We start from the raw sequence: 72,089 nt of genomic DNA, 5'->3' as shown, positions 1-72,089 counted from the left end.
TACAAAGCAGTTTCTTTATTCCACACAACAAGGTACAGCAGGCATCTTACGGACGGAGATGCTTTCCGTAGAAAGGTCTGCTAGCTGAAATGTGGGCTCGATATTTATATGCTAAACACAAAGGCAATTGCTACTTAAAAAGTTACAGACAATGCTTCCTTTTGAAGTTACGTACAATCATCACACCTTCAGATTTCATCCTTTCCTTCTGACGCCAACATGTCTGTGTTGGTATCCACAGCCTTTAGTTCAATCCACAATACATTTATTTGGCATTTTACGCGCTAACATAGAAGACAATTAATATTTATAATGTATAGATAAGACTGTCTTCGAAACTACAGCATCAGGCACCAGAAGAATCTGTTATTTACACCTTTTAGGAAGCCCATTGTGGTGGACTCAATCCACAGTCCTTTGTCAAACAGTTAAAATAGAAGTCTGGTGGCCAAAGTCATTTAAGTGTTAACAAATCATCTACCCAAAAAGAAATCCACTCTAACACAGAAACATGCCCACACTGGAAGATCAGAATGGTAATCTATATGAGGAGTCAAAATAGATAGGAGAGATTTTAAATAGTGTTTTTGCATCCGTATTTGCTCAGGGGATGGACACAGAGTCTACAGAAGTGAGGCAAAGCGGCATCAACTTCATGGACCCTGTACAGATTACAGAGGTGGAGGTGTTTGTTGTCTCAAGGCAAATTAGCGTGGATAAATAACCAGGGCCTGACAAGTTGTTCCCCGGGACCCTGAGGAAGACACATGCAGAAATTGTCAGGACCTAAACACAGATATTTAAATAACCCTCAGTGACAGGTGAGGTACTGGAGGATTGGAGGACAGCCAACATTGTTCTGCTGTTCAAGAAAAGCTCTAAAAATAAACTTGGAAATTATACGTTGGTGAGCTTGACATCAGTAGTGGGAAGGTTATTGGAACGTATGTGCAGGAACCAGATATATAAGTATTTCGATCAATGTGGACTGATTAAGAACAGACAGTGTGGCTTTGTGCATGGTAGGTCATGGCTAACCAATCTTAGAGTCTCATGAGGAAGTTATCAGGAAAGTGGATGAAGGCAAGGCAGTGGATGGTGTCTACATAGACTTTAGCAAGGCACTTAATGAAGTCTTATATGGGAGGTTGGTCAAGAAGGTTTAGTCACTCAGCATTCAAGATGAGATAGTAAATTGAATGAAACATTGTCTTTGGGAGAAGCCAGAGTGTGGTAGCAGAGGGTTGCCTCTCTGACTGGAGACCTGTGACTAGTGGTGTGCCACAGGGATCAGTGCTGGATCTGTTGTTTGTCATCTATATCAGTAATCTGGATGATAGTGTGGTTAACTGGATCAGCAAATTTGTGGATGACACCAAGATTGGGGTGTAGTGGACAGTGAGGAAGGCTATCATGGCTTGCAGTGTGATCTGGACCAGCTGTAAATATGGGTTGAGAAATGGAAAGTGGAATTTAATGCAGACAAGTGTGAGGTTTTTGATAGGACCTAGGTCTTGCACAGTGAATGGATGGGCACTGAGGAGTGTTGTTGAAGAAAGGGATCTGGGAATACAGCTCTATAATTCACTGAAAATGGTGTCACAGGTAGATAGGGATGGAAAAAAGAAAAGATTTTGGTGCATTGGCCTTCATAAACCAAAGTACTGAGTACAGGAGATGGATGTTTTGTTAACGTTGTACAAGATATTGGTGAGATCTAATTTGGAGTGAAGTTTTGGTCACCAACCTGCAGGAAAGATGTAAAAGAGGTTGAAAGAGTTCAGAGAAAATTCACAAGGATGTTGCCAGGTCTGGAGGACTTTGGCTATAAGGGGAGATTGAACAGGTCAGGACTTTAGAACATTCCAAGGAATAAAGGGAGATTTGATGGAGGTGTAACAAAATTATGAGGGGTATAGATAGGGTAAATGCAAGCTGGCTTTTACCACTGAGATGGGGTGGGACTACATCCACAGGCCATGGGTTAAGGGTGAAAGGTGAAAAGTTAAGGGGAACATGAGGGGAAACTTCTTCACACAGACGGTCATCCAGGTGTGGAATGAGCAGAAAGCACAAGTGATGCATACGAGCTCAATTTCAACATTTCAGAGGTTTGTATAAGTACCTGGATAGTAGGGATATGGGAGTAGAAAGTTTAAATAGTTCAGCACAGACTAGATGGACCAAAGGGTCTGTTTCTGTGTTGTTCTTTTCTATGACTGAGACAAGAACCTTAAATAATACTAACATTCACTCTAATTCCTTTTAACAGCCGTGCAGACCAACCATACATCTGAGTAGGAGATATTTACATGGCGTTAAAACTATGGCACTTGAAATTAACAGTAGATAAAAGAAAATCCCAGCTGCACGTCAACAAAGGCTATTTGCGTGAGTGTGTTTCAGTTACTGTGGAGCCAGACACCCATGCAGCTCAGTGGGAACAGGGAATAATACCAACGGAGAGAGTCAAACTGAGCCAGGTCACAGATTGGAGATGGCAGAAATGCCCCATTCTTTAGAGACAGGAAGAGCATCAGAGAGTTTGTTGGTCATTCCAGATACCAGCACTGTGCCCAGTTAGAAGATAATTTCTCTCTCCAACTTGGGTTGAACTTCACTGTAACAGTGTGATGTCAGATCACTCCTTGGTGACTAAAGTGATCTCATCTAAAATGTTGTCCTTCACCCACTGATGGATTTTGTAAATCTTTTTACAGGTTAAATGTGACAAGGAATTTGTCTACGGGAATCTCGAACACAAGTCGTCAGTTTTGTTGTTTCTGTCTAGATATTTAAGAAGTGGAGCAAGGGATTCACTCGATCATCCTTCCTGCTCAGACAGTGGGAATGGATTCAGACAGTCATCTCAACTGAAGGTACATCAGTAAGTTGACACTTGGACAAGGCCATTCACCTGTTCTGTATGTGAGAAGGGATTCAGTCAGTCTTCTCACTTGTAGACACACCAGTCAGTTAACACTGGGTAGAGGCTGGTCATCTGCTGAATTTGTGGGGAAGGATTCACTTGGTCATCTGACCTAATGGCTCACCAACAAGTGCACACCGGGGAGCGACCATTCACCTGCACAGAGTGTGGGAAGGGATTCACTCAGGCGTCTCACCTACTGATACATCAGGCAGTTCACACTGCAGAGAGGGATTTCACCTGCTCAAACTGTGGGAAGAGTTTCCTTCACTCTTCCACCCTACAGAGACACCAGTCAGTTCACACTGGGCAGAGGCCGTTCACCTGCTCAGTCTGTGGGAAGACATTCACTCAGTCAGCCCACCTACAGAGTCACCAGCAAGTTCACACTGGGGAGAAGCCGTTCACCTGCTCAGACTGTGGGAAGGGATTCACTCGGTCATCCAACCTACAGATGCACTAGCGAGTTCACACTGGGGAGAGACCGTTCACCTGCTCAGACTGTGGGAAAGGATTCCATCAATCATCCACCCTACAGAGACACCAGCAAGTTCACACTGGAGAGAGGCCATTCACCTGCTCAGACTGTGGAAAGGGATTCAGTCGGTCATCCTCCCTATTGGAACACCAGTCAGATCACTCTGGGGAGTGGTGGTTCACCTGCTCAGAATGTGGGAAAGGATTCACTCAGTCATCCAAACTAGTGGCACACCAGCGAGTTCACACTGGGGAGAGGCCATTCACCTGCTGTGAATGTGGGAAAGCATTCACACGATCATCACATCTACTGAGACACCAGTGAGTTCACACTGGGTAGAGACCGATCACCTGCTCAGTCTGTGGGAAGGGATTCCATCGATCATCCAACCTTCATAGACACCAGCAATTTCACACTGGGGAGAGGTCGTTCACCTGCTGTGAATGTGGGAAGCGATTAACTCAGTGATGTAACCTTGTGATACAATACCGGGTTCACACTGGGGGGAAAAAGTTTCAATATGCTGCATGTTGGATTTTGTCCATCACAGTTGCTGAATGCAATTTTGAGAGTGACTGTCGGTGCTGAACTCTGCAATTATTGCTGCTGCTCACCACACCCAGTTCTGTACCCTGGTCACTGGGCATGGGAGGAGTTTCCTCTGCTGCATATTCACCTTTAATGGGACTGGAGTTTAATATTCTGGATCTGAGAAAAATAAATCAGTTCTATTTTAAATTCTGTCTCCGGTACTCAGTGAATTTATAACACAACTACTGTACAGTAGAGAGTCAACTCAGGCCGGCTGGACCCTGCCAGTGATTCAGTTCCATGAGGGTCAATTTAAATCCTCCCTTGTTGTTCCCCTCTCACTCTCCCTGTGGTGATGGGTTCCAAACAGTCACCACTCTGTGGGTGAAGAGGTTTCCCTTGCAGTCTGAAGAAGTCGAGCTGACTGCAGTTCTGTCTTAGATGTTCTTCGCCCCTCAAGTCTCTGGGCAGAGGAAGAATGACATTGGTAGTTATCATCCTTATTCACTGCACATTTCCACATTATGGGTCATTTTCCCTGCTTCTCAAAGGTTGTTAGAGAACACCACTGTCCTCTAAAGACTGAAAGCAAAATGGGAAACCATTAGTTGGATGTTCAGTGGAGCAGGGTCAGAAACCAGAGGCAGGTCTGCACAGGGCAGAGTTTGGGGCTCTGGACGATGGTCGGGGTAAGAATGTATGATGAGGAGAAGGGAATCAGCAGCGGGTCGTGGCAACGAAGGACAGAGTAGCAACATTTGGAAGCTGATTGACAGAGAAAATTTTTTGGTTGTCTGACTGATGAAAGAAACAATAGCTGTGGTGAGGTGCTCCTCTGGTCGAGGAACATTGTGTGTGTTGGGAATGGTTTTATCTATTGAGGGAGTTGTTCCTACTTGTTTATCCTGTAATATTATATCCAGATGGTTATTATGGATTGTCCTATCTGAAGTAATGTATTGATTATCACAGAATTTGTCAGATTTTGATTCTGAAACTGGATCAGGCTTGAATTTATGGTGCCTTTTTGAAGTGATGGAGGGCATTCATGAGTTTGTATTTTAAGGCAAGATTTTGGTGAATGATATTTGCCACTTGATTGTACCTTTGTATGTAATCAGATTAAGTTGAACTGCTGCAGGATCCTGGAATGTGTTGGATTGTGTCTGGTTTCTCTTGGCATTTTCTGTACTTATTGCCTAGTTTGTTTGTATTTTCGATTTTTTTTCCCTTTCGTTAACCACCTTGTCCTGTATTTCTGCAAGGAACCCCTCTGTTTCTGGGAAGAGGTCTCCAACTCTCAGTCAGGTTCTCGATGCTTCCTTGTCACCATCTCGTCTGCTCAGATCGTTGGGATGTCTCCCATGGAGGGTCATACTTCCATAGTGATGATTCATTTTTCTGAGTTGGCCTCTCATTGAAGTTTTCTGGCCTGTATTCCTTATCACGATTGCATACACACACATGGAGTGATGAATCCTGTTCATTTTTGATGAAAGTGTATACTTAGAAGTTTTATCTGACTGTTGTGTGATTTCTTTTTCATGTGTGTTAATTCTCTTCCTCCTTCTGTCCAAGGTAGTGTTAATCTAAGTGGGTTTGAGCGTAAATAGTCTTTTCTAAAGTTCTTACTTATCTTTGTAAATTTTACTGATTGAAGTGGCAGCAAGATATTTTTATTTAAAAAAAAGTCAATGTTGGTATTGATGGAAGTGTTTATTGCCTTTGTTGTATTTGTTAACTATTGAGCTCTGTTTGGCAGGTTTTTTTAAGCCTTGAACTGAATTTTGTCAAAGGTTTTCCTTATTTTGCACTACTTTTTATTGTATTTGCTTGTTGATATTCCAGATATGTGGGTATCAAGAGTCCCGATGAAGGGTCTTAGCCTGAAATATTGATTCCCATCCATAGATGCTGCCTGACATGCTGAGATCCTCCAGCACTTTGTGTGTAGTTCTCTAGATTTCTAGCATCTGCAGATCCTCTTGTTTCCCAGATACTTACATGTTTCTTGAAAGAACAAGCCAAGAACAAGCTGGTAGTGGCTTTCTGTGGCTCTGTTGCTAAAATAGTAAATAAAATCATTAGAAAGAGCTGGCATAGGGTTGGAAGGTGTAGAATCTGTGGGTAGAATTAAGGAACAGCAAATGTAAAAAAAAAAAAAAAAATCCCTGATGGGAATTGTACAGAGACCTCCAAACAGTAGTGAGTATGTGGTCCACAAATTACAATGGGAAATAGAAAATGTGTGCCAAAAGGGCACTGTTACAATAGTCATGGGGGATTGTCATGCAGGTGATTAGGAAAATTTGGATGGTGTTGGTCTCAGGAGGAATTCCTAGAATGCCTACAAGATGCTTTTTAGAGTAGCTCATGATTGAGCCCACTTGGGGATCACCTGTTACGGATTGGGTGTTGTAATGAACCGGAATTAATTGGGTCACTTAAGTTCAAAGAACCCTTAGGGGCAAGTGAGCATAATATGATCAAATTCACCCTGACATTGGAGAAGGAGAAGCTAAAGTCAGATGTCGAAACAAAAAAGGACTAGAGAGGCATGAGAGAAAAACTGGTCAAAATTGATTTGAGAAGAACACGGGCAGGGATGAAAACAGAGCAGCAATGGCTGATAAGAGAATTCAAAGACAACATAAAAACCAAAGAGAGGGCACAGAACAAAAATTACTGGGAAGTTAGAGGATTGGGAAGCTTTGAAAAACCAACAGAATGCAACTAAAATAATTAGGAAGGAAAAGATGGAATACATTGGTGAGTTAGCCAGTAATATTGAAGAGGATACCAAATTTTTCTTCAGGTACATACAGTGTAAAAGAGAGGCGGAAGTGGATATCGGACCATTGAAAAATGATGCTGGAGAGGTAGTAATGGGTTGGGGGTGAAAGGTGATGGCAGATGAACTGAATAAGAATTGTACATCACTCTTATCTGTCGAAGACTCTGGCAGGAATATGGAAGTCCCAGATGTCAGTGGTCAGAATATGCAAAGTTATGTTACTCGGGAGAAGGTTCTTGGGAAACAGAGATGGTCTGAAGGTAAATAGGTCACCTGGATCAGATGGTGTTCACCGCAGAGATCTGAAAGAGGTGACTGAAGAGATGAGGAGCCATTAGCGATGATCTTTCGAGAATCGTTAAGGAAATTATATCCTCAAAAGTCTTTTCCCTCACTACTCCCCCCCCTCCCAATTTCACCTATCACCTACCACTTCTTCCACCCCTCTCATCCCCACACTTCTTCCTCTGACGTCTCATATTTTTCTTTCCCCACTCCTGATGAAGGGTCTCAGCCTGAAACGTCGACTGTTTGCTATTTCCAATATATGCTGCCTGGCCTCCTAGATTCCTCCAGCATCTTGTGTATGTGTTGCTTGGATTTCCAGTATCCACAGATTTTATCCTGTTTCTTGATAAAAGCAAAAGCGGGGTCATATAATACAGCAGGAAAATGGTGGGAAGTTGAAGGATTGGAAAGCTTTTACATAACCAACAGGAGACAACTGAAAACAACACACAGGAGAGACAAGATGAATAATTAAGATAAGTGAGCCAATGATATCAAGTATCAAAAGTCCAGATATATAAAGAGTTAAAGGGTGGTAAGAGTTGATGAGTTGTTGTACCACTGGAAGATGATGCTGGTGAGTCACTAACAGAGCAAAGAAACAGCGGCTGAATGTAATAAGTATTTTGTGTCAATCTTCACTGTGTAAGAGACTAGCAGAATAAGACCATAAGAAATAGGAGCAGAATTAGGCCATTCAGCCCCATCGAGTCTGCTCTGCCGTTCTATCAAGGCTGATCCCGGTTCTCACTCAACCCCATGCACCTGCCTCCTCGGCATATCCTGTAATGCCCTGACTGATCAGCAAACTACCAGCTTCTGCCTTAAATGTACCCACAGACTTGGCCCCCACCGCCGTCTGTGTCAGAGAGTTCCTGGTTCTTGGTTCTTGATCCTTCGAAGTATTCCACATGGAATTTAAACTGGAGGTGATGGTGGGGGGGGGACGGTTGGGGGCTTAAGGAGATTTTTCAAGAGTTCCACACATTCACTGCTCTCTGACTAAGTAAAATCCTCCCTAACTACTCTAAAAGCTCAGGTACTTGCGAGGGGAACCATGTGTGACGTCACCTGTGGGGGAGCGCTTGTAATTAAAAACACCTGAATGGACGTTTCTTATGATTTCAGTGGGACAACAACATTAATCCCGGGTTTCATCACTGAATCCAGTGTTGTGAGATGTAAAGTCCCCTGTTATGTGTCCGGCTGTGCCGTGTTGTTGGTGGAGTGGGCAGCGTGGTGTTTGTCTCGATTCAGGTCACAACACCAGAATTGCCAGCGGGGTCCACACACAGTGTATTAGTGAACAGAAAACCTCTCGTCCCTGCAGTCTTTGTCTCCTGGTAAACTCAACACCCTGACAATGTGGATCGTAGATACCCCTTCCTCACTCGCCCCATTTTTGATCCGATATTTCCCCCCCACCCCTCCTTCTCAGTCCTGAAGGAGGGTTCAGCTGGAATTGTTAACCGTCCATAGATGCTGCCCGGTCTGCTGGGTTCCGCCAGCATTTTGTTTGTGTTGCTTTGGATTTCCAGCATCTGCAGACTGGCGGTGCCGCGGTGACCCTCCTGCAAAGCGCAGACTCGGTGCAGACCCCAGCCGTCGCCGGTGGTCCTCCTGTACGGGTGGCGGTGAGGAAGGGGCTGATCTCGGGTTTGTGTAAATCGAGGGCCGGTTGCAGTGGGAAATGTTCGAGTACGAGCTCTGTCGGACAGCCAGAGGCTCCGGGCTCTGCGGTCTTGCAGCCCCGATTTTATTTTGCGCTGAGCTGGGATTGTGGAATCAGTTAGTTGTGGGTCCCCTAGCTGGGAATGATGTTATGTCAAACATACTTTTCAGCCCGCCGTCATTTGCAAGCTCGAGGAGTTGATCTTCTTCCCGCGCTGACATGGATGATTCACCGGGAACATTCACAAATTGGTCACGGACCCATTCCTTTGCACGTCTCGGGTCATTTACGGTGGGGAAGTAATACTCAAATTCTGTTGACAACGAAGATAAGTGATCGCGCACCAGCTGTGAGAGGGACGGTGCAGCCTCAGTCTCCCCCAAAATCCCAGCTAATGTTGGGAACATGTCAAATATGCCCCTGTCCACTCGCCGTCCCCACAGTTCCAGTTTGGCTTTGAAAGCAGACACTCTATCTGCCAACTTGAAGACAGTTGTCACTCTCCCCTGAAGTGACAAATTGAGTTCATTGAGCAGGTTGAAGATGTCACACAGATAAGCGAGTTTTGCTATCCACTCCTTGTCACTGAAATGTGCTGCCAGTGGTGACTTTTTTCCTGAAAGAAATCTTTGTAGCGGCTCGCTTAACTCAAAAACCCTGGCCAGGGCTCTGCCCCTTGATAGCCACCTGACTTCAGTGTGTAAGAGAAGGTGTTTGTGCTCTTCATCCATTTCCTCGCAAAGCCGCTCAAACAGACGTGAGTTAAGGGCTTTTGCTTTGATGTGATTGATAACTTCAACAACGTCACTCAATACGCTGTTAAGATCAGGGGACATTTTTCGGCTAGCCAGCATTTCCCAGTGTGTGACACAGTGTGTAAACTGGCATTCAGGAGCAACCCCTTTGACTCGAGTAGTGAAACCAGACAGCCGTCCAGTCACAGCTGCAGCCCCGTCTGTGCATATTCCAACACAGAATGACCAGTCCAGTTTGCCTGACATGTAGTCATTCAAAGACTTGAATAGTTCTGCCCCAGTTGTGTTAGTTGGCAACGGCAGTGCACACAACATATCCTCGTGCACATCGTCTTGACATATATATCGCACATAAACCAGTAGTATTGCCTTGTTGTCGACATCGGTAGACTCGTCGACCTGGATAACATACCATGGTGACTCGTTAAGCCGTTCCAACAGTTGTGCTTCGATGTCCTCCGCTATGTCATCGATTCTCCTTGAATCTGTGGTAGCTGAAAGAGAAACCTGTGCCATCTTGTTAGCTGCAGCTTCTCCCAACAGTTCACAGCACATGACCTTGGCAGCAGGCAGAATCAATTCTTCACCAACAGTGAAAGGCTTTTTAGCCTTAGCAATCCGGCTAGCCACTAAGTACGACACTCTCAGAGCGGCAGCATTTGTGGAGCTGGTGGCTCTCAGCACTTCCTTCTGTCCCACTTGCTCCTGTCCCGCCTGCTCACATTTTTTCCCCACAAAAAACTCAACGGGTTTGTCTTTAAGTGCGGGGTGCTTGGTCTCAAGGTGACGAAGCAGTTTTGAGGGCTTCATTGCCTCATTAGACAGCTTGTCTCCACATATCACACACAGGGGGCTTGGAGCGTGCAAGTCACCGGTCGCAATAAATCCGTATTTTATCTACGACTTGTCGTATTTTCTGTTGCAGGAAGCTTTCTTTTTTTTTGTAGTCTCGGCCTCAGCTGTCTCTGCGTTATCATCATTGCTGGGCCTTTTCTGTCCCCTACCACCTCTTCCAAAGAAACTCCCAAGTGACGTTTGTTGTTTACTCATTGAGTAGTTGTAGGGCCTATGGAAAGAGATGGGGAAATATATCTGCCAACTAACCAAAATTTTCTAGCATTACATTCACAGGTACGACAGGCTTACAAGGAACAGAACTACCCCGCAGAGAGGAGTGACTATCCCACCATAAAACCTGGGAATTTTGTCCTGATCAAGAACTGGAATTGAGGGAAACTCGGAGCTTGGTGGAGAGGACCATATCAAGTGTTACTGACCACCCCCATGCTGTGAAACTGAAGGGGCAATCTCGGGGGATACATCGAAGAGATTACAAACTTGTTACTGCAGGAACTGAGTAGAAGGACTCTCTCGGACTAAAGGAAAATGTATTGGTTGACAGTGGTGTTCGTGTTTATGTCTTTGAGAGGGCTCACCCCAGCATCCGGGGGCCCCCGTGTTAACACCTTTCTGTCTCTCTGTCACACCTATGCCAAACAGGTAGAACTAGGGGCCTGCTGGGTTTTGTAATATTGATGTGACCCTGACACCGGTGTAGATTGAACAACCAACGTTTATTCACCAGACTTCCATTTTTTTTAAACCCTTTTTTCACGCCCTGATGTCATATGCACTCTGATACTACGAATACTCACACAATACATTACATCGCCCTTCTCAAGATTTTTTTTACAACACTGTGAATTACCAAAACAATGCCTCTAGGTACGCCCTTCTTACAGTGCAACAACTATGACATAAACTAAAAAAAATCTTACCTTGTACTGTATTCTGCATTGTATTTTACAATACTAACAGCAGTGTATTTTCTTTTACTAACATAGACTAATAAACCTTTTATTTCACACCTTGGAACTTATGACATGTGTGACTTTGCCTCACACTGTACGTGTAGTCTCTGTATCTAGCTGAAAGTTTGACTTGTCTCCCAGACCGTGTGTGATACAACTGTGACTGTGCTTGACCTTCATCCGTGTCAGTCTCTCGAGTGACCTCTGTGTCTTTGGGGTCTGCATCACGCTTGGTGTCGTTTGTTTCCATGTCTGTATCTGTGGAAATGTCCTGTGCATCTGTACGTGGAAACTCCCTCTCGCCTGTCTTCAGCAGATGCTTCCTGTTCCTCCTGTAGACTCTTCCATCTGGCATGCGAACTATGAAGGATCTTGGTTGCTGATGTCTGTTCACAACCACAGCTGGTTGCCAAGTGTCTCCTCTCTGTATTCTGACATTTTCACCTGTATGTAGATCTGGCAACTGTGTTGTATGTCTGTCACAGTAGCTCTTTTGCTTTATTTGCTTGTACTTTTGCTTGTCATGTACTTGAGCATTACCTTCAGGGGTCAGTAGAGTTGTGGATGTTGGCAGTTTGGACTTCAGACGACGTCCCATCAACAGCTGCACAGGAGAGAACCCCACACCCTCGATCGGTGTGTTGCGGTATTCAAGCAGAGCAATGTAAGGGTCACCGTTGCTGCTTTGTGCCTTCTTGAGCATGATCTTGACAGTTTGTACAGTTCTCTCTGCTTGTCCATTAGACTGAGCGTGCCCTGGACTGGAAGTAACATGTTGAAATTCCCAGCTTTCTGAGAACCCTCTGAACTCACCACTGGCATATCGTGGACCATTGTCACTAACGACAATATCAGGAATCCCATGTCTTGTGAATGTTGACTTCATTGCGGTAATGACACCTCGACTGGACGTGTCACTTAACTTGGTGATCTCCGGATATGTTGAATAGTAGTCCACACAAAGCAGATATTCTTTACCATTGTAGTGAAAGAGATCTGTGCCAATCTTCTCCCATGGTCTTCCTGGTAGTGGGTGGGGAAGCAGAGGCTCTCTTGGATTGCTGTTTTTGTTTTCATTACAAACAGCACACTGAGACACAATGTCTTCTATCTGAGTTGACATGCCTGGCCAATAGAGAATGTCCCTTGCTCTTTCTTTACATTTCACTATCCCCAGGTGTGACTCATGAATTCTGTTGAGCATTTCCTGTCTCATTTGGTTTGGTACGATGAGTTTTGCCGTTTTGAACATTAGTCCTGATGCATAGCTGATTTCCTCTTTAAATGTCCAGTATTTCTGCATTTCCTTTGGAACATCTTTTCTTTCTGTTGGCCATCCATTGATTGTAATGTCTCTTAGTATTTGCATTTCAGGGTCATCTGCAGTCGCTTTCCTGAACATGTTCAACTTCTCCTCAGAGATGGGTAGCTGAAGTGTAACCCAGTTGACCTCCAGCTCTCTTCCTAGCAACTCTTCCTTTTGCTCTTTGAGGTAAGCACAGCTCAAAGCATCAGCGATGTACAGTTCTTTTCCTGGCTTATAGGTGACTGTGAGAGTATACCTCTGTAGCCTGAGAAGCATCCTTTACAGTCTCATAGGAGCTTGGTGGAGTTGCTTTTTGAAGATGCTCTCAAGTGGTTTGTGATCACTCTCAACCTGGATTTCTTTGCCATATACATATTGGTGGAACTTCTCACACCCATAAACTATGGCGAGTAATTCCTTCTCGATTTGAGCATATCGGCGTTGGCAGTCTGTAAGTGCTCATGATCCATACGCCACAGGCCTCCCATCCTGCAGTATAACAGCTCCTATTCCTTCCAAACTGGCATCCACAGACATCGTCACTGGTTTATCAACATCATAGAACTTGAGTGCTGGTGCATTGATAACCAACTGCTTCAATGTGTCAAAACTTTTCTTTTGTTTGTCTTCCCAATGCCATTCAGTGTTGCTCTCTAGTAGCTTTCGGAGTGGAGCTCTGACCTTTGATAAGTTGGGAATGAATTTGGCAAGATACTGTATCATGCCCATGAACCTCAATAGTTCTTGCTTGTCTTTGGGTGGTGGTAGCTGTACCACAGCTCTGACCTTTTCATCACCTGGTTTTAGCCCATCAGCACTGAGCACATGACCTATGTATTTGATCTCTGTAGTTCTGATCTTACATTTACTTTTGTTCAGTTTTACGTTGTACTCACGTGCTCTCTCCAGGAGCTTCCTCAGTCTCTGATCATGTTCCTCAATTGTGTCACCCCATATCTGCAAATCATCAATGATGTTGACCACCCCGTCCAGGCCTTCAATCATTTGAGCCACGGATCTCTGGAATACCTCTGATGCAGAAGAAATCCCAAAGGGTAGACGCAGGAAACGATATCTCCCTGTGGGCGTGTTGAAAGTGCATAACTTGGAACTTTCTTCATCCAGCTTGATCTGCCAGAAGCCTTGATTTGCGTCTAATACTGAAAAGTATTTTGCATTAGGCATGCGGGAGACAATCTCTTCAACCGTGAGCAGCGGATAGTGCTCTCTTTTGATGGCACGGTTGAGATCTGGTGGATCCATGCAAATCCTCGTCTATTTTTCTGTGACCCTGTCACCATACTATTCACCCAGTCGGTCGGTTCTATTTGTCTTGTTATGACCCCCATCTGTTCCATTCTGTGTAGTTCCTCCACTACTCGATCCCCGAGACCTGCTGGAATCTTTCTCGGGGCATGCATGACTAGTGCAATAGTTGAATCAATCTGGATATGGTCTTTCCCTGGTAAACATCCGAATCTAGAAAACAAGTCATCAAAGTCTTTGAGAATGTCATTTTATTTTTCAACACCATAGATTTGCTTCACCAGGCCTAGCTTTGTGCATGTTGCTTTGCCCAGTATTGCGGAAACATGTTGCTGTACTATTTCAAACTCGATCTTGTATTTTTGACCTTTGCATATACAGGTGAGTGCTTTTCTGCCCAGTGGCGCTGTCTTGTGGCCGAAATATGCAACAAGCTTGCAGGTGGATTTTTCCAGTCTTCCTCTGATGTCCAGTGAGTTGAATGTTTCTGCTGACATTACATTGCACTTTGCCCCAGTGTCAAGCTTAAATGTCACTTTCCTCCTGTTTATTATCAGATCTAAGGTCCAATCATCTTCATCCTCCATCTCTGCATTGTCAATATTCTTGATGCATACCTCCTGTTCCACTTCAACTGTGCCAATGAACATGTTACTGTTGCCCTCACTCTCTTCCACAGCATGCGTTTTCCTTGCGTGCTCCTTCGACTTGCACATCTTTGCAAAGTGATTTCTTTTCTGGCATAACTTGCATGTCTGACCAAAGGCTGGACATTTTCTGTATCCATGTTTATAACCACATCTGTTGCAGTTAACTTCCTTTTGATCATCCTGTGGAGCTGGCTTTGTCCTACTCTTGTTAGTTTTCACACTTTTTACTTTGTGCACTTTGACCTGACTTGACGTGATCTCGCTGGCACGGCAAACATCAATCGCCTTTTCTAATGTAAGATCCGCCTCTCTCAATATCCTGCCTCTCACTTGATCATCTCGTATGCCGATACAATCCTGTCACGTATTAAAGAATCATGCAGTCGTCCGAACTCGCAGTCTTTTGCCTTGCTCTTTAAATCTGGTACGTAGGCGTCTATGGTCTCCGTTGGTCATTGAGCCCTCGTGAAAAACCGGTGTCGGATGAACGGTAAGTTTTTTCTCGGTTCACAGTAATCTTGAAACTTTTTTTTCAACACTTCAATTTTTTCTTGCTCATCATCTTAGAAGACAAACGTGTTGCAAACCTTTATTGCCTCTTCTCCCGCTACGTGCAGAAACGTAGCACATTGTACTTTCTCCGTCTTCCCAGCTAAGCCGCTAGCGGTGCAAAACAGCTCAAACTTCTGGATCCATATTTTCCAGTTTTCAGCAAGATTACCTTGTAGGCTTAAACTTGACGGTGGCTATAACTGTGACATCTTTTACATGTCTTCTCTTCCTTTTTATTTTTCCCGCTTTCTTCTGACACCATGTAATATTGATGTGACTCGGACACCGGTGCCCACCCAGCCAACATCCACCTCACCTGGTTCCGCCACTTCATCTCCCACTCCCAGGTTTCTTATTCTGATTTCCCGACCCGCACCCACCCCTTTTCGGTGATGATAACCGAAAACGTCGACCGCTTCGCCAGCGTGCGTTTTGTGTGTGTTTGTGGGCATGGGTGTGTGTGTGCAGTAAAGAAGAATATAAAAGCAAGGATGTAATGCTGAGGCTCTATAGGGTGCTGATCATACCACATTTGAGATATTGTAGCAGTTCTGGGCCCCCTATCCAACAGAGAATGTACTGGCATTGGAGACAGTCCAGAGAAAACTCAGGAAAATCCAGGACTGGAAGGGGTAACGTATGAGGGGCGTTTGATGGAATGAGGGTGAGTTTGAAACCTGTCGAAGGCCTAGACAGAGCAGACATGGAGAGGATATGTCCTATTGTCGGGGAGACGAGGAGGACCAGAGGGCGCAGCCTCTGATTACAAGAACGTCCCTTTAGAACAGAAACGATGCGGAATTTCATAAGCCAGAGGATGGTGAAAATGCGGGATTTATTGCCACTAATGGCTGTGGAGGCCAAGTCCCCAAGTCACTGCGTAAACGTAAAGCGGACTTGATTGTTTTTTTTTTTGCTTCATCAGAGTGTCGAAGGTTATGAGGAGGGGCAGAAGAATGGGATCCAGAGGGGTATTAAATCAACCACGACGGGGAGTCAGAGCAGACTCAATGGACCAAATGGCCTATTTCTACTGCTATGTATTATTCTCCCATCTCCAGCCACCCTGCTCTTCCTGGACGGCCTGCTCTGGGTTCCCTGCCTGCTCCTGGTCATTCCATCTGTAATCGCCAATGACGCACCGACCGGCTAGACGTCAGCACTACTCCCTCCGCTTCGAATACCAGCCCCTCTGCACCAGTCCCACTCTCACCTCCAAAGGGAGTGGAACTGCCAGATCACAGACTCAGCTCTACCTTGGCCAAAGGCCAGGTAGCTACTCATGCCCCGCTGTCAAGCACCCCGCTCCAAACCATCAATCACTGTCTCCCGGAACCACCCACTGTGGAGATCTCCCACCAACCTCCTGATCCCCAACCTTGCAATTTCTCCTTTATACCTCCTACCCGAGATCCACAACCCTGACTGTCCGAGTAGGCCCACTGTCACTGCCTGCTCCTCCTCCTGCTCCTCTGGGCTCCTGCCCACATACCTCAACTCCATTTGGTTCAGTCCCTTACTACAAGGGCCCCCAACCACCGGGCCGCGAGGAAACGAGATGACTTGGCGATATGAGTCAGCTGCACCTTTCCTCATTCCCTGTCACGCCCACTGTGGAACTTGAACACACGCGAGGTCATTACCTGCGCGTCATCCATGTGAGTGCGGGAAGAAGATCAACTCCTCGAGCTTGCAAATGACGGCGGGCTGAAAAGTATGTTTGACATAACATCTTTGCCGGTATTCTGGATCAAAGTCAAGGCTAAATATCCTGAGATAGCCACGAAAGCACTGAAAACATTGCTTCCATTTCCAACATATCTCTGCAATGAATGCAAAGAAAATTAAATTGCGGAATATACTGGACAGAAGGAACCTATTTTGAGTATCGCTGTCTCCCATCACCCCTCGATAGGACCGTCTTGTTGCAGGAAAACAAGTATTCAGCCCAGGGCTCCCACTGATTCAGCGATATTGATGTGTTGCAATGATTTTATATGTTCATACGGGGAAAATATGTGCTGTGTGTTTAATATCCAAACGTAACTTAAAATGTTATGATGCTATTGACTTATAAGTGACTTATATAATCATATAACAATTACAGCACGGAAACAGGCGATCTCGGCCCTTCTAATCCATACCGAACGCTACTCTCACCTAGTCCCACCGACCTGCACTCAGCCCATAACTCTCCATTCCTTTCCTGTCCATATACCTATCCAATTTTTCTTTAAATGATAATATCGAACCTGCCTCTACCACTTCTACTGGAAGTTCATTCAACACTTACTTCAAGCTCCCCTGATACTTGACTTATCACTATATTCATGCGAGGAAAATATGCGCTGTGTGTTTAATATTAAATTCGTTAGATAAACCCTTTTAGAAAGGAAATTGAGTGTATTAGTCACTTATCAGCTATATTCCGGTCGTGATTAACACTCCCCGCCACCCCCCGAACAGGATCGCCAAAAACGATTTTGGGAAAAAGATTGGCACGTACACGCATGCACACTGGTGCCCACGCAAGGCTTCATGGTCATTGTAGTCTTTCTCGAGGTAAACACAACGTATTTGACTCTTGTCCGTTGGCAACCCTACCACCACCACCCCCCGCCCCTCCGGTTGGCCGGTCCGCAAGTATATTGTCAATAATAAACCGGTCCGTGTTGCAGAAGAGGTTGGGGACCCCTGACTTACTACCTCCATCCGTGACCCTTCACACGCTCTTGATGTCCCCTTGAAGCGTTCAGTTCCTTGGCCCTGATCGTTTCACTTTCACTGGGGCTGTCCAGTCCCTATGCACTTCTAACCCATCCACCCCTACACAGCAGGAAGGTCTTAAAGCTCTCCGCTTCCTTCCTGACAACATGACCAGTTCCCCTCCACCACAACCCTCCTTCATCCTCACCCTGAATTTCTGCTTCCTATACTCCCTCTTCTCCAGACTCGAGGGCCAGTCGTGGATGTCCGCATGGGCCCCAGCTATGTCTCCCTTTCCACTGGCTATGTGGAAGAGTCCAAGTTACAGGCCTTCCCTTTGAATGCTCCCGACTCCTCCTCGCTACACAGACAACTGCACTGGAGCTGCTTCCTGCACCCATGCTGAGCTTGTCAATTTAATCAATTTTGCCTCCAACTTCAACTCGGCCTTTCAATTTACTTTGTCCGTTTCTGACACCTCCCTCCCTTTCCTCCATCTCTCTGTCTCCTTCTCTGCAGACAACCTGCCGATATCTTCTGTGAGATCGACCTTGTCTACGTTAGCAGCATCTCGCCAAAAGTGCACATTGAGGAGAATGGGGCAAGGGGTAGGGGAGGCCGGAGTTGCAGTGAGAGGGGGCCGAGGGCAAGGCGGGAGTGACGGCAAGGCTGGTTGAGGGCAAGGTTGGGGTTGAACGGGAGAGGAAGGGAGGGCGAAGAGGAAGATGGGTGAGGGGAACAGGGCTGAATGAAGGAGTGGGTAAGGCGGGGGAGGCTAGGGGCAGATGAAGACGGGAGATGTGGTTGGAGGGTAAATGGTGAAAAGGAGAGAGACAATCGGAGGTGGAGCGTTGAGTGGGAAGGGGAGGGTGGAGAGGGCAGAGGGCCAGTGGAAATCTGGATAAGGAAGACAGAAGTGGAAGAGGGGATAGTGAGAAGAGGTGATTTGGACGTCAAGATGAAGTGGGAGGGGACAAGGAAGAGGAGAAGGGAAAGGGGAAGTGTGCATAAGAGGGAGAAAGTGAAAAAGAGGAGAGTATGAGGGAAAGGCAGTGGATGGTGTCGGAAAGGGAGAGAGAGGGAAGGCGAGACTGTGTAGGAGGAGGACAGAGTGTGGGGAAAGGGCGGGATTGTGGGATTAGGGAGAGAGTGGGAAGCCGGAGAGACTAAGAGGGAGAGGGGAAGAACGTGTGGAAAGGGAGATGTTGGTGAAAGTTGGGGGTGAGATGTTTTCAAAGCAGGGAAGAGTGTGTGTTTGTGTTTTTTTAAAGATACGGCCATGGTAACAGGCTCTTGCAGACAAATAAGCAGATAAGCACGTGATGCTCAATTACACCCACAGGACATTTAACCTGCTGTCCGATGCGTCTTTGGGCTGGGGAAGGAAACCGGGGAACCCAGAGGAAACACACGCTGTCACGAGAAGGACACACAAACTCCTCATAGACAGCAGTGAGAACTGAACCCATGTGCTGGCGATGGGGGGGGGGGACAGGAAGGAACGTGTGGGGAGAGATGAAACTGTGCGGGAAGATGGAAACGTATGTTGGAAGTGGAGAGAGCCTGCTGGAGGTGGGATAGGGGAGGAGGGGCGAGGCAAAGACGAGGGAAGAGGGAGATCCGGAGGGACAAGGGACATAATAGTGGAGCAGGAAGGGAGAACAGAGAGGAGGGGTTGAAGGAAATGGGAGAAGGGAGAAGGGAAGTCACGGGGAGAGAGATGAGAATGGGGTGGAAGAAGGATGGGGAGGGGATATGTAGAGTCGGGTATAGGAGAGGGACTGAGCGTTGAGAGGTGGGCAGAGGGAGGGGTAAGGAATGGGACAGTGGGCACGGCCGGAGGGGAAAGGAGGAAGATGGGGCAGAGGAAGAGGGAAAGGGAAGGGGGTGTGGGAGGGAGGTGAAGATGTTGTAAAAGGGAGGTGTCTGTGGAGAGAGTGGGCAAGAGAGCGGGGAGAAGTGGGAGAAAGGCAGAGAGAGGGAGGGGCATCACCATCACCGTTATACAGACCCCAGGAATCACACCCTTCCATCTCCTCTCCCTCCTGAACCACCCATCCCCATCGTCCACCCACCGCCTCCCGGAAACCCCTGCCCTACCACATTATCCCTCACTCTGTGGCAGCTCGGCTGGTAGAACCCCTGGCATTCAACGCCTGAGACCAGGGTTCGATCCCCACACACCCCCAACCCAAGGTGCAGACAGCCCCGTGAGGCTTGCAACTTCCATTCTCCACAGGGTAGGGAGGGGATGTGGGGGAGAGGGAGAAGGGATTGGGGGCAGGGGGTGGCAGGCCATAAGTGAAGGGGCTGGAGTGAGGGAGGAATAGACAGTGAGGGGTGAGGGAAGGGTGGAGCGTAAGAAGGGGAAGGAGGAGGGGTGTAAGGGAAGGGGGAACCCGTGAAGTGATGCAGGAGGGGAAAATGGGAGGGAAGGTTACGCGGGGGATTGGTGAGGGTTGGAGGTAAAAGTGCTGGGAGGAGGGGAAAAGGGTGGCTAGAGGTGTCGGGGGGAAGGGAGGAGAGTGTGAGCGGAGAAAATGGTGTGAAGCAGCGGTAGATGAGTGTGGAGGGAGGGACAAGGTGTCAGGTAAGGGGCAGGGTGATAGGAGATTAGATAGAGAGTGAGGGTGAGGAGGGAGGAGTGTACAAAGGGATGGGTAGGAGAAGGGAAGAAGGTATGAATGAATAGATGGAGGGAATGAAAGGAGGAGGTGGAGGTAAACTGAGGGAGGGGTGAAGTGAAAAAGAGTGTGTGAGGGGTTTGGGGTAGGAGGAAACTGCAAAGGAGGGGGGATTGTCTGAGGGGAGGGATGAGAGGGTGAGACGTGGAACGGGAGGAGAGGCTGATGGTTGAGGGGAGAGAGATCTGAGTGGAGACCAAAGGGAACAGGAGGTGAGGGTATGAGGGGAAAGGGAAGCAGACGGAGCAGGCGGGCCGGAAGTAAAGGGGCTGGAGAAAGGGACGAATAGAAAGTAACAGGGGTGAGAAGGGAGGAGGGGTGTAGAGGAGCTAGGAGCGTGTGAATGGAGGGAGGAGGGGGAAATGTGAGGGAGGTTATGCAGGAATTGGTGAGGTTGGGTGGTGCGGTGAAGGTTGGTTATGGGGTGTGAGGGGAAGGGGGCAGGGAGTAAAGGGGAGATTGAGGGGATTGGAGAGGGAGGAAGGAGGAGTGTACGAGGTTGGATAGGAGGAGGGAGTAAGGTGTGAAGGAGTGGAAGGAGGGAGTGAAAGAGTGGGGAGAGGAGGGGTGTGTAGAGAAGTGGGGGATGAGGGAAGAGAGGAGGACATAAATGGAGGAGGGTGGTTAAGAGGGGATGAGGAGTCTGCCTATTAGGTAGAGAGAGCACAGACACCTGATTGGATGAGGTCCAACCAATCATTAGGGAGGGAGGGACAATGGGGGGTATAAATACCACTGGACTGTACATTGCCTGGCATCACCCCTGATGAAGACGGCAGAGTTTGTCCTCGAAGCATTGGTTATAATCCATACCTGCAACAGGCTGGAAGGCCGAGAAAAGTGAATTGGTAAATTGGGGGGTGGAGTTAGAGGAACCTGGAGTCCCGTATTCAACACTTTCGGAACAGCTTCTTCCCCTCAGCCATCAGATTATTGAACGGTCCGTGAACACTACCTCGCTACTCCCCTTTGGGTTACTCTGAAACACAGTGATTGTTATACCCTGCTGTCCAAAATTAACAAATTTCACTAGTTGGGTGTTTTTATTTTTCATTGATTCTGTTAAAGTTATCATTTTATACATTTAAAAACACAAACACGAGGAAATCTGAAGATGCTGGAATTTCAAGCAACACATATAAAAATCGCTGGTGAACGCAGCAGGCCAGGCAGCATCTCCAGAAAGAGGTGCAGTCTATGTTTCGGGCCGAGACCCTTCGTCAGGACTAACTGAAAGAAGAGGTAGTCTTACTTCAGTTCGTCCTGACGAAGGGTCTCGGCCCGAAACGTCGACTGTACCTCTTCCTAGAGATGCTGCCTGGCCTGCTGCGTTCACCAGCAACTTTGATGTGTGTTGTTATTCTATACATTTGTTGAGTCTGCCCACAGGAAAATGAATCTCAGAGTTGGTATATAGTGAGGTATCTGTATTTTGATGATAAAATGTGCTTCAAAAATGTCCCACTGAAATCATCAGAAGTGTTTCAAATACAAGCGCTCCCACACACGTGACGTCACAATGGCTCCCCCACAATGGTATCTGACGTCTCGTGTCACGTGCCAAATGTCATATGCGCTACTCAGCTCGCGCTCGGACGGTTTAACGGCCGAGCCGACATGTCCATACCCCTCCCCCCACCCACCGTCAACAGTGGATTTCAGAGCCACGCTATTCCCACTGATGCAAGCGATGTCAATCACCAGTTCCACCCAATAGCTGAGCCAGACCAGCCGAGAGGGCGTTACCCCCCGCGGAGTTCGTCTCCCGCTGCCATTTCGAGCTCTACGTCAGAGCAGAACAAATCCCAAAGTAAATGTCCGCTTTCTGATTTATTTCCATTTCCCTCCGAGGGAAGTTGGGGCGTTTGTGAAGCGTCTCCTGCGGCCGGAGTCTGATGTATCGCTGAGAGGTAGGAGGAGACCGCTCGGCCCGTCGGTTTGATGCCGGTTCCCCGGGGAGGGAGAGGGGGATTTTATTGAAAGGATGAAGACGGTGAGAGAGGGGGCGGACAGGATGTTTGTCCCGGTGGGGACAGGAGGGGCTCATCTGTGGAAATGTCTGAGCCCACGGTGGTGGCGATTCACCACATTGGGGGGCAAACACCGGCAGACTGTTGCCCTGCAAGCGGGGCCAATGGTCCGGGCAAAGTGGGGTTGAGAGTGGTGTTGGGGGGCAAGGATGGACCGGCTCAGGGTTTTATTAAATGACAGGACGAGCTAGAGGGGCCGAGTGGCCTGCTCCTGTTCCTGTTGCCCGTGTGTTTAAATACAAGGGATAACCAGACCCTTCCCGGACCTGCAGGATGTCCCAGTCGGTGTTGTAGGGACCGGAGCTTGGAGCCCAGTTGTTCCCAAACTGTGTCAACAATTTGGCTAAGGGGCCAAGTTCGACATTTCCGGGTCTATTATTGACAAAAAAAAATGTATGTTGTGCGATGTAAATGACAAGAAACTTAAATTTGTATATTGTTAATGATACAGAATTGTATAATTTCCATTTGGTGTGTTATTTGAATGTACTTGCCTTTGATGTTGCTGCAGGTTAGTGTTTCTCTGTCTCTGTACCTTCCCGTAGTTACGCACTTGGCAATAAATTCAACAGGACCTGTGAAAACTCAGTGACATTTAAGTCCTGATTATCATCTTGGCACCCCGGTTGATCAAATATAAAGAGACAGTCCACTGTTAAATGCAAAACCCTTAACAGTGTTGATGATCAGAAGGATCCTGGAGCCCAAGTGCATCGCTCCCTGAAAGAGGCAACACAGATTGACAAGGTGGTTAAAAAGGCAAATGGCATGCTTGTTTTTATTACTCGAGTTATTGGGTTCAAAAGTCAGGTCGGTTTTATAGAACTCCAGTTAGGGCCACATCTAGAGTATTTCATACTGTTGTGGTCACCCCATTCATAGATAGATAGATAGACATACTTTATTGATCCCGAGGGAAATTGGGTTTCGTTACAGTTGCACCAACCAAGAATAGAGTAAAGATGTTCAGGCTTTGAGTGGGAGCAGAAGAGGTTTCCCAGGATATTGTCTAGATTAGAGGGCATAAGCCATAACTAGAGGTTGGACAAACTGACATCCTGTCGCACTCACCTCAATAATAAGCAAATGGCTTGAGAGGCTGGTGTAGGACTACATCTGCAGCTTGCTTCCACCCAAACTGGTTCCCCTACACTTTGCCTACTGACACATCTAATCGACAGGTGATGCAACAGAAAGAGCTCTGCACACCATCCTTACACATCTGCAGAACAGGGATGCTTATGTGAGAATGCTGTTCTTTGACTGAAGTTCAACATTCAACATCATAATTCCCTCAGGGTCGACAAGAAGCTCAGAGACCTCGGCCTTCACCCCATAGCTGGATCCTGAACTTCCTGTCAGATCACCGGCAGGTGGTAAGAATGGCCTCCCTCACCTCTGTCCCTCAAAACAGGTGCCCCTCAGGGCTGTGTACTAAGCCCCCTCCTCTACTCTCTGTATACTCATGACTGTGTCACCACCCACAGTTCCAATCTGCTAATTAAATTCCCTGACGACACTACATAGATTGGCCTCATCTCAAATAATAATGAGGCAGCCTACAGAGAAGAAGTTGTCACCCTAACACAGTGGTGTCAACAAACCAAACTCTCCCTCATTGTCGTAAAAGCAAAGGAGCTGATTGTGGACGACAGGAGGAATGGAGACAGGCTGACCCCTATTGACATCAATGGGTCTGGGGTTGAGAGGGTGACTGGCTTTAAGTTCCTCAGCACAAACATCACCAACGATCTCACATGGTCTGTACATACTGGCTGTGTTGTGAAAAAAGCACAACAGCACCTCTTTCACCTCAACATGGTTAACAAAGTTTGGGATGGGCCCCCAGATCCTAAGAACTTTCTACAGGGGCACACTTGAGAGCATCCGGACTGTCTGCATCACTGCCTGGTATGGGAACTGTACTTCCCTCAATTGCAGGAACCTGCAGAGAGTGGTGCAGACAGCCCAGCGCATCTGTAGATGAAAACTTCCCACTATTCAGGACATTTACAGAGACAGGTGTGTAAAAAAGGCCCGAAGGATCATTGGGGATCCGAGTCACCCCAACCACAAACTGTTCCAGCTGCTACCATCCAGGAAATGGTACTGCAGCAAAAAAGCCAGGTCCAACAGGCTCCGTGACAGCTCCTTCCACCAGGCCATCAGACTGATTAATTTACCCTGATACAGATGTATTTCTATATTATATTGACTATCCTGTGCACACACTATTTATTATAAATTACTATAGTTGCAGATTTAGACAGAGATGTAACATAAACATGTGTGGAGACCGGAGGGATCGAGGAAATGAGGATCGGGCAGAAACATGTAACTGAGATGGGAGAGCAGCCGACATCTCGTTGATGGTTGGAGGGGCTGAATGGCCTCCTCCTGCTGTTTCTCACTTGGTGATGTTACATTGTTCCTGTCCAGGAATGCGACATGCAATTAGTATTCATAAACACAGTGGTGAGTTCAATGAAACCTGCACATTTCCCGTTTGGGTGCGAATTGTATGTTGGACCGCGACCCGTGACTCTGTGACCCAGGAGGGTGAGGGAAATATTTTAAAAAGTAGCTAGAAATAATTGATTCAGGAAACGTGGAGGAGAGGCGCGCCAACGGTCACGTTACATTTGCATACGCCAGGTCTTATCAAATACTTTTCTACTTTTTAAATTGTCAGCACATATGAACCAGCAATTAAGCTGAAGTTGGAATTAGAAAGAAGTTATGTTACATTTTGACCCTATACCAAAGGGATGGGTTATACCTGAAATTGAGAACAAATCTCCTTACAGGCAAGTCTGCTAGAGCTGCCTGGGTTGGTTTAAACTCGGTTGGCTGGGGGATGGGAACCAGAGTGTTCTGTCAGATGATGGAGCAGTCGACGTAAAGGTAGATTCTATGTTGAGAGAGACTGTGGAAGGATAGGTTGTGGACAGAGCATCATGTGGATGGGTTGAAATGTGTTTACTTCAATACAATAAGTATTCAGACTAAGAGGAACTCAGAACATTGTTCAGTACATGGATGGTACATGTTATCACCGTTACACGGTCTTGACTTTTACATGGACAGGAGTGGCTGTTTGATGTTCCAAGGTTTAGATGTTTCAAAATGCTTATGGAGGGAGGTGAAAGGGGGACAAGTGTAATTGCAAATCAGAGATGGTATCACACTACAGAAACAGGGGACATCATGGAGGGACCATCTACAGGTTTGATGTGGGAGAGAGAAAGTCAGAAACGGGAAGGAAGCGATCACTCTGGGAGTAATTAACAGACCACTCCCCCTCCAGATGTCTATCAGGATAATGAGGAGCAGAAATGTTCGCAGCTTTTGGAAAGGTGCAAAATATAACAGGTTGTTATAATTGGTGACTTCAACTTGTATCGTTTTCCAGCTCCATATTCCAGAATGTTTAAATGGGGTGGAATGTGTTATGTGTGTTCAGGAAGGATTCCTGGTTGAGTATGTGGGTGGGCCAACTAAATGCCATTACCATATCAAGAACTAGACAATGAAGCTGGTCAGGTGACAAATGTCTTCGTGGGTGACTATTTTGGAGACAATGACCATAATACCCCAGCTTTTATCATGGTCATGGGCAAGAACAGGGCAGATGATATGGTAGAGTATTTAATTAGTGGATGGATAATTATGATGTCATTGGTCAAGAACTTGATTGGGAAAAGAATTTCTCAAGGAAATGAAAGTCGGAAATGGGCAGGTTGTTTCAGGGTCAATTGCAGGGGGCTCTGGATAGATATATTCCTCAGACAGGGAAAGAATATCCGGATAAGTGAACTATAGTTCACAAGAGATGGGAATGTGTCATCGAGGAGAAAAAACGTTCTTTAGGTTTAGGAAGCAACATTCAGTCAATTGTCTTGAGAATTATAATGTAGCTAGAACTAAGGTTAAGAATGGACTTAGAGGTAGAAAAGAACTTGAAGCCCAAGGCGAGTATGATTAAGGAAAGCACCAAGGCACGCAGGGAAGAATCCAAAGGGTGCTGCCTGGATTAGAGATTTCATAAGGAAAGGTTGAGTGACTGAGGTTGAGGTGAATTGATAGAGGTGTGTAGATTGAGAGGCATAGATAGAGTTGACAGACAACACCTTTTTTTCAGAGCACCAGTGGCTACCAGAGGATATCTGTATATGGAGTCAGACTCTATGTGACCATAACACAATGTTGCAACAGAATGGTACTGTGCTGTAATGTTCTCTATTCTCTGGTTAAAGTGCCTATGACCTGGTTTTTCAGAGCTGCTCCTGGTGAGTCCACTAGGGGTTCGTCTATTCCGGATTGAGTGTTGTGCAATGAACCACAATTGATTAGAAAGCTTAAGGTAAAATAATCCTTTAGAGGTAAGTATCATGGAATTGGCACTGAAATTTGAGGAGAAGCTAGATTCAGATATATCAGCATTACAGTGGAGTAAAGGGAACTACAGAGCCATGAGAGTGAAGTTAGTCAGAGCTAATTGAAAAAAGAACACTGGCAGGGATGACAGAAGGACATCAATGGCTCTAATTTCTCGAAGCAATTTGGAAGGCACAGGACATATACATCACAAAGTGGAAGGAATTTTCTAAAGGAAAAATGACACAATCGTGGCGAACAAAAGAAGTCAAAGCGAACATAAAAGCCGGAGAGAGGGCATATAATAGAGTAAATATCAATGGAAGGTTAGAGGATTGGTAAGCTTTTAAAAACCAACAGAATTCAACTAAAAAGTCATTGAGAAAATGAAGATCTAATACCAATCTAAGCAAGCGAATGCGATTAATGAAGATACCAAACGTCTCTTCAGATGCCTCTTCAGTCTCTTCATAAAATGTGATAGAGAGGCGAGAATGGCTATCAGACTACTGGAAAACGAAGCTGGAGAATTAGTAATGGGGGACGAACTAAATAATGTTTTGCATGGTGGCAGTTAAAGGTGTCAGGGATCATGAAGTGTGTAAAATTTTCATAACTAGAGAGAATGTTCTGGGGAAACTGAAAGGTTTGAAGGTAGATAACTGACCTGTACCAGATGGTGAGCACTTCAGGGTTCTGAAGGAAGTGGCTGAAGAAATCACGGAGGCATTGGTAATGGTGTTTTAAATATCACTAGATTCCGAAAGACTGGAAAATTGCAAATGCTGCATCACTGTTCATGAAGGGAGAGAGGCAGGAGAAAGGTAACTATGTGCCAGTTAATCTGGCCTCAGTGATCGGAAAATGTTGGAGTTGGTTATTAAGTATGAAGTCTCATGGCACTTGAAGACATCAAAAGGCATCGTCAGCATGGTTTCCTCAAAGGAAAATCTTGCCTGAAAAATCTGTTGGAAGTATTTGAAGAAATGAAAAATAGGATAGATAAAGGAGAATTGGTTGATATACATGTTTTGGTTTTTCAGAAGTACTTTGGCAATGTGCCGTAAAAAAGACTGCTTAACAAGTTACGAGCCCATGGTACTACAGGAGAGATTCCAGTAGTGATAAAGCAATGACTGATTGACAGGAGTCAAACGTACCAATACAGAAATATTTTCTGTTTGGCTGCCGGTGACAAGTGGTGTTCCGCAGGATCTGTGTTAGGACCGATTCTCTTTATGCTATATGTCAACGATTTTGATGATGGAATTGATGGCATTGATGGCTTTGTTGCAAAGTTTGCAGATAGGATGAATCTCGGTGGAGGTGCAGGTAGTTTTGAGGAAGTAGAGAGGCTACAGAAGGTCGTACAGATTAGGAGAATGGGAAAACTAAATGGCAGAGGGAATACAGTGCCAGGAAGTGTATGGTCATGCACTTCGGTAGAGGAAATGAAAGAGTCGACTGTTTTTGAAATGGAGAGAAAATACAACAAAAACTGTGGTAAAACTGGATGGAAGTCCTTGTGCAGGGTTCTCTAAAGGTTAATTTGCCATTTTAATCTATGGTGGGGAAGGCAAATGCAATGTTGGCATTTATTAGATTAGATTATGAGGACACGCAGTCCTCTTCTATTGTCATTTAGTAATGCATGCATTAAGAAATGATACAATATTCCTCCGGTGTGATATCACAAAAACACAGGACAAACCAAGACTGAAAAAACTAACAAAAAACGCATAATTTTAACATCTAGTTACAACAGTGCAACAATACTATAACTTGATGAAGAACAGGTCATGGCACAGTAAAAAATGTTCAAAGTCTCTCGAATGTCCCACATCTCACGCAGACAGGAGAAGGAAGAAAAATCTCCCTGCCATGCCCGACCACAGTCCGACTCTGAGTCGTCCGAAAACTTCGAGCTCCGATCAGCCCTCCGACACCAAGTACCGAGCACCATCTCTATTCAAACGATTTGACCTCAGCCTCGGTCGCCAGCAGCAGGCAAAGCCGGGGATTTTGGGGCCTACCCTCCGGAAGATTCTCGATCACGCAGTAACAGCGGCAGCGAACAGGCGTTTCAGAAATTTCTCCAGATGTTCTCCTGTGCTTTCACGTCTGCCTCCATTTATTTGAAGACAACTGGGATATATAAGCAATGATGTAATGCTGAGACTTTATAAAGCACTGAAGAGGACTCACTTAGAGTATTGTGAGTAGGTTGCGCCTTTAACCTTGAGAGAATGTAATGAAATTAGAAAAGGTTCATAGTAGGTTCACGAAAATATGATTGAATGGCTTGTTACATGAAGAGCGCTTGGTGACTCTGGGGCTGTATTCATTAGAATAGGGGTGACCTCATTTATACCTATCAAATTGTGAAAGCTCTTGATAGAGTGGACATGGAGAAGATGTTCACTATTGAGGCGAGTCTCGGACCAGAGTTAACAGCTTCAGAATAGAGGAGCGCCATTTTTGTACAGAAATGAGGAGGAATTTCTTTATCCAGAGAGGAATAATTCTGAAACAACAGGAATTCTGCAGATGCTGGAAATTCAAGCAACACACGTCAAAGTTGCTGGTGAACGCAGCAGGCCAAGCAGCATCTCTAGGAAGAGGTGCAGTCGACGTTTCAGGCCGAGACCCTTCGTCAGGACTAACTGAAGGAAGAGTGAGTAAGGACTCACTCTTCCTTCAGTTAGTCCTGACGAAGGGTCTCGGCCTGAAACGTCGACTGCACCTCTCCCTAGGAATAATTCTGTGCAATTCTTGCCACTAGCAGCTTTGGAGGCAGAGTTTGATAGATTCTTGATTGGTCAGAGCATGAAGGGATATGGGGAGAAGGAAAGTTGGATCAAGCATGATGAATGGCAATGCAGAATCAGTGGGCAAAATGGCCTATTCTGATCTGAAATTTTAAGGTCTTATGGTATAATCTTTCTAACTTATGGCACAAGTTAAAGGGTAAACAGTATAATGCAACTGGTGGTATGGGGGTACAATATTCTCATGGCCTAGGGAAGAAGCTGTTTCCCATCCTTACAGTTTTTCCTAATGCTCTCTGATGTTGCGGGTTCATACAGATTGTTGGACAGACAGGAAGGAACATTGATAATGCAAAGGGCCTGTATTCTCTGCATACCTAATAAATACCTCGGACAAGTGGAAGGAAGATCTAGCTGATCACCTCAATCCTTAGATTGTAGTCAGACACCTTGCAATTTCCATACCAGCCACTCTCAATGGTACTCATGTAAAATTATTTAGAATGGTGGGGTAGGGTGGCGAGGGGCAGGGGAAGAGAACCTTACCTGGCATTCTGTACTCAGGAATTGGAAAAGTTATGATTTCTTGATTAAAAAAAAAATGGGATTGAGAGACCAGGAGAAATTGTGTTATGTTAACGCTCAGAAACGTGGTGCTCCTGTTTCCGCTGATGAGCTGCTCATGTGCTGCAAGGAATGGTCAGTTTGTACCTTGCTGAAGTTCATAGTATTTTTAGTCTGGTCCACGTTGTGACTCAAGGTGTTGTGGTCGCACTATTCTCCTATCCGCTCTCTCTCCTCTCTGTACGTCATTGCATTATCATTGCTGATGAGTCCAACCACTGTTGCATCATTGGTGAGCCTGATGATTTGGTTTGGTAGAGTCAACCCTAGGAAGGCCGGTGCTCAGCCTGATGGAGTTAGGGATGTTTTCTGCCACAAGTAATGACTGTAGCCTTTGTATATAGAAGTCCAAAATTCAATTAGAGGGAGAAGGGTTAGTAACCAAGGAGGACACCAGCCTCAGAGATTATCATGAGATAATGCTGAGGTAAAGTCAGTAAATAACACCCTGTCATATGAGATACCATTTTCCAGGCGGGGCAGGACGAAGGGAAGGGCAGAGACCATGGTGTCATTAGTTGACTGATCTGAGCAAAAAGCAAACTAGAAAGCACTCACTGTCGCAGGAGGGTGGGATTTAATGCAGTGCATAACCAGCCACCCAAAGCACTTCATTCTTTTTGCTGTCACTGCCACAAGATATTAGTCATCGACGGAGCTTACTGTCTCCCTCTTGGGTGCCAGGTCCTCACCACCTTTCCTGCCTATGGCTTTGGTTCCGACGTGGATCACAATCATTGGCTACTCACACTTCCACTTAGGAATACTGTGAACTCTAACAGAGAAGTCTCCGTCATCCTGGAAACTGCGAGGCAACATTCCTGGAATGAATGTACAGATTCTTAGAGTACAGCCAGTGAATAGGCAGCAGTCTAGACAATGATGAGCAGCATTATCCCCAGTCCCACTGTAATATCACTGGTAGGAACAGTATGTGAGTGACATGATTTCCAATGTTAATTCACGATCACCTCTTCGAAGTTGAAGCAAAGTGATCATGTTCTAATGGGGGCAGACCGGCCGTCAGCTCAGAAACCACCCCAGTGTCCACATCAACATTCAACGCATTCAACAGCGACACACTGTAGACAATTGACAGCTGGTAATTAATACAACTCACCCTTGTGCTGTTTGGTATACGAGGGGAAAGGAGCACTGAAGGGAATCTGTGTGGTCACAGTGAGAAAGTGCTAGGCATATAGAGAAGTGCCTGAAATTCATAACGCATTTGTGATCCTGGCACCAAGCGAGTGGCCTGAATAACTGTGCTTCCCTGCAGCTGGGATCTTGATCACTTTCACAGCCTCTGCCATACTGATAACTTTCAGTCCAAACTAAAAAAACCAAAGTTCGATAGTTCAAAATTCAAAGTAAAATTTATTATCATAATACAAACATGTCACCACATACAACCCTGATATTTTTTTAACTGTGGGCATAATTAGCAAATCCATAGAACAGTAACCATAAACTATAATCATCAGGAACAGTTAATGTAAACAAACTATGCAACTGTAAATATAAATAAACAGCAATAAATAACGAGCTTGAGGAAACAATGTAACAGACCGTAAATGAGTGTCGCTACCCCTTTTGCTCAAGAGCCTGATGACTGAGGAGTAGTAACTGTTCTTGAAGCTGGTGGTGTGAGTCCAAAGGTTCTTGTACTTTATACCTGATGGCAGCAGGAAGGGAAAAGCATGGCTTGGATGGTGAGTTTCTTTGATGATGGATGCTGCTTTTCTATGGCAACATTTCATGTAGATCTGCTCAATGGTTGGGAGGGTTTCACCCATGACGTACTAGGCTAAATCCAGTCGGGATTTCCCACTGAAAATGAAAGGCATTTCAGTTCCCGTATCAGGCTGGAATTCAGCCAGTCAGCACACTTTTCACCATGCCTCTATTGACGTTTGCCAAAGTGTTCGATGATATGCTGAACCTCCGCATACTCCTGAGGAACCATAGAACACTACAGCACAGAATTAGAGGCAATGTTGTGCTTTCTTCCCAATAAATGCAAAACACAACGAAACAGGGTAATACTTGACGAATAACATTTGCAGTCTGAATGCACAGCTGCTCGCCCGGACGAAGTCAAACCGAGTATGAATGATTTGGATTTCCGCTATCACTTGGCAGTGCAGTTGGAGGAGACATTTGACCATTTCTGTCTGGGCATTTCCACAAAGTTCAGTTATCAGACACTGACAGATCTGGCAAGCGACCAGTCAGCTATGATACGTGAAACAGCACCTGGGCCCGATGATGGGTGAGGCTCACGCTCATCTGGAGCTTTAGGTGTTCAGGGTTTAAATCCGAGGTGTGACTGTGAAATCCACGAATACTATTCCCATCCAGGAGGAGATAATATTCTGCATCTGAATGACTCACACTTTCACATTAAGACCGCGTCTGGTTCCCCGTAATGACAACAGATGATTCTGCCCATCTGCAGTGAATCGATTCCCCGTAAGCCTGAAACAGATGTAAAAATACAAAAGGTGTTATACAGTGTCAATAACAGGGGGATGATCTTGCTATTTCAACATCAAATAGCGCCAGGAAAGCCCAGTGAAATTTTATGACACTATACATTAATATAGATACTCACGTGATTTGTTTCAAACTCTTGCATCGCAGTATCAGCCGGCGGAACGAGTGAGTGGATTCGTCTGTGAAGGAGTTTCCTCCCAGGTCCAAAATTTTCAGTGAACTCAGTCTGTTGAGAACGAGGCAGAGGGACTGCGTGCTGGAATCGGTCAGCCCATTATTGTACAGACTGGGGATCCGAGAGATAAAGAACAAGAGTCAGATTAATTGCATTTGCGTTTATATACACACACATATATATATGTGTGTGTGTGTGTGTATGTATGTATGTATATGTATGTATGTATGTGTATATATACATACTCGCACTGAAACTAACATGGATGATAGAGTTAGTGAGTATTGGGTCATGGCACCATAAACATTGCAACAGGCCACTCTGTCCATGACTCCGTGTTTTCTCACTTTGTCAAGACTCTGCTTCTAAAACTCTCTCCTGCAGTGTATTACTGGTAAGCACCATTCTGTTTCAAAATGTTGGCACACACCACCAACCTCACATCTCCAGCTATTTCCATAAAACTCCAATGTCTCATGTAGGTAGAATTATTCTGCAATCTTCATCTAGGTCTTACTTTTGAACACTTCATTAACCACTCTGATCCACCTCCGTCCCAGGGAAAACTGACTGATCCTCCCCCAGGCTCTCATAACAGTAATGTCCCATTCCAGGCAACACCCCAGCAAGGGCAACTTGACAGTAGATTCTGTAATATGTAGAAAACTGTGAATCACTGGAGGACTGAGGTGGCAATGCGGAATCTATGGAGGCATAGTTGCCGTTTTCGATGGAGTCATTGAATGAGGACCAACATCCTATCAACTTTTACTGCGCTATCTCTAGCGCCATCACGTTCTTCCTTTCACAGGATGGCCAGACTGCAGCTGGGATCTGAACAATATTTGATGAAGTTAGAAATGTTTTCATTACTTGGGTCATTATAATGAATGTCCCAAATAATGAAGACCAGCCGTCCTGGGGCCATTTTTACCGCATTGAGAAAGATGTTCACAGTCAGTTCAGAACATAACTTGTCACACTGATCCTTACTCTAGTTCCAGTAGTTTACATTGGAGCTCCACCAGCATCCCAGACAAACGTTTCACCCCTGAGTCTCCGATTTTGTTATCACCCAGTGACAGAAGCTTCAGGGAGCAGTTTGTTTTGAGAGCCATAGCAAGATCCTCACTGAACGAATCTGTGAGAGCGACATCCCATAATCTGAGGGACAGAGATGAAGATGGAAATGAATACATTTCAGTCTGGAAAAATGAGGATTTGTTTTCACTTCCAATTCACTCTATGTTGATAATACTCCTCTTAGTACAGACTTCATATTATTGATATTAATATTGATCCACTCTCTCGAATGTAATTAAATTACAGACACATAGCAATTGTAAAATATGACCTCTCCATAGTCTGACTCTTACCGTAGTTTCTGTATTTTACAATCTGGGCTATTCAAAGGTCCAAATATCAGCTTCACTCCTGAATCACCCAGATTATTATAGTCCAGGGCAAGATCCACCAGTGACGGGCTAGTAGCGAGAGCAGAGGCGAGATACTCTGCACCAGAAGCTGTGAGACCGATTCTACATAACCTGCAGTTCAAAAGAAGCAAACGTAACCCGGTGCAAATTTGTCATTATTATTCCAGCTGAGGTCAAATCGTAACCAAAATTCTACAACATTAGGCTTAAAGTTGTGAACACAATTTCTCAGTCTAGTACTTACCGCAATTCCTGTATTTTACAGTGCGGGTTCCTCAGAGCCTCAGACAGCAGTTTCATTCCTGAATCCTCCAGTTTATTGTTATCCAGTTCCAGTTTGATCAGTGAGTGGTTTGTTCTGAGAATGCAGGCAAGATTCCTGGCGCAAAGAGCTGTGAAACTGTTGTTCTTCAGCCTTATGGCCAGAAGAATTAGTGTGAGGGGAAAAGTGAGTGAGAATGAGACAGGGAGAGCGTCAGGGAGAAGATCAGCACACTATTGAATCTGTCCCTGTTCCTGATAATACCACTAATGCCATACAACAGAGATTACAAACAGTATCTGTCACTCTCCAGTACTTACCCCAATTTCTGTATTTTACATTCCGAGTTATTCAGAACTCCTAACAGCTCTTTTACACCTGTATCTCCCAGTCTATTATCCTTCATATCGAGCTCCGTCAGTGAGCGGTTTTTAACAAGAGCAGAGGCGAGGATTGCAGTCTGAGAGGCTGTGATACGGTTATTGCCCAATCTGGTGTCCCATAATCAAAAGGAAAAAAGGAAGACTCGGAACTCAGAAGAAACACCTCAATACAGATAATCAGATTGCACCAGTAGTTATGTGAATTGTTCATAATTGTGTCTGTACATATTCTGTGTTTTTATATATCAGACATCTCATAGAATGGTGCTTACCGCAGTTTTTCTATTTTACAGTCCCGATCCCTCAGAGCTGCAGAGATTAGGTTGACTGCTGAATCACCCTCACCCAAATCATTGTTTGCCAATCTGAATAAAAAGAGAGACCTGTGAGACTCAAGTTCAATCACTTATCACTTAACACATTTTGTCATTCCGATACTTCAAATAAATATTTCAAAGTATTGAAGGTTTCAGCTACATTATTCTCAGATGAAGAATAAATCCCAATTTGTTCAATGCCATTTGTTTTCAAAGTCTACCTTCAGTTGTTCTTTCTAAATTTCTCTGTCTGATTTTGCTTCCTGAATTATTTTCTTGTTATAATTTAGCTCATATTTGTCAAACATGCATAATTTATAATGCAAATTAAATCCCAGATTTAACAAAGGAAGGGCCACATTCCATAAAATTAAACAGGAACTTGATCTGTCGTGTGCAGAATTCACATCTTATCTTAGATTAGCAGCCGGGAAATTCTTCCAGGAACGTTTCCGGACAGGCAGAATTTCCAGAGATGCATATTTTCAAAGTACCATCGCCCTTCGTTTATAGCGGGCAGTTTTCATTTCAAACCCAACCATTCTTAAGGAATATTTGGAGATTCCGTCCCAAGCAGAGACGAAGACAGGGACAGATCATACCCGCTACCAATAAAACAGATAATGTGTGATGTGAGGCTGGCCACAGAATTGGTCCAATTATGACTCTAGTCTCAGGATAATTGATACTATAATTTCTATGTACCAATGAGAGGTCAAAGAACAATAGAGCTGTTATGACTGAATCATTGGCTGCCTGGCCCAGAAAGGCAGAAGGGTTGCAAATGAGTGAAGGGATGTAGGCGATGGAAAAGTCCAAAGGATTGTGTCATTATTGAGTTACGCTAACATCTGACCACCTACAGGAAGCTCAGATCACCCACTGACAACAGAGCTGTGCCCTGACCATTGTTAATTTTAATGGTGATGTGGCTGCTCCCTGGGCAATACATGGTGATAGTCACTGTCGTTCTCCCAGAGAAGGAAAAAGATGCTGTTAATCTTTGCTAATCATCAGTCAATGAAAATCTTCGAAATTTAGTCATCGGTAAACTGATGAAACAACGACACAGGGCTAAATATTTGGCTATTTGGCTAAATATGTTTAACATTAAATCTTTAATTTTCATTGTTAGAAAATCTTAATATTTAGAATTACCCCAACTCTTGGCATCTGTGGAGACTGGGTGCCAGCCGTTGGAGTCCTTCACACTGAATGTAGCAGTGATCCAGGTCGAGGTGCTTTATTGTATCACAGAGTCCGATGACATGAGACAGGACCGCGCAGTCAATCGGGGTCAGTCGCAGTCCACTAAGTGAAAGTTTTTCCACAGACCCTAGTGCTTCCTGAGCTAGCACACGATTCTGAGACTCAAACAGGTAGTGCAATGTGTTCAGGAGGCTCCTTTTATCGGCTTCGTTCTCTGTGTTTCCACTCCGACGTTTGAACTCCCCCTTCAGAAAGTCAATCACCTGGCAGGCTGTATCGACAGGAAATGGACCCAGAAACTCCTTCCAGCGCCAGGCTGACCCCGAGGAGAGACCAGCAACAAAACGGAGAAATACCTCAAACCGCCCATCTGTCATGCAGCAGGCTTCAGCGAGGATCTTCACAGTATCCTTGAGGTCTGAGGTCAGGAATTGTGCAACTGCAGCTACAAACTCTTGGATGGTGAGGTGTGGGAATGTGTACACCACACACCGGGCAGAATCCTCTCTCTGCAAAAGCTCCATCAGGAAACCAGACAGGAACTGGGAAGGCTTCAGATTGTAATTGATCAAATCTCCATCTGTAAACACAATCTTCCTCTCAGACACTCCTGTGAAGGCCATCTGACCAACCCTGAGTAACACATCACGGGGGTTCTCGATCTCACGGCCGTGGTTTTTCAGGATGTAGTAAATATAGTAGGAATATAGTTGGGTGATGGTCTTGGGAACTTGCTGTGGGTCCTTGTCTCCTTTTGAGAAGAAGGGTCCCAGTGCCAGAGTGAGGATCCAGCAGTAGGAGGGGTTGTAGCTCATGGTGTACAAGATCTCATTCTCCTTCACATGTTTGAAAACAGCTGCTGCCACCGTCTGATCTTCAAAATGCCTATTGAAATATTCCTTCCGTTCCTCACCAACAAATCCCAGGATTTCAGCCCAGACACTGATCTCGGCCTTTTCCAATGAATGTAACGCAGTGGGGCGGGTGGTCACCAGCACTGAACACCCTGGGAGGAGTTTGTGCTGGATTAAATTGTACACAATGTCTGACACGAGGCACCGGAATTCTGGGTCTGCACAGCATTGCTGAGGTTCTGTGTCTCTCTGACTCTCAGTAAAATCAATCCCATCCTTCAGTTCATCCAAACCATCAAATATAAACAGCAATCCCTCCGGGTTCTTCCAGACTTCTTCCAGACTATTCTCAAAGTAAGGATACTGTTGCAGAATCAATTCCGTCAGGCTTATTTCACGGTTAATGGTGTTTAGATCCCTGAATTTGAAACTGAACACAAAATGGTAGTGTTGGTATATTTTCCCCGTGGCCCAGTCATAAACAATCTTCTGCATCATTGTTGTTTTCCCGATGCCCGGGACTCCGGCCACTGCTGCTGAATTCCCAGGTTTCACACTGTTCACTGATGTTGGATTCACAGAGTCAAATCCTAAGAATCTCTTTATTTGCTGCCAGTAAGTTATGTTATGGGAAAAACTACTTTGAAGCAACTGATCGGCACGGATTTTTTCCAACTCTCCCCGAAGATGCTTCATTCTCCACTCCTCATGGTCTCGGCCTCTTGCCAGCAGCTCGTGTTCCACAAACCTCCGTTCTCGAACAGAAGAAATGACCGTCAGCTCAGCGTATCGATCAACCAGCTTGAAAACCTTCACCTTCTCACTCAACAGGATCGTGTTCACTCTGAGCTTTTCAGTTTCTTCCCACAGTGTCTTCTTGTGTTTCTCATGAACATCTTCCATGGGAACAGATAGAAAATTGACACAGTTAGATTCTCAACTTAATAGCGATACATGCAAAATTCAAATCACTAGAATTTCAACAGTTAACTCTAAAGTGCTGTGGTTGTTACCACCGAAAGTGAAAATCCACCAAGACACAGCTGTTTGGTCTGTAACCAATATGCAAAAAAAAAAATTAAAATCAAGTCTTCACAGAGCTGTCAGCTGTGAAGGTAAACATATCTCGAATACTCCACTGCAACTGCCTGCGTTGACCAACTCAAGACCCTTTAATTTCCAGGTACTTTATCTTGAGGATAAAGTTTGAAAATCCACATGATTAAGGGTCTCAGCCTGACACCTCGACTGTTCATTTCCCACTGTAGACGCTGCCTGGCCATATGAGCATTGTCAAAATCTGTAATATCTTCATATTGACAGGCGATGTTTTGTCAAGTTAGAACAGTCACCGCATGTGTAGAAAAAAAGCAGTATTAACCTTTCAGGTCACTGTCCTTATGAAGCCCTTAGAAAATCTGAATATCTTCAATTGCAGATGAAAATGAGGTTGGAAAGAATGGGCAACCACAATGCTAAATTAACCTCAGTCCCTTCTGCCTGCACCTCCCCTCCTTTCATGTTTACATATCTAACAGTCCCTTACGTGTCTCTGTCCAGCACCCTTGGCTACACACTCCAGGTACCCATCACTCTTTGTCCCGACACATCTCCTTCAGAGCTTCCCTCTCTCACCTCAAACGGAAGCCCTCTGGCATTAGGCATTTCAAACAAGATACTGGTTGTCAACTCTATCTATCAGCATCTTACAAAGCTCTGTCTGTTCCGCCCTCTGACCACAGCAATCCAGAGAAAACAAGCCATGTTTGTCTGAACTCTCCATAGAGTACACTCCTGTTGGCCAGGAGGCAAGCGGCGGTGGAAACCCTCTACTCTGCATCGCAAGACCCTTTTCCCAGTGTGATAGAGCCAGCCTGTCCTGGGAACCCATACATATGACCTTTCTAATGGAGACTCTGGCTAACAAGACTACCACCGTGCTCAAGCACACAGATCGAGCCCTGAACCGAGTATCGATCGTAATTATGTCTATACGAACCGTTGCCTTGCAGGTGGATGACCTTAGATTACCTGCTCACAGAGAAGCCCAGCCCATGTCCTATCATTGATGAAGAATGCTGCACATACATTCTTGCCGAATCCGGGAATCTGCTTCCACAAAACAGATTCCTCCCTACACATTCTTCCAATCACAATAAACGCATGTTCTCTGGTATTAGCCATTGCCACCCGGGGAGAATAGGTGATGGCTGTAGGTTCTACCTGTGCCTTTTATCACCTTATACACCTGTATGAAGTTGCCTCTCATCCCCCTTCATTCAAAAGAGGGAAGTCCTAGATTGCTCTAGGTTGTGTAATCTAATATGGGCAGTGTCCTGGCAAATCTCCTTTGAACTTTCTTTAAAGTTTCCACATCTACCCTATAAGGAGGCAACCAGAACTGAACACAACCTTCCATGTGTGGTCCAATCAGAGTTTTAAAGAGCTCCAATATTACTGCATCTCATGGCTCTTGAGCTCAATCAAGATGGTGTCACGTGTGTAGTGTGTGTGGGGGTTTCGCAGTATATCAGCGGGAGGAGAGAGAGCAGCGCACTACACGTGTGCGGCCCTCCGGTGAAAATTGATATCTTATCCATTAAATAGGGGCCGTGGACAATTCTGATTTGATGGAGACAGATGTGAAAGCATAGAGGAACATCTGGAGAAATTTCTGAAATGCCCGTTCACTGCTGTTGTTACTGCGTGGTAAGGAATCTTCCGGAGGGAAGGCCTCAAAATCCCCGGCTTTGCTTGCTGTTGGCGACCGAGATTGAGGTCGAATCGTTCGGACAGAGATGTCACTCAGTATTCGGTGTCAGAGAGCTGATCGGAGTCTCGAAGTTTTCGGATGACTCAGATTCGGACTGTGGTCGGACGTGGCAGGGAGAGTTCTTCTTCCTTCTCCCGTCTGCGTGAGATGTGGGACATTTGACAGACTTTGAACTTTTTACTGTGCTCATGGACTTCTTCATCAAGTTATGGTATTGTTGCACTGTTGTAACTATATGTTATAATTATGTGGTTTTGTTAGTTTTTTCAGTCTTGGTCTGTCCTGTGTTTAGTGATATCACACCGGAGGAAATATTGTATCATTTCTTAATGCATGCATTACTAAATGACAATAAAAGAGGACTGCATGTCTTCATAATCTAATCTAATATCAGAACCACTGTAAGGGTTAATGAGGCTCAGTGGTTCATCAGAATCTGAACACTAGTCTATGGGTGTCACAGAATGCGCTAGGCGTTCAGGGCCCAACGGCGCTAAATAGATGGATCATTTAATATAATTCATTGTCACATTTTAAAAATTTGTCATAGATTCGATGATTTAAAAAGTTTAAACTGCAACAGGTGAGCGATTGGGTGTGAATTCCGTGATCATTCCCTTCAAATCAAACATTTTCTTCCTGTCTCCCAGACTGTGCAAACCTGGGAAGCAGCAGCTCTGCCTCACACTGATTCTGGCAAGTCAGCGGTGTCAGAAAGTGAAACCTCTTACCTTTCAACTGAGGTGGTAATTCGGTTAACCCTTCGCTGATGTTCATGTATTCTGGTATATCAGCCCCTGTTTAAATCAATAAATTAAAATTGAATCATTGATCCAGTTACAATGGTTTTTATTGTCACTTTGTGTTCAATGTGTTGTTTTACTGTACCGAGCTCTTGGATTTCCTTCAATATTCTGTCCAACTTCAGTAACTCGTTTCGCATTTTAACAAATGCTTCCCACATCACCCTCCGGGCTCGGGACCCTTTCCCCATCACCAGGGTGAAGAATACCTTCGAACCCTCTGGCCGGTTTCGCTTCCCCACAAGTTCAGTGACTTTCTATAAATAACAAAAATAAATATATTGAGGAGTGTACTGACATAGCACATGCGGAAGGCCACTGCCCAGTCATGGGACGTCTCAGCAGCCAAGGTACAGTCACTGGACGGGCTCGTCACTCGTTCTGCAATCCTTGGATCGAGTCGTCAGCAGAAAAACAGGAAATGAAAACTAATAAAACTCTGGATTCACTAGTTGTAGCAGAGTGGGGAATGATCAATACAGGTTTAATGTGATCAGTTCCCATGTTGTTCAATATCCAACTTTCTACAGATTTACCAGTAAGGAAGTTTCAAGCTTGATAATTGTGGGGAATGCAAGACTGCATTATTGATCTGGGAGGCCGTCACTGGAAAACCAAGGGAGGATGCCTCAGAACGTTCTTCAAACAAGGCGATATTGGACAGATTAGATGTACCTCAGTGCCTGATGTGACATAAACTGGGCTGCTATTTGACACGAGGAAAGACATCAATCAGGCATTATCTTCATTATCTTCTAAGGAACTCGAAAACTTTCACCAAGTGCCATGTAGCATTCTGATTGACTGCAACGCCATCTAGAATGGGGCGGGGGATGTAGGGCTGGGGGAGATGAGCGGGCTACTGCACAAGATCGAAGTAAGTTGCAGAAACTTCTAAAAATTAATCATCTCCATCATGGGCACTAGCCTCTGTAGTATCCCAGACATCTTTAAGAAGCGGTGCCCTAGGAAGTCAGCATCCATCATTAGTGAACCCCATCACCCAGGGCATGACCTGTTCTCATTTCTACCGTCAGGAAGGAGGTGCAGAAGTCAGAAGGCACAGATTCAGCGATTCAGAAACAGCTTCTTTTCCTCTGCCATCCGATTTCTAAACTACCTCACTGCATTTTTTTGTTTTATTTTTGCACTACCTATTTCAACTGAACCGTTTAACAGATATATATATATATGTGAAACCTTCATTAGCCAGTCATTCTGTTACTGAAAAACAGAAACCCCTTTATTTTTTTTTACTTTTATTCAAGGACAGCAGAGATAAAATGGGTGGTTATATGCCTCTTGACTAACCTCACTGGCTGGGTGATTATGAGAGACTGATGAGAGAGGCAGGATTAATCTTCACTGGGAAAGACAGTTCGTGATCAGGTAAGAGTCAACATGCACTGCTTCATGAGCAACATGGCAAAATTCTGGATGAACTCAGCAGGTCCTGCAGGATCTATGGAGGGAAATTAACAAACAACGTTCAGGGCTGAGACCCTTCATCAGGACTGGAAAGGAAGGGATGAGAAGCCAGCATAAGAAACTCGGACCAAGGCCTCCTCTACTGCCATGACGAAGCCACGCTCAGGTTTTGGGAGCAATGCCTCCTATTTTGACTGTGTAGCCTCTAACCCGCTGATAGAAAATTCACTTCTCTAACCTCCAGCCATTTCTTCTCCGTCCCTTCTCTCTTTTTAACTATTCCCAATTATGGATCTTCTATCATGTGCTCTCTTCTCCTCCACTGTCCATCACTTCCATCTGCTGTTCCTCCTCCTTCACTTTCTCACACGGCCCCTCTCCTCTCCTATCAGCTTCCATCTTCTTCTGTCCTTTGCCTTTTCCACCTATCACCTTCCCCACCCACCTCCCCAAAAACCTGTTTTCAGCTATCATCCACCACAGTGCACAACTTCACCCCAGCATAACATTCTTTTACTGTTGATGTCTCGGCCCAAAGCCACGACTGTGTATTCTCCTCATTCAGTATTCTGTAGATGTTGCTCTGGATTCCCAACATCTGTGGGATCCCTTGTGTTTGCACTTGTTGTTGGGCAGCCTGTCCATAAGACCATAAGACATGGGAGCAGAATTAGGCCATTCACCCCATCGAGTCCGCTCCGCCACGGCATCATGTCAGATCCCGGGTCCTACTCAACCCCATACACCTGCCCTCTCACCATGTCCCTCGATACCCTGATCTATCAGGAATCTATCAACTTCCCCTTCAAATGTTCCCATGGACTTCTCCTCCGCCATTGTCTGTGGCAGCGCATTCCAGAGATTCACCACTCTTTGCCCGAAAACATTCCTCCTTACTTCTGTTCTGAAAGGTTGCCCCTCTCCACATCCATCTTATCTAGTCCTTTCAACATCTGGTAGGTTTCAATGCGATCCGCACATATTCTTCTAAATTCCAGTGAGTACAGACCCAAAGCTGCCAAATGCTCTTCATATGTTGACCCCTTTATCCCCAGAATCATCCTCGTGGACCTGCTTTGGACTCTCTCTAGCGGGAATGCATTCTTTCTGAGATAAGGGGCCCAAAACATTGACAATACTCCAAGTGCAGCCTGACCAGGGTTTTATAAAGGCTCAGCATTATCCACTTGCTTTTTATATTCTATTCCCCTTGAAATGAATGCCAACATTGCGTTTGCCTTCTTTACCACAGACTCAAGCTATGAATTAACCTTCTGGGAGTCTTGCATGGGAACTCCTAAGCCCCTTTGTGCCTCTGATGTTTGAATTTTCTCCCCATTTAAATAACAGTCTGCACTATTGTTCCTTTTACCAAAATGAAAATGCAGGATCATACATTTCCCAACACTATATTCCATTTGTCACTGGTTTGCCCATTCTTCCAATTTGACGGAGTCCTGCTGCAATTGCATTGCTTCCTCAGCACTACCTATCTTTGTATCATCCGCAAACTTCACCGCAAAGCCATTCATTCATAGAAACATAGAAAACAGGTGCAGGAGTAGGTCATTCGGCCCTTCGAGCCTGCACCACCATTCAGTATGATCATGGCTGATCATCCAATTCAGAACCCTGTAACTGCCTTCTCTCCATACCCCCTGATCCCTTTAGCCACAAGGGCCATATCTAACTCTCTCCTAAATATAGCCAATGAACTGGCCTCAACTGTTTCCTGTGGCAGAGAATTCCACAGATTCACCACTCTTTATGTGAAGAAGTTTTTCCTCATCTCGGTCCTAAAAGGTTCCCCTTTATCCTTAATCTGTGACCCCTCGTTCTGGACTTCCCCAACATCAGGAACAATCTTCCTGCATCTAGCCTGTCCAATCCCTTTAAAATTGTATACATTTCAATAAGATCCGCCCTCAATCTTCTAAATTCCAGCTAGTATAAGCCTAGTCTATCCAGTCTTTCATCATATCAAAGTCCTGCCATCCCAGGAATCAATCTGGTGAACCTTCTTTGTACTCCCTCGATGGCAAGAATGTATTTCCTCAGATTAGGGGACCAAAACTGCACACAATACTCCAGGTGTGGTCTCACCAAGGCCTTGTACAACTGCAGTAGTACCTCCCTGCTCCTGTACTCGAATCCTCTTGCTATGAATGCCAGCATATCATTCGCCTTTTTCACTGCCTGCTGTACCTGCATGCCCACTTTCAATGACTGGTGTATAATGACACTCAGGTCTCGTTGCACCTCCCCTTTTCCTAATCAGCCACCATTCAGATAATAATCTGTTTTCCTGTTCTTGCCACCAAAGTGGATAACCTCACACTTATCCACATTGAATTACTTTGACAATGTGAAAAGCAGTGGTCCCAAAACTGACCCCTGAGGAGCACCACTAGTCACTGGCAGCCAACCAGAAAATGTTGCTTTTATTCCCACTCACTGCCTCCCTCTTGTCAGCCATTCCTCCATCCATGCCAGTAACTTTCTTGTAATACCTTATAGAATGCCTTCTGAAAATTTAAGTAACTGACATCCACTGGGTCTTCTTTGTCCACCATGCTTGTTACTTCCTTGAAAAATTCTAACAGATTTTTTAATGCAAGATTTTCCTTTACAGAAACCATGCTAACTTTGACATTTTATCATTTGTCTCCAAGTACCCTGAAACCTCGTCCTTAATAATGGACTTCAACACTTTCCCAAGTTAGTCTAACTGGGCTATAATTTCCTCTTTTGTCTTTCTCCCTTCTTTCTCACTGTCTGACTATACTAATTGAGTATTTTTAAAGCCAAAACTAAATACATTGCTGAAGGCAGTACGGTTGACCTTAAATTTGTTATGTGGAGATTGGAGCTTTCCAAGGGACACACCCACGTTTATTGAAAATGTCACCAGCAACAATGTGTTTGCCCACAGCCCAGGCCACGTGCTGTTTATATCTTGCCATGTGTGCTGACCAGTCATAAACCGAACTTTGTGCAATAGACAGCCGTCACCACCCCCACCCAGACACCCCACCTGGAACTCTTGCTGGAAGAAAGGTCACTGATAAAGCACCTGGAGAAGCTGTGACTCTCACACTACGGGAGGAACCAATACGGTGATGGCCAGGGCTGGGGTGATGGTTAATTTTAGCTAACTAGGGAAAGATCGCCGTGATTCAACCTGTCTTGAGTCACCATCTACAAGGTCTGTCTTTTTTTGTGGCTGAGTTGACTGAGTGAATTTAAACTGCAGCCCTGTAGAAAGATTGGCTCTAATTTTAACTCACATCTCTTCACCAGGGATGGTATATTCCTACTGCTCACTTGCCACTGTGGTAAGCATGTTAAGTTTGGAAAGAACGTGCTCCCCTAACTCCAAAGTTCAAGGGAAAGTTTATTGTCAGAGTACACACATCTCAGCACATACAACCTTGAGATTCCTTTTTCTGCAGGCATACTCAGCAAATCTATAAAACAGTAACTATAACATGATCAATGAAACAAGACAATGAATAAGACAGTTCCCAGCACCCCAGCTCACAGGTTCCAGTGCTGATGCCAGATCTGCCAAAGAAGACAATGATCAGAGATCAGTGTTAATATTGCACCAAACAGCCGCAGGCCTGTGAGAAGAGGCAATTTGGTTGCTTTCCCATTGATACCTTCAATTCTGTGATGTTAGACCCAACAGAAGTCACCATATTTTTCCCACTCACCTCGTGTTCTTCCTTACTGATGTGTCCCTCCAGTCTCAGCATTTTGGTGAGTTCTTCTACCCGTTCTTCAATCGCCTGTTTCAATCTTTCCCGGTAGAATTTTGACAGCTGAAATAGTTGTTCATCGTTCCAATGTGAGATGTGCTCAGAGTTTGTCATCATTGGACCTGTGAATATGAAGGGTGAATTTAAAAGATGAACCATGACTGTTCCCTCGACATGAGCATCACGTAGCCGGCCCAGTTGGCATTTGTTAACGTTGGCCACTCCGCAGTCTGCTCACCAAATATCTCAGCTCACAGTGTAGTTCTGAATCCAAAGATTCAGCAAAGACCAGATATTCTACTTCTCGCTCCATCGACGCCACTGCACCCCAGACTCAGAGCAGACACAACATTCCTCTTTCTCACATGCCAACTCTCCGATATCTCGGGCCCAGCCTCCCCGTCTCAGCCATTGTCTGATTCTTACGAGCCCATCCTTATGGATACTGGGTTCCATCCTCTGGATACAGACGGGATCACATCTGAATATCCGATCAAATGTCATCAAAGTTACAATTAGACAGTCAACCACTGTCTTACTAGCAGCACCGACATCTGATAAATGATTAGATTAGATTAGATTATGAGGACACTCAGTCCTTGTTTATTGTCATTTAGAAATGAATGCATTAGAAAAATGGTACAATGTTCCAGTATGATATCACAGAAACACAGGACAAACCAAGACTAAAACTGACAAAACCACATAATTATAACATATGGTTACAACAATGCAAAGCAATACTGTAATTTGATAGAGCAGACCATGGGCACGGTAAAAAAAAAGGTCTCAAGTCTCGATAGCCCCATCATCTCACACAGACGGTAGAAGGGAGAAACTCTCCCTGCCATGAACTCCAAGCGCCACAAACTTGCCGATGCATTGGAAGCACCCGACCGCAGCCGACCCTGAGTCCATCCAAAAGCTTCGAGCCTCCGACCAGCCCTCTGACACTGAGCACCATCTCTGCCGAGTGGAGGACTCGGGGCCTTCCCCTCTGGAGATTCTGGATCATACAGTAGCAATGGCAGCGAAGTCGGCATTTCAGAAGTTTCACAGATGTTCCTCTGTGCTCTCACATGTCTCCATCAAATCAGGATTGTGCACGGCACCCTACTTGCCATCTTCTCCTCCCGCCAAAAACATTCGATTTAGTATTTACAATGCTCAGTTACCAATACCACCTCAGAATATCACCTCTATCAGAATAACTAAGTATCTGTTTAAAAGATCTAATTCTGTCCATAGACTGAGCAGAGGAGCAGGACATTCCACCTGAGTTGTTTCACCAACACTTACTCTCTCACCAGCTTCCATTTTTTGGTTTGGTTTCAACTGCTGGTCTTTTTATTTCTCCCTGGAACAGACCATAATATACAGGAGTAGAACTATGTCATTTGGCCCATCGAGTCTTCTCTGCCTTATCATCATGGCTCATCCATTTTTTCCTCACAGTTCCAAACTCCTGGCTTCTCCCTGTATCTTTTCCTGACACTATTCCATCGTGATTTCTTTGCCAATTCTGCAAATCTGTCTAAGTCCTTTTGTAGCTTCTCTACAATCTCAAAACTACCTACCCCTGCACCTACCTTCATACCATAGGCAAACTCTGCAACAGAGCTATCCGTTCCGTCATCAAAACCAATGACATGTAACGCAAAAAAAAACAGTCCCAACACAGACCCCCTGTGGAGCACCACTAGTCACCGGCAGCAGACCAGTAAAGCCCACATTTTGCCACCTGACAATCAGCCACTGCTTTGTACATGCCAGAATATATTCAACTGCAATACCATGGGATCATAGCTTGTTAAGCTGCCTCATATGTGGCACCTCGTCAAAGGCTTTCTGAAAATCCAAGAACACAACATCAACTGATCCTACTTTTTATTACTTCAGAGATTCCAACAGTCATGATTTTCCCTTAAGGAAACCATGCTGACTATGGCTTATTTTATCATGTGCCTCCGGTACCCCGAGACCTCATACTTAGCAGTTGACTCCAACATCGTCCCAAGCTCTGACGTCAGACTAACTAGCTATTTCTTCCGGCTAATCTCATTGCTCTCATGCCCCAACTAACGTGTCTAACCTGCCATTCACAACCATTTCATTCTGCGTGGCCTACTGTTTTAATAAGACCGTAAGATATAGGAGCATTTGCCCCATTTGCTCTGCTCTGGCATTTCATTATAGATGATCCATTTTTCCCTTCAGCCCCAATCTCCTGACTTCTCACACATTAGACAGACCAGTTAATAACAACTATTCAAAAGTTCCCGTTCCCCCTGTAGCTGTAATTGTGCTCTACACCTCCCCTCAGAACAGGTTATTTATCTTCTCTGTAGAAATGCATTTTTGCAAACCATATGCTCCTCAGGTGTCAGGAGCAAAAATTATACTTTTAAAACATTTGGAACACACCCTTGTCCTTCCTTGTTGATATCTCCAGATCATCTCTTGTCTCTGCGACATCACCCATGACGGACATCAGCGTTCCAATTCCTGGTGCTCTGTAAGAGATGGGACATTAATACGTTGATAAGGAAATTATTATGAGAAAAAATTGTCCTGATAACCCCTACGCACATGTCATCCACTCTTTGCCCATTCAAGCACTGTCCAATCCCCTGGAGCCCAGCCCTAGCAGGCTGCACACTGTCCAATCTCCTGGGCCCCATCCTTCCTGGATCACAAACTAGCTGATCACAGAGGGAAACATTCATTACACATATTTTCCAACAACACCCTGTACCCTCCTGTCCCAGAGCCCATACGCTGGTCTCCTCACATCATATAGAAGGAATCATAGACCCGGTTCCTGATCTCTATGGCCCCTATAGTATGCAAGCAATTCAAATACATTACATTTCATACTTGAAGCTATTTTTAAAATGTAACCTATTTCAATGATTCCCCACCCCCAGCCCGTCATGCATTGGAGTACAAATGTAAAAAAACTGAGGCAGTGGTAAGTTAATTTGTATCATTCACCCACACCACCTTCAGAAAGCTTGTATGGAATCTTTCCTCCTCAACTTGTTTTCCTATCTCTTCCTGCCAGGTCTGCACATGCAGGCACCTCCCTGTCTCCACCCAGATACGGTACTAGTATTAATCTGCCTATGTAACCCCACAATTTGTATCTTGTAGCCTGCTGTGTTTAGTTTCTGTTCCCTCTTGTTTTGTGGGCCTTGTGGCTTGTTATTTTACAGTCTAGTATTAAGGTTATCACTCATCGCTAATCGTCTCTGCTGCCCTTTGGGTAAAACTTCTTCTATATTTCATCACACTTGCCACAATATTGGATTTTTTTACTTCGCAAAAAAATCATTGTTTTAAATGAGATCAGGTTTTTTATCTTCTCTGTAAAAATGCATTTTTGCAAGCCAGATGCTCCTCAGTTGTCAGGAGCAACAATTATATTTTTAAAACATTCGTAACACACCCTTGTCCTTCCTTGCTGATATCTCCAGATCCTCTCTCGTCTCGGTGACATCATCCATGATGGAGATCATTTGGGGTTCTGGTCACCTAACTATAGGAAGGATATCAGTAAGATTGAAAGTACAGAGGAGATTTACTGGGATGTTGCTGGGCCTTCAGGAGTTGAGTTACAGAGAAAGGTTAAATAGGTTAGGACTTTACTCCTGGAACGTAGAAGAATGAGGGGAGATTTGATAGAGGTTTACAAAATAATGAGGGGTATAGAAAGAGTAAATGTGAGTAGGCTCTTTCCACTTAGATTAGGAGAGATAAATACGAGAGGACATGGCTTTAGGGTGAAAGGTGAAAGAGTTAGAGGGAACTTCTTCACTCAGAGAGTGGTGGGAGTGTGGAACGAGCTGCTATCTGACGTGGTAAATGCGGACTCACTCTTAAGTTTTAAGAACAAATTTGATAGATACATCGATGGGAGAGGTCTGGAGGGTTATGGACTGGGTGTGGGTCAATGGGACTACCGCAGACAACCCCAATACGCGGACCGCGGGCCAGGTCTGGACCGCGAGAACCAAATGTCTGGACTGCGCCAACCCATTGGCACTTACATGAACGCACCTGTCATAACATGTAAATAAAGTGCGCGCTGCTTAATTTATTTTAACCTCATCCCACTCTGTACACTCGACCCACGCCCCCACAGAAGCACGCAACCTACAGCGCACTTTCTACGGTCCTCAACTAGACAGCAGCACGCACCAGCTACCCAGCTGTCATCTAAGAAGTGAATCTGTCATCTAAAAGTGAAACTGTCATTAAGTGAATTGTTACCAGCAGTAAGACATGGGCCCTAAGCCAATAACAACATGGCCTGTGCAAAAAAGCGCAAAGTCGACGAGGAAAACAGTCAGTTCAAATCTGACTGGACTGATCAGTTTTGTTTTATTTTACCGGACCATATCAATGCTAAACCTACATGCTTAATATGCATACAGTCCGTGGCTGTCTGCAAATCGGAAAATCTAAAGCGGCACTTCAACACTACGCATGCTGCCAGTTTTAATGCCAAATACCCTGCAAAATCAGATCAACGCAAGTATGATATCATAAAGCACTCCGTTTCTACTATCTATAAAGAGATTCAAAGATATTCAAAAAACTTTATTGTCATTCTAACCATAAATCAGCTCTGCAGGGCAGAATGCGACAGCGTTTCTCAGGGGCAGTGCAATCATAACATAACAAACGCAACACTAAATAATAAACATTACAATAACTAGTAAAACACAACAGCCACATGTCAGGTAAAATCAGTTATAAGTGTCCAGTGCAAGTTAAAAGTGTCCAAAGCAGAGTCAGGCAGAGCAGCTGTTTAGCAATCTGACTGCCTGTGGGAGGAAGCTGTTTAGTAGCCTTGTGGTTTTAGTTTTAATGCTCCTGTAACGTTTGCCTGATGGCAGAAGAACAAGCAGTTCATGGAGAGGGTGTGAGGGATCTTTAATGATGTACCGTGTCTTCTGGAGGCATCGACTCTGAAAGAGGTCTTGGACAGAAGGTAGGGAGACCCCAATAACCTTCCCTGCTCCCCTAACCACCCTCTGCAAGATTTGTTTGTCGACAGCACGGCAGCTGGAGTACCAGGTTGTGATGCTAAAGGTCAGCACACTCTCAACCACACCTCTGTAGAATGTAGTTAAGATGTTAGTGGGGAGAGATGCTTGTTTAAGCTTCCTCAGAAAGTGCAATCTCTGCTGGGCCCATTTCACAATCCCAGTGGTGTTCCTGGACCAGGTGAGATTGTCCGAGATCTGCACCCCAAGGAACTTGATGTTTTCCACTCTCTCCACTGTGGAGCCACTGATGCTGAGGGGTGTACGCTCAGGCTGAGACCGTCTGAAATCGACAATCATCTCCTTGGTCTTGGTGACATTAAGCATCAAGTTATTATCCCTGCACCAGCTCTCTAGGTGTTTGACCTCCTCCCTGTACATAGTTTCATCATTTTTGCTGATGAGCCCCACCACTGTGGTATCATCAGCAAATTTAATGATCAGGTTCTCCTTGAATCTGGCTGCACAGTCATGTGTTAGCAGTGTAAACAGCAATGGGCTAAGCACACAGCCTTGTGGGGATCCAGTGCTCAGTGTGATGGAGTCAGAGATGTTCCTGCCAACACGGACTGACTGTGGTCTCTCTGTCAAGAAATCCAGAATCCAGCGACACATGGCAGTGCTAAGGCCAAGCAGCGACAGTTTCTCCACTAGTCTCTGCGGGATGATGGTATTGAATCCTGAACTGAAATCAATGTACAGGATTCTGGCATAAGTGTCTTTGTTGTCCAAGTGAGAGAGAACTGTGTGCAGTGTGGTGGATATTGCGTCATCCGTAGAGCGATTTGGACGATAAGCAAACTGTAGAGGATCCAGTAATAAATCAACATCTGCACAAGAGAGCACAACAGCTGCATCATTGCATATGTCATGGAATCTTGCCAAAGCTAAGAAGCCATTCGCTGATGCCGAGTTGATTAAAACGTGTGCAATTGATACGGTTGGTGAAGTTTTAGGTCATGTTGAGAAAACCAAGAAAACTGTTGTGGAGCTATTAAAGACAGTGCCATTGTCGGCTAACATGGCAACAAGTAGTGTAGAAGTTTTAGCGGAGGAGCATTTCCAATCTACTCACCGATTTGCAGAAAGCAGAAGCCATATCACTAGTCATAGACTCGTCCTGTGACTGAACTGATATGGAAGAGCCATCTGTGTTTGCAAGATTTTTTGATGGGAAGACCTTTCGGGAAAGCTACTTGCTTTGCTTCCTCTGCCTGGGCGTATGACTGGGGAAAGCATTTTTAACGAATTGACACAATTGGATGTGAGCAAAATTATGTCCGTTGTCACCGACAGGGCTTCGTTGACGGTGGGACAACACATGGGCTTGGTAAGCAGGTTTGCCGCTGTTAACCCAGCACTCTTGGCATTTCATTGAATTATTCACAAATCAGTGTTGTGCGCTAAACTGTATGGGGAAATGATGGATACTGTGACGAGACTGGTAAATTTTGTTCGTGAGAGTTGTCTGCAACATCGCCTTTTCAGAGCATTGCTGGAGGAAATGTCAGTGGAACACAAAGGTCTTTGGCTGCATAATGATGTTCACTGGCTAAGCAAAGGCCGTGTGTTGGAGAGAGTGTGCGACCTGCGTGATGAGCTTGTGTCATTTTTATCCAGCCTGTAGAGCCAAAAAGCCCGAGGATTTCAGAGGTTTTTAAGTGACAAGGTGATGGCACATGTTCTTTTTCGTGTGATGTCATGTCTCACCTAAATCAACTTAATCTGCAATTACAAGGCAACAACCACTCTGTTGCGGACATGTACGAGGCGATTGAAGCTTTCTGGTCAAAGCTGAACCTTTTAGAGAGAGACATTCACGGGAGAAAGTTGCACTTTCCACGTCTGCGGGAGCCTTGTGAGAAGAACAAAATGTGGGAGGATCCAGTGATGAAGGATTTTGTGATGAGCCTGGCAGAAAACGTCAGGGAACGATTTGAAAGCTCCCCTAAACTCTCAAGTGGCATCCTTCTCTTCTTGAGACAACCGTTCTCTGTTTCGGCTGACGGCCAGTGAACTGCAGAGGCCAAAAGGCTGGTGCCTTCCATAGATGAGGCAACTCTTCAGATGGAGGTCTTGGAAATAGGAACATCTGATTTGCTCAAAGCACAACACAAGGACGTTGGGGTGAGTGACTTTTGGATCAACTTGGTTCCCCAAGCTCAATTCAAAAACACAAGAGCTATTGCAATGCTCCTACTCACACTGTTCCCCTCCACGTACATATGTGAGTCATCGTTTTCTTCAAAGAACTCTATCAAGAACCAGGACAGAAACAGACTCTCCAATGCACATCTCGGCCAGTGCCTCAGGATTCCCACAACAGAATACAGGCCCGACATCAGAAGGATTACCTCATCTCGTCACTGTCACTTCTCTCACTGATTGGTGAGTGAATCAATTTATTTTTTCCATTTGTCAATCTTATTGCAGTATAATAATATTACAACAACAATAATACTGATAATTTCATTTATAGCTACACTTCATACTTCAAATGCTACATAGCTTAATAAAAAAAAGAACAAATAGATTAAATGAAAGAACGGAAACAGGGTCAAAGACAGTACTACTAAAACTCTTTGTATGGAAGAGATGTGGGGGCGGGGGGGTGGAGAGGGGGGAGAGATCCCAGATGAGTTCTCAATATGACAGCTGACAATTGTGATAGCTACAGTCATTATTAAATGGTTGGTTTTGGACTTATTTTGTTTAAAGAGTGCATTTTTTTGGTGTGACCCACAACACAGCCTTTGAGAATCCCAGGCCTAAATTATTACTACAACCACTACCATCACTACTACTGCTACTAATAATAATAATGGTAATAGCACCAACAACAACATCTACCTATAAAACAACTTACTGGCACAGTGAAAAAAAACCCTGGATGTTTTGGCTCTTGGCTTGGCATGCTTGACATAATTTGGCCCTTGTGGAAAACTAATTGGGGAACCCTGGACTAGCGGAATAAAGTTTTGGCAGACTAGAAGGGCTGAATGGCCTGTTTTCTGTGCTGTAGTGTTCTATGGTTCTATCTATGCCAGAGCCTGTGCATAGATAGTTCCACAGTGTTTCTATTACCCGAGTGAAGAAATTTCTCCTCATTTTGTTGCTGTTCAGTGACTGATTTGGAACTAGACTGCCTAGCGAAGTATTCTGCAGACATGCTCCTATGCGGGACTCCAAAATGTATAAACATTTTAATGAGGTCCTTTCCGGCTTCTAAACATTCAGCCCACTTCGTCTCTCACAATACGCCAATGAGACTTCCAGTAATTACATTCCAAATCCTTCATTACATCATTTCCCTATCTGCGGGGTATCGCCCTTTTGAGACAATAATATCAGAATTTACTGCACACTTGAAATGTGATCTAATCAAAAGCTCTGTATGATTGTATCCTGATTGCCTGTGACGTGTGCACTGGAACGCAGGTTCATTCTGACAGGATTGTCACCTGGCCTTTTGCCATTTCAATAAGCATTCACCAGTTCTCTTGCTCATTTTTCTTCCTGTTAGTCAAGATTTTGCTTACTTGGATTATTTCCCAATGCCTGATAGTATTGTAGCAACTCATGATGAAAAATTAACCAACCAACACGTTTTGGGAAGAGATGAGAAACAGGAGTACCTGTTGTAAACCATTATGTGAAAAGATCACACTGATAGTGAAACATTAACCTCCCGACACGTTTTGGGAAGAGGATAGAAACAAGTTGCAAACCCACATGGCCACTTGGAGAACTTGAAGAAAACACAGCAGATGCCTCACCTTCACAGGTCTGTGTTACAGCATTGTTGTGCTGTTGTTTTACCATATTGTTAGTGGTCTTGCTCCCAAACATTTAAATTGGAACGACTTTAGATTTGCTACTCTCAGACATAAGGAAGAACCCTGCTTAGGAGGAGATCACTGAGTCTTCAATGATGTCAATACAATCCATGTTAATCCAAATCCCCTGATGACCACATCACTGTTCTCCCCAACGCCACCAGATTCTTCGGTATTTCAAACCTTCCACTTTGTACTTATTTAATGACTCTAACTCTACAGCAGTATGTGGTAGAGAATTCCCAACACCCTTATTCGAGGCCAGTCATTAATCTGCTCTACCTTCCCACTTCAGATATTCATCAATTTCAGCTGATATTTTATAATATCGTGCCGTGTTTTGTCCGTTACACCAGCAGGAATTCACTGCTCTTTTCATTTATGTCATGGGTAACTGCTTGGATTGCAATCACAGCTTCCGAATGTCCTGCACATAACTGGACCCATGAAGACAACATGGCCTCCTGGAGCAGTGTCTATCGACAAAGAAACACATGTCCTCCCTCTTGTTAATGAATTTAACAATCGGACCCAAATCCTACTGTCCCCTTCACCCTTGTATAATTTGTTTGGGCTCGGCCCTGAGGAACCGCAAGGTGGAGATATTAGTGCCCAACAGTGGTTAGTGAGTATCGTTTGGTTGGCCAGAAAGGCTCAGAATTGTCTTATATTGTCGATCCAATCCTGCTCTTCTGTCTGGACATTGCTAAATTATACGCTACATTTCGCATTCCTTGGCTGTGGTTTGTCACCTCAATCCCTCAATAGACAATAGACGATAAGTGCAGGAGTAGGCCATTTGGCCCTTCGAGCCAGCACCGCAGCTCTCTGTGATCATGGCTGATCATCCACTATCAGTATCCAGTTCCTGCCTTATCCCCATAACCTTTGATTCCGCTATCTTTAATAGCTCTATCCATCTCTTTCTTGAAAGCATCCACAGACTTGGCCTCCACAGCCTTTTGGGGCAGAGCATTCCATACACCCACCACTCTCTGGGTGAAAAAGTTTTTCCTCAACTCTGTTCTAAATGGCCTACCCCTTATTCTTAAACTGTGGCCTCTGGTTCTGGACTCACCCATCAGCGGGAACATGCTTCCTGCCTCCAGCGTGTCCAATCCCTTAATAATGTTATATGTTTCAATAAGATCCCCTCTCAGCCTTCTAAATTCCAGAGTATACAAGCCCAGTCGCTCCAATCTTTCAACATATGACAGTCCCGCCACCCCGGGAATTAACCTTGTGAACCTACGCTGCACTCCCTCAATAGCAAGAATGTCCTTCCTCAAATTTGGAGACCAAAACTGCACAGAGTACTCCAGGTGTGGTCTCACCAGGGCCCTGTACAGCTGCAGAAGGACCTCTTTGCTTTTATACTCAATTCCCCTTGTTATGGAGGCCAGCATGCCATTAGCTTTCTTCACTGCCTGTTGTACATGCATGCTTGCTTTCGGTGACTGATGTACAAGAACACCTAGATCTCATCGTACTTCCCCTTTTCCGAACTTGATTCCATTTAGGTAATAATCTACCTTCCTGTTCTTACCAAAGTGGATAAACTCACATTTATCCACATTAAACTGCATCTGCCATGCATCTGCCCACTCACCCAGCCTGTCCCAATCACCCTGCATTCTCATAACATCCTCCTCACATTTCACACTGCCACCCAGCTTTGTGTCATTGGCAAATTTGCTACTGTTACTTTTAATTCCCTCATCTAAATCATTAATATATATTGTAAACAGCTGCAGTCCCAGCACTGAACCCTGCAGTACCCCACTGGTCACCGCCTGCCGTTCCGAAAGGGACCCGTTAATTGCTACTCTTTGTTTTCTGTCAGCCAGCCAATTTTCAATCCACATCAGTACTCTGCCCCCAATACCATGTGCCCTAATTTTGCCCACTAATCTCCTATGTGGGACTTTATCAAAGGCTTTCTGAAAGTCCAGGTACACTACATAGAGTGGCTCTCCCTTATCCATTTTCATAGTTACATCCTCAAAAAATTCCAGAAGATTAGTCAAGCACAATTTCCCCTTCGTAAATCCATGCTGACTTGGACCGATCCCATTACTGCTATCCAGATGTGTCGTAATTTCATCTTTTGTAATTGACCCCTGCATCTTTCCCACCTCCGACGTCAGGCTAACTGGTCTATAATTCCCTGTTTTCTCTCTTCCTCCCTCCTTGAAGAGAGGGACAACATTAGCCACCCTCCAATCCACAGGAATTGATCCTGAATCTATAGAACATTGGAAAATGATTACCAATGCGTCTACGATTTCTAAAGCCACCTCCTTAAGTACCCTGGGATGCAGACTATCAGGTCCCGGGGACTTATCAGCCTTCAGACCCAACAGCCTATCCAACACCATTTCCTGCCTAATATAAATTTCCTTCAATTCATCCATTACCCTAGGTCCTTTGACCACTATTATATCTGGGAGATTGCGGCATTCAGACCTGACCTGCAAAGGGTTGTTACCCTTTCAACTTTGTACCCTGGTGCTAGCTCTCCTGCAGTTCATGATACTTCCTGCATTTGCTGTTGTCCAGTGAATGGATGGTTCTGGGATTCTCCATGGGAGCTGTTCGGCTGTACCTCTGCTTAACAACCTACTAGGCTTACTGGACTAACTTGAATATTGAAAAGCCAAGTATAAACAATTGTCAATACTTGGCAATTTTCCTCAAATCGTGCATTTCTCATAAAAGAATCAGCGGAGGATGAGTGCTCTGGTAATGGAACCAATAAATGAAATAAGCAGATAAAAACCAATTCACTGGTCTGTAGAAAAAGCAGATTTATTCCATCCTCATGTTTTAGGATCTATAATAGTGAAAAAGAGAGTGAATTGCGTTTGAAGTTTCAAACACAACTTGCGACTTGTGCGATTCTCACAGCTATGGAAACATATGCACCATAATATTTAATTTGGAGCTGCTTCATGTGCAAATATGCACAATGGTGCTTGTCGTTTCCATCTACAATCTTACATGCAAGGTTTCAAAAGTAAATTGTGGACATTCACTAAGAATATAGTATGTTGCTCATGCTAATGAATTGGCAATGTGATACAATAATTGAAATCAGCTCACAGCACATAGTTTCACCAATGAATTAGCTACGAAAGAAGAGCCCCAGACATGAGACTAATCTCTTGACACCATTTGTAATATGTCCTCCTAGAAATGACTTAGTGATACATTTAATACAAGGGTATTTAGAAAGGAGAAATGAGGCCGATCTTGCATGCAGTGCCACATCGCACAAACGTATAAATGAAACAAATTTCCAGCTGCCGCCACTCTCCTGGGCCCTGGACTCAGTGATCCCAGAAACTGAGATCAGTGCAGAAGGGTGAACCAACCTCCTGCCACTGGAAACACTGGCGTGTGGAGATGGTCTGGGCTGTCCTGTCCTTAAAAATCCGTAGCTCTGGCTCAACGTTCAGAACTGCAAAGGAGGGGGGACTATTTCATTAATATTTCCAAAAACAGTGGGTGTGGGAGTAATATAGTAATAAGCAATTTTGTTAATTATAATCATGGAAGAACACTGCTCATTCCTTTAAGAATCAATCTGTCACATATCCATTGTCTATTCGATAATTTAGTAATTTCTGACCGTTATTGTTCAATTACTTTTCAGTGCCTTGATAGTGTGAGCAGACAGTGATGGAGAGGAACGTGATGGATGACTTCTCTCAGTATATTACCTCATGTGTACCCTCCTGATTCTGATCCCAGCAAGTCAGCATTATGGTTGCAGAGGTAAATTAACACACACCAAGTAAATTTCAGCTCCGTTTGGAAAGCATTAACCAAGCTCACATCTACCTCCTGGGCTCAGTGGTTGCTCGGAAACAACCTGTTCCCTGCAACTTGGACTTTTGGAGTAAATTTGTCCGTTTACTCACTTTTCTTATGTCAACGTCTGGTTACACTGACTATGCTTCTTTCGGCCCTTCTATCTGAAGCATAGCAAGCTCAGGCCCGATATGATATTATGCTTGAGTCGGATTATACTTTTCGCACCACAACTCGTTTATTACCCACAGCAAGCTCCAGCTGATAGGGGAAAGGGTTACTGTAACATCACTGGCCTCCAGACACCAGTAGTATGCACATTGTTTGCTAAGTATTCAATTCTTTTTCTCTTGTTATTTCCCACAGATACTGATCGTACATGTTCAAACTCTACCTGGGCTGAAATTGGCAACAAGGACGTGATGAAGCAAATCTGCTCCTGATTATTGCGTTCAAGGACTGTCGTTCAGCAGGCCCATGAACTTGCTCTTCTGAGACAAGTTGTTCAAGGTAGCAACTGCAGTTCTATAACTAGCTAAATCTGTCCCTGAGCTAAAAAGAGTAATGCTCACATTTCAGTTTCTGCATCTCAGTGATATTTCTTTCCTCGATGATGCATTTGATTCCGTTATTGTTTTACCAATCTCTCAACTAGTTGAAGATGTTTATTTTTTTATATAAGCTCTGTAAGTAACTGCTGCTCAAGACAAATAAATGTAAAGAACATGAGCGACATCATCCCACAACACGCTCCCATTGACAAGGCACGCTGATTTTTTTTCCTGCTTCCTTGTTTCCAGACATTCTCCTAGTGAAATAATTTGGTCTACAATATTCAGTGTAAGTATCCTGTCTTTGAAAAGGAACCATACGTTCGAACCTGGATGCAACCTATTGATACAGCTAGAGAGAAGGGAAGTTAGCAGAACTTGAGATTTGGTTTGCCACCCAAAACACTCAAAAACTTCTACAAATGTAACGTGGACAGCATTCTGACAGGCTGCATCACTGTCTGCTATTGGGGGAGGTGGGAGAAGGTGGGTCCACTGCACAGGACCAAAATCAGTTGCAGAAACTTGTAAAATTAGTCTGCTCTATCATAGGCACCAGCCTCAGCAGTATCCAATACATCTTCAATGCATGGTACCCTAGGAAGGTGGCATCCATCATTAAGGAACCCCGTCACCCAGGATCTGTCCCTTTCACATTGTTGTCATCAGAAAGGAGGTACAGAAGTCTGAAGGCACACATTCAGCGATTCAGGAACAGCCTCTTCCCCTCTGCTATCCAATTTCTGAATGGCACTGAGCCATTTACACTACAAATTTCAACTGGACTATTTAATAGACATACATATACTGACTGGAATTCAGTATTTTTTTTCTCTATATTTTTTGGAATGTACTGTTATGGGCATCATATAAAAGTGCTTGGGTAAACAAGGTCTAATTGGGGATACTCAACATGGCTTTGCCCGTGGCAGATTACATCCAACAAATTTTACGGATGCTTTTGAAGCTGTTACCAAGAAGTTTGATGAAGGGAAAGCTGAATGTTGTCTGCATGATCTATGACAAAATACCCCATGGGAGGTTGGTCCAAAAGGGATATGTTATTTGGCATTCAGGATGAAGCAGTCAACTGGATTCAATGTTGGCTTAGTGAGAGAAGTCAGTATATAGTGTCACTTTCTAGTCCAGTGTTATGCAGGCATCGGTGCTGGGTCTGTTGTTGTTTAGCGTCTATATGAATGACTGAATAATAACGGGGCAAACAGAATCAAAAACTTGTGGATGACATCAAGATTAGGGATGGAGTGGACAGTGCAGAAAGCGATCAAAGCTTGTAAGATGATCGAGACCATCTGGGAAAATGGGCTGAAAAATAACAAGTGGAGCTTAACATAGAAAATTTCAAGGTGCTGCACTCTGACAGGAAAGCCAGGCTAAAACATACACAGGGGACTGAGGTCACAAATATCACAAGTGACCTGACTTGGTCCAACCAAGCACAGTTCACTGCCAAGAAGGCCCACCAGCGCCTTTACTTCCTGAGGAAACTAAAGAAATTCGGCCTGTTCCCTAAAACCCTCACGAATTTTTATAGATGCACCGTAGAAAGCATTCTTCCAGGGTGCATCACAACCTGGTCTGGAAGTTGTCCTGTTCAAGACCAGAAGAAGCTGCAGAAGATCATGAACACAGCCCAGCACATCACACAAACCAATCTTCCGTCCTTGGACTCACTTCACACCGCACACTGTCGGAGCAGTGCTGCCAGGATAATCACGGACACGACCCACCCAGCCAACACGCTTTTCATCCCTGTTCCCTCCGGGAGAAGGATCAGGAGCTTGAAGACTCGTACAGCCAGATTTGGGAACAGCTTCTTTCCAACTGTGATAAGACTGCTGAACGGATCCTGATCCAGATCTGGGCCGTACCCTCCAAATATCTGGACCTGCATCTCCGTTTTTTGCACTACCTTACTCTCCATTTTTCTATTTTCTATTTATGATTTATAATTTAAATTTTTAATATTTACTATCGATTTGTAATCCAGGGAGCGGGAAGCGCAGAATCAAATATCGCTGTGATGATTGTACGTTCTGGTATCAATTGTTTGGCGACAATAAGGTAGAAAGTATATTACTGGAGAAGGTTATCAAGATTTGTGCCAGAAGAATCAGATTGTTTGTGATGTATCCCATGTAACTCTGGATGCAGTGAAGCCCCTTCAAGGTGCAACAAACCTGGTTACTGATCATATATAGACTCAACTACAAAGGAAACACATAAGATTGAGATTTGTGCCACACAGTCTACATGATTAATAACCATGATTGGCACAAATTTATTATAACTTGATCCCTATCAGGTACCAAACTGGGTATCAGGAGGGCAGACAGAAGAATGGCTTGAAGACAAGGTACCCTTATGTCACATTACACGTCTTACACTAACCAACAGTGCACTGGGTAAAGATGGTGATTATAAACAACACACATCAAAGTTGCTGGTGAACGCAGCAGGCCAGGCAGCATCTATAGGAAGAGGCGCAGTCGACGTTTCAGGCCGAGACCCTTCGTCAGGACTAACTGAAGGAAGAGTGAGTAAGGGATTTGAAAGTTGGAGGGGGAGGGGGAGATCCAAAATGATAGGAGAAGACAGGAGGGGGAGGGATGGAGCCAAGAGCTGGACAGGTGATTGGCAAAGGGGATATGAGAGGATCATGGGACAGGAGGTCCCGGGAGAAAGTCAAGGGGGTGGGGGGAACCAGAGGATGTGCAAGGGGTATAGTCAGAGGGACAGAGGGAGAACAAGGAGAGTGAGAGAAAGAATGTGTGTATAAAAATAAATAACGGATAAGGTACGAGGGGGAGGTGGGGCATTGGCGGAAGTTGGAGAAGTCGATGTTCATGCCATCAGGTTGGAGGCTACCCAGACGGAATATAAGGTGTTGTTCCTCCAACCTGAGTGTGGCTTCATCTTTACAGTAGAGGAGGCCGTGGATAGACATGTCAGAATGGGAATGGGATGTGGAATGTCACTGACCTCTACCTTGCCGAGGCACAGCGACAACTCGCGGATACCTCCTCTTATTTACCCCTCGATCATGACCCCACTAAGGAGCACCAGGCCATTGTCTCCCACACCATCACCGACTTTATCCGCTCAGGGGATCTCCCACCCACTGCTACCAACCTTATAGTTCCCACACCTCGCACTTCCCGTTTCTACCTCCTACAAAAGATCCACAAGCCTGCCTGTCCTGGACGAAGGGTCTCGGCCTGAAACGTCGACTGCGCCTCTTCCTATAGATGCTGCCTGGCCTGCTGCGTTCACCAGCAACTTTGATGTGTGTTGCTTGAATTTCCAGCATCTGCAGAATCCCTGTTGTTTGGTGATTATAAAGGCAGGTTTTATGTTGCTGCAAAGTTCCACATTCCACAATGGGAATAATGTAACCTGCCCTTTGAAAGGGATTCACATTGTCGTCAAGTGTCAGGAAAACACTTGTAGATTCACTACTAATGAGAATTGTTTATCGTCTATTCTGCCCGTGAATAATCAAGTCTTTCTTGCTATATGCATCGGTGGGACAGTCATATTACATATCAACAGCAGGCACGAGTCTTCCAAGGACTGGAAACAGCGTCCTCTGAAGTAAATTTTACCTCTATCTGTATATAATGTGATCATAGCACACCTGCTGGGTGTCTACGGATAGTCAATAGAATGAGTGGAGGTTAATGATCCTAAGATTAACATCCTTGGATCAAGGTGAGGGCGATGTTGGCCAGACAGAACTACAAGAGAAAACCCTACATCAGACTACTTTTTGATGATTACAACAAATATACACTCAATTCTAATCTAAAAGCTCCAAAAACCTGAGCCCCTGTTCCTCTCTCTGAAACTGGATTGTTAACTTCCTCACCAGGAGACCACAGTGTGTGGATCAGAAATAGCTTCTCTTCCTTCCTGACAGTCAACACTGGTGCCCCTCGAGGATACGCGCTTAGCCCACTGCTCCACTCTCACTCCACCCATGACTGTGTGGCTAGGCACAGCTCAGAGGACAACCAGAAGTTTGCCAATGACACAACTATTGCTGGTAGAATTCCAGATGGTGATAAGGAGGTGTACAGCTGTGAGATAGATCAGCTGGGTTCCAGTGGCGTCATCCTCCAGAATGGCAGCTTAAATTAATAGCTCCTCCAGAAAATCGCAGATTTTGCCCCATTAATCCATCAAATATAAGATCATTCAAAAATATCTGAATTGATGGGGGGGGGAGGTAAGAATGGGGAAAAAGAAAGGAGATTTCAAAAAAGCATCACTGCGGAGCCTATGGAAGAGAGACGTACAACGAGCGGCTCTCCTACACGGGTGCGTGGTGGCGAAGCTGACGTGGGGCCTCGTTCAGGCGAAGCGGTAAATATGATAAAGATTCTGGAAGAGATAAGGGAAGTCCAAAAAGACATAAAACAACAACTAAATGATATAAAGTCAGAGCTCGCCAACGTCCATCAGAAAATAGTGATGGCAGAGACTCGAATTGAGAAGGTGGAAGATCGCACGCAAAACGTGGTACAGATACTAAGTAAGATGATAGAAATATTAAATCAACAGGAAAGTAAATTGCTTGACCCGGAGGGAAGATCGCAACGGAAAAATAGCAGGATTTATAATGTTCCCGAAGGAGCGGAGTGGTTGTCAATGATGGAGTTTGTAGAAAAGGTGCTGCGGGAAGCGCTGGAGATTCCCCCGACTATGGAGATTGAAATTAAGAGGGCGCATTGTGCACTCGTCCCGATGTTTTCCAGAGACAGAGAAAGTAAGTCGCGGTCAACAGTACTTAGATTCCTTCGATTCAAGAGAAAGGTGGAGATTCTACGAAGGGCCTGGGGAAAGAAGAGTTTATTTTGGAAAGGGAATTTAATATATTTCGATCAAGATTAGTCCCCAGTGGTCCTACAGAAACAGAAGGAATATTCTGAAGTGAAACGAATATTAAAGCAAGAAAAGATTGAATTCCAAACCCCATACCCTGCTAAACTGAGGGTGTTTTGTGAAGAAGGGATACAGCTACATCAGACGGTGGAAGAAGCGACTACAGACATGAACAACAGAGGGTTGCTCGTTAGCGTGGTCAGACCGAGGGAAAGTCTGGCTGAGCAGTTATCCCGATCTGCTTGGGAAATAGTAAGAGTATCAAGAAAGCAGGGGACGGGAGGAGGACGAGAGAAGGATATTAAGAAGAGACTGTGAGTTCTCTGAGGGCAGCCCTCACCTCCTCCAGAAGAGCCATAAGGTTTGGCTAACTTTAAAAGTACTGATAAACTAAACGGAGGCAAAAATAGACGGTGATATACCTATCTCGAGAAATATGTATTATAATGTGGATTTTATATTGCTATTTTTTTTTATTCATTCATTCACTCCTTTTTCCCCACCTGAATGAGAATATATACATGGGAGGAATACACAGGGAAATGGACATAAATTGTTTTACTTACTTTTATAGGTACTGCAGTGGGGGCCCTCAACTCACAGGTAGGAGGGTCTATCCCCCACGGCTAGAAGTTTCTTCTAGAACAACACTGGGCTGTGCTAGAGACCCCAGCCTTGGAATCACACGTTCGTCACCTTTTTTTATTATTCGCATTTCTTGGCTCTATTTGTTCAGGGAGTAGATCGATTAAGTTATATTCTACAAATTTCAATGATATACTAACAGATAAATACACATGGCTAAGGACAAAGGAAAATTCATTTCTTGTAATGTCAATGGGCTGTTAAATCCAATCATACGAAGTAAAATTCTATCAAAAATGAAAAAAAGAGCAAGCCCAGGTAGTATATTCACAGGAAACTCGTTTAAGTGATAATGAGCATGGAAAAGTAAAGAGAATGGGCTTCACTAATTTGTTTTTCTGCTCATATAAATCAGGGCATAGAAGAGGAGTTGCTATTCTCATCTCAAGCAAGCTAAATCTTGAAAAAGCATTCAAAATGGGAGATAAGGAGTGCAGATATATTCTGGTAAGGAGGAATATAGACAGAAATCCAGTTACTTTATTAAACACATACGTGCCTCCAGGAAGTGATATTAGTTTCTTTCAGGAAATTATTAATATTATGGTAACGGAAGCAGAAGGTCTCTTGATATGTGGGGGAGATTTAAATTTACAATTACAACAAAAGTTAGACTCTTCCTATAGAAAAACTTATGAAACAAAGTCCTTACATAAGAAAGTTAACACACTTTTTGAGGATGTTGGTCTAATTGGTATATGGAAGGACCTTTTCCCGAACAGAAGGTATTAAACTCATTATTCTGCCCCCCATTCTGTATATACAAGAATAGACTATTTCATAACATTTGGAAAAAGATAAAGACAAAATAATCACCTGTGGAATTGGGACAATAGATGTAAGTGACCATGCACCTATATATTTATCTGTTGATTTTGATCTACAACCAAAGAATACTATTTGGAAACTAAATTCAAGTCTACTCAATGATCCCTATTTTAAGGAATAAATTAAAAAAAGAAATTGGTGTTTACTTAGAATTCAATGATAATGGAGAGGTTTCACCTCCCATTCTATGGGATACTCTGAAGGCTCTCTTAAGAGGGAAAATTATAGCCATATCTTCATATAAGAAAAAAATAAGGAATAAAACATTGGAGGGATTACAAAATAAGCTCAAGGAACTAGAAGAAAAACACAAATTGAGTTTGGCACAGGACACACTAGAGGAAATTTAAAAAATTAGGAATGGAATTAATAGTTTGGCTACACAAGAAATTAGAAAAAAAAAATAATGTTTCTGAAACAAAGACCGTATGAAAGTGGATCTAAATTTATGAAAGTACTGGCGTGGAAACTGGAAAAAAAGATAGCAGAAAATACAATTCATAGAATTAGGGATCCAAGAACAAAAGTGATAAAAAATAAGCTAACTGCAATTAAAGAAGCTTTTGAAATGTTTTACAAAACTCTATATTCCAAAGTTCCAGGGGGAAGCATAACCCGAATTGACACCCTCTTGAATTCTTTAGAGTTACCCACTTTAAGCAAAGAACAAAATAGAATGATGACTGCTGACGTAACTGAAGCTGAACTAAAAACTGCAATTAGTAGGCTTAAATTAAGCAAGTCACCAGGATCAGATGGATATACGGCAGAGTGGTATAAAGAATTTAGAGATGTGTTAATTCCAGTTTTACTCCCCACACTGAACTGGGCTCTAAGAAAGGTGCAGATGCCACCCAGCAGGAAGGAGGATATAATCTCAGCTGTACCGAAAAAAATGGAATAAAATGGAATGTGAGTCATTTAGACCAATATCTGTTCTTAATGTGGATTATAGAATATTTACCTCCATCACGGCCAAACGATTAGAATAGTTTCTACGCACACTGATACATAATGATCAGACGGGTTTCATACAACAACGCCAATCACAAGACAATATACAAAGGACACTTCACATTATGGATCATATGAAAAATGAAATTTAAGCAATTGTGATAAGTGTGTATGCTGAAAAGACATTTGATTCAGTTAATTGGAATTTTCTTTACAGAGATTTACATAGATTTGGTCTACATGACACAATTATTAAAACTATACAGGCACGATATGACAATCCTACTGCTAGGATTAAAATCAATGGATATTTACCTAATAGTTTTACGTTAGAAAGGGGCACAAAACAGGGTTGTGCATGGTCACAGCTACTCTTCGCATTATATCTGGAACCATTAGCTCAACACATCAGACAAAATGAAGATATTAGGGGAATTACTATTAAAGGGACAGAGCATAAATTGGCCTGTTACGCGGATGACATTTTGATCTATCTAGGTCAACCAACATACTCTTCACCTAAATTGATGCAATCCTATGAACAATATGGCCAATTATCAGGATACGAGAGCAACGTAGATAAAATCCAACTACTTTCATATAACTATAGCCCACCAAGAGAAATTGAAAGTAGATATCCTTAGGCATGGCAAACAGAGTCCATCAAATATTTGGGCATCATTATGCCAAAAGATTTGGCAAAGTTATCAGAATGCAATTATCAGCCTATATATAAAAAAATTAAGGAAGATATAACAAGATGGAACCTAATTCCTTTCCTTGGTCTCAGTTCAAGGATTGAATCTATTAAAATGAATATACTGCCCAGATGACTATATCCCTTTCAGACCCTACCAATATACATTAACCAAAATCAATTCAATGAATGGAACAAGATGCTATCAAGATATAAATGGCAGGCCGAGAGTTCGTCTCAAAAATTTGCAATTTGCCAAGGAAAAGAGGGGGATGGTGCCTACCTTCTCTTAGAGATTATTATTTTTCAGCACAGTTGAGAGTTGTGATATGCTGGTGCGACCCATCATATGGCGATCAATGGAAAATCATTGAGGAGAGGATACTTTCCATCCCCATACAGGCAATTTTGGCTGATAACAACCTACAAAGTTACATAAATAATATTGACAACCCATGGGTGAAATGGACTCTTAAAATATGGAAAACTATTATAAAAGAATATAAACTAGAGAGAGAGACATTGCAATTCTTAAGTGGTGTGCATATGACTCAGATTTTACGCCGAATAAAGTGGATGCTAGATTTAAGGACTAGACAGCTAAAGAAATAACAGCTATTTGCAATATAATGAAAGAAGGAACACTGTTCAGTTTTGAAATGGTCAAACAGAAACACTTATTAGAAAAACAAGACTTTTATCGGTATTTACAGATGCGACAGTATTTTAAAAGGACGGTTAAAAATGTAACCAAGGCAAGGTCATGTCTGATAGAGCTATTTAGAAAATCACACAATTCAGACAATGGTAGTAGAATCATTTCAAGCGTGTATAAGAGTTTCTCAAATCTTAAAACACATTTGACTTCATACATTAAAACAAAATGGGAGAAGGAAGGAGGGATAATAATATCTGAGGAAGAATGGACACTAATATGGAGGTATTAATGGAAGAGTACCAATACTGGCTGGTTACCTGATTTTATTTACTGTTTATTTATTTTATTTGTTGTTTTAAAGCATTGAGTATGAGAGTCACAAACTCATTTTCACTGTATTGGTGCATGACAAATTGTACTATGAAATGACAATAAAGATATTTCATTTCATTTCACAGAAATGGAGGGAGTTCGGGTGGAAAAACTTGATAAGATATTTTATTACACCCTCTCAGAAATCCCATTATGATAGTAACCTCCCTGTTTGCTGGAGAAATTGTGGAAATCAAAATGCAAACCAATATCATATTTTTTGGGAATGTCCCGTTATCAAATACTAATGGAGTGGGATGCATAATGCCTTACAAGACATCTTTAAATGTGAAATAACCTTAGAGAGTAAGGCCATATATTTTGGGTATATACCTCAAGAATGATTGAAATGAGATAAGTATTTAATGAATGTACTGCTGGTGGCTGGTAAAAAGACCCTTACCAGAAAGTGGTTGTCACAGGAGATCCCAGCTTTAAATGTATGGATGGAAATTACAATGGACATTTACAAAATAGAGAAGATAACAGCATTTGATTCATACAGAGAAAAATGGTTTAACTACATAACACCTCATAGGCCTGATTTTATTCTCGCAAGTCAATGAATATGTTGTTAAAAAAAAGATCACTCCCTATTCTGTACATAATTTTCTTATTTTGATTATTCTTTCTTTCCTCTCCTGTCTATAAGTGTATACCTCATAAATATTATGTGGAGATTTGTAACAAATATGATTATTTGATATATATATATATATATACAGTATCTGAAATAGATTTTATGGAAATGTTTCTTTGATGGTGAACTTCAATAAAAAATAAATTACAAAAAAGAGATAGATCAGCTGATTGAACGGTACCAAAACAACAACCTTGCACTCAAATCGGTAAGACCAAGGAATTGATTGTGGATTTCAGGAAGGGGAGGTAGAGGGAAGAGCAGTGGAAGGGTGAGCAAGCAGCTTCAAGTTTCAGTTTGTCAACATCTTTGAAGATCTACGCTGGGCCTAACATATGGATACAATTACAAATAGCATGACAGCCGCTATATTTCATCAGGAGGTTTATGCAATCCTGGACGTTACCAGACTCTAGAAAATGTTAATGGATGTAACACAAAACAACAAGTTTCACAACATATGCCAGTGCTATTCAGTGCTGATTCAGTTCTCGGGACCGTTTTTTGGGAGGGTCTAAGACCAGAGGGCACAGCCTCAGAATGGAGGGACGTCCTTTCAGTGCGGAGATGAGGATGAATTTCCTCACCCAGAGATGATGAATCTGTGGAATGCTTTGCCACAGGCAGCTGTGGAGGCCAAGGCTTAATGTGTATTTAAGGCAGAGTTTGATAGATTCTTGATTAGTCTGGGAATGAAGTGATATGGGGAGAAGGAAAATTAGATCAGCTACGATGTAATGGCAGAGCAGACTCAATGGGCCAAATAGCCTAATTCTGGTCCTCTGTCTTATGGGGTAGATCTGGGGTAGCTTGTTTGCAGGATGTTCAGGGACGGTTAAGTCCTGTGGGGCCCTGGTCAACTTTTTAAATTACAATAAGTTTGGGAGGCGGGATCTGGCTCCTGTTATCCTCCCACTGCAGTGGGCGGCGGCAACACTATAACGAGGAAGAATCAGGAATCACAGGCTGTACAAAACGAGAGTGTGTGTCAGATCTGTATCTAATTGCCTTGCCTGAACGGGCCGAGAAGGCAGAAACTCATACAAGTGGAGCTGCGTCCGGAAAATACAATTTCTCCGTTTTAAAGTGCTCTTTCCGTTCGGTGAATTGAACTGGGGCCACTGCCCATATCAGACCAGCAACACTCCGCGACAGGCGCAAATACTCACCGGTGAGCCGGGAGCCTCTCTCGACGGACGAAAACTTTCCCCAAACTCCGGACCGAGGTAACACTGAAGTGAATGCGGAAGGACGGAAGGAAACGGCCGCCCATCCGGAGGTCAGCGCATGCGCAGCATGATATCGGCGACTGTTTGCTTCTCGGCGCAACAGAGCTGCAGTAGGTGCCGTCTCACTGGCTCTTCACTGAACCCTGGAGCACCGATTGTTATTGCTATTAATTGATCATTGCCCGATGTCAGTCACGAATCATGTAGGCGTCCTTTTATGACAAATAACAACCGATATCAGCACCGATCCCTGCAGAATTCCACCAGTCAGAGAGGCAATCATCTGCTGCCACTATTTGCCTTCATCCTCTATGCCAATGTCTACTCCCATTTACTACCTCACCTTGAATGCCAAGAGAATAAAATTTATTGGTGAACATCCTATGTGGTACCTTGTCGACTGCCTTGCTAAAGTCCATGTAGAAAATATCCAGTGCCTTGCCTTCATCAACTTTCCTAGTAACATTCCTTGTAAGTTCTTCGAAAAACTCAATAGATTGTCTAGAACACACAAAGTCATGTTGGATATTCCTAATCAGTCCTATTTATTTAAGTACTCCTGTATCCCGTCCTTCCAATGTCTTCCCATGTCTGATATCAAGGGCACCGGCCTATAATTTCCTGGTTCAATTTTGGAGCCTTTTTCAAACAGTGGAATGAAATTATCTATCCTCCAATCCTCTGGTACCTGTCCTGTCTTTCAGCATAATATAAACATATCGGCTACATCCCTGCAATTTCGCTTCTATCAGGGTCCGAGGGCTGAACTTCTCAGTCGCTGGGGATTTATGCACTCGCATTTGCCCAATATGCCAAACATCCATGGCCTCACTTCTATAGATTATTTTCTCGAGTGAACGCAGAAACAAAAATCCACTTCAGAACTCCTCCATCTTTGTTGGCTCCATGCATATATTACCATTCTGATCATCCAGATGTTCGATTGTGTCCCCTGCAATCCTTTTGCTCTTAAAATATCTGTATAATCCCTCACCTTGTCTGCTAGGACAACCTTAGGCCACCCTATAGCCTGCATGGTTTCTTTCCTGAATGTTATCTTGCATTTTCTCAACTCCAGAAGTACCTCATTTTTTCCTACCTGCCTACACCTGTTATGCACCTTTTTTTTTCTATACCAGGACCTCAATATCTCTTGAAAAACTGGCATATTTATCTTTTATTCGGACAGGCACATTGAAGTCTACAAATTTCATCTTTCAATGTCTCCCACTTACCAAGTACTCATTTGCCAGAATATAGCCAACCCTGCTGCGTTCACCAGCAACTTTGATGTGTGTTGCTTGAATTTCCAGCATCTGCAGAATTCCTGTTGTTGGTCCTTTTTGATGCCATCAGAATATGTCTTTGCCCAATTTAGAATCTCACCCCACGGAACAGAGCTATCCTTGTCCACACTTCCTTTCAATCTGATGACATTGTGATCACCAGAAGCAAAAAGCTTCCATACACAGACTTCTGTTACGTGTGTCCTGTCTCAGCCCCTAATGGGAGATCAAGTATCACACTTGAGTCTTTGGGACTTCAATGTACTGATTAACGAGACTTTCCTGAAGACATTTGTCAAATACATGAGTACATCTACTCAATATACAGTATGAGAGTTCCAGTCCGTGTATGGAAGGTTAAAATCAAATTATAACAAATTATGTTTCTTGCAATATTCTCTGACATCTACTAATTTGTTCCTCTAAATCCCACAGACTCTTGAGTGGTCTACATGATTGACTCATTAACATGTTCAAACAATTTTTATTTCTCCGGTCTACCCATA

General features: G+C 44.2%; 1 protein-coding gene and 1 long non-coding RNA gene across 8 annotated transcripts; one reads left to right on the top strand and one right to left on the bottom strand.

The window, feature by feature from the left end:
• The first annotated feature begins 21,872 nt into the window (after positions 1–21,872).
• On the top strand, positions 21,873–64,986 carry LOC134341805 (uncharacterized). Of its 2 annotated transcripts, none has more exons than XR_010016864.1 (4): positions 21,873–22,332; positions 58,661–58,782; positions 59,185–59,328; positions 64,849–64,986. It is a non-coding gene; the product is annotated as an uncharacterized LOC134341805 (long non-coding RNA). The 2 variants fall into 2 exon arrangements; XR_010016865.1 differs by lacking the exon at positions 21,873–22,332 and adding an exon at positions 48,639–53,557.
• Positions 31,576–70,667, bottom strand: LOC134341804 (NACHT, LRR and PYD domains-containing protein 3-like). 6 transcript variants are annotated; one of them, XM_063039737.1, is made up of 13 exons: positions 70,238–70,667; positions 48,543–48,631; positions 46,074–46,240; positions 41,015–41,186; positions 40,858–40,923; positions 36,449–38,249; positions 35,246–35,338; positions 34,911–35,081; positions 34,573–34,743; positions 34,269–34,439; positions 33,886–34,056; positions 32,836–33,003; positions 31,576–32,699 (listed from the first exon to the last, which is right to left on the bottom strand). In XM_063039737.1, exons 1-13 carry the CDS (start codon positions 70,339–70,341, stop codon positions 32,612–32,614), a joined length of 3,432 nt encoding a protein of 1,143 aa, XP_062895807.1. In that variant the 5' UTR covers positions 70,342–70,667; the 3' UTR covers positions 31,576–32,611. The 6 variants fall into 6 exon arrangements, with proteins under 6 accessions (XP_062895807.1, XP_062895808.1, XP_062895809.1 ...); XM_063039738.1 differs by lacking the exon at positions 70,238–70,667 and adding an exon at positions 67,682–67,821; XM_063039739.1 differs by lacking the exon at positions 70,238–70,667 and adding an exon at positions 64,841–64,980.
• Positions 70,668–72,089: the final 1,422 nt, after the last annotated feature.

This window comes from Mobula hypostoma, unplaced genomic scaffold, assembly GCF_963921235.1.
Source record: "Mobula hypostoma unplaced genomic scaffold, sMobHyp1.1 scaffold_198, whole genome shotgun sequence".
Taxonomy (NCBI): domain Eukaryota; kingdom Metazoa; phylum Chordata; class Chondrichthyes; order Myliobatiformes; family Myliobatidae; genus Mobula; species Mobula hypostoma.
The sequence above is the reverse complement of the archived record's forward strand: the minus strand, read 5'-3'. Positions and strand labels throughout refer to the sequence as shown.

Coding starts and splice junctions, on each gene's coding strand:
- LOC134341804 (XM_063039737.1), bottom strand. CDS start 70,341: ATGGGCGGCCGTTTCCTTCCGTCCTTCCGCATTCACTTCAGTGTTACC. Junction 41,187..46,073: donor TCAGTAAGGAAGAACACGAG/GTGAGTGGGAAA, acceptor TGTTATTTATAG/AAAGTCACTGAACTTGTGGG. Junction 33,004..33,885: donor TGTAAACTACTGGAACTAGA/GTAAGGATCAGT, acceptor TCGGATCCCCAG/TCTGTACAATAATGGGCTGA.